Source organism: Taudactylus pleione, unplaced genomic scaffold (assembly GCF_031769625.1).
Source record: "Taudactylus pleione unplaced genomic scaffold, aTauple2 ptg001547l, whole genome shotgun sequence".
Classification (NCBI taxonomy): domain Eukaryota; kingdom Metazoa; phylum Chordata; class Amphibia; order Anura; family Myobatrachidae; genus Taudactylus; species Taudactylus pleione.
In genome coordinates, this window is record NW_028285944.1 from 90,575 (window position 1) to 162,663 (window position 72,089).

Genomic DNA, 72,089 nt, shown 5'->3' on the forward strand with positions numbered 1-72,089 from the left:
GCTCCAGTGAGAGGGGGAGCAGGTCATGTTGGTAGATTCAGCGGAAGATGCGCCAGTGAGAGGTGGAGCAGGTCATGTTGGTAGATTCAGCGGAAGATGCGCCAGTGAGAGGGGGAGCAGGTCATGTTGGTAGATTCAGCGGAAGATGCGCCAGTGAGAGGGGGAGCAGGTCATGTTGGTAGATTCAGCGGAAGATGCGCCAGTGAGAGGGGGAGCAGGTCACGTTGGTAGATTCAGCGGAAGATGCGCCAGTGAGAGGGGGAGCAGGTCACGTTGGTAGATTCAGCGGAAGATGCGCCAGTGAGAGGGGGAGCAGGTCATGTTGGTAGATTCAGCGGAAGATGGGCCAGTGAGAGGGGGAGCAGGTCATGTTGGTAGATTCAGTGGAAGATGCTCCAGTGAGAGGGGGAGCAGGTCATGTTGGTAGATTCAGCGGAAGATGGGCCAGTGAGAGGGGGAGCAGGTCATGTTGGTAGATTCAGCGGAAGATGCGCCAGTGAGAGGGGGAGCAGGTCATGTTGGTAGATTCAGCGGAAGATGCACCAGTGAGAGGGGGAGCAGGTCATGTTGGTAGATTCAGCGGAAGATGCGCCAGTGCAAGAGGGGGAGCAGGTCATGTTGGTAGATTCAGCGGAAGATGCGCCAGTGCGAGAGGGGGAGCAGGTCATGTTGGTAGATTCAGCGGAAGATGCGCCAGTGAGAGGGGGAGCAGGTCATGTTGGTAGATTCTCGGGCAGAGTTCTGTGCAGTTTGATAACATGTCATTATGGTCAGGTCATGTTGGGGGCTGTACTGTACTATGCAGGGCCAGTTCCTGGGGTCAGAGCAACCTGTGCCGGCTCGCTCTAGTGCGCACCTACATCGCGCAACAGAGCCGCGCGAGATCAAAATGGGGGCGTGCCCTAATTAACATAGGCCACGCCTATATAACGTTATTTGGAGGCGTGCCCGCATGGCACGCCCCTAAACAACGTTGGGCTGGGGGGCAGCCTCACAACCTGGGCTCCCCCCAGCCCTCTCCCGTCACTGAATGGATGCCATGCACATGCGCGCAGTATCCATTCAGACTCCGGGGTCCGGTACCACCGTACAGCTGCGACGTTGGGGGTCCCCAACCTCCTTATTTGACCACCCACAAGCCACTTCGGCCCACAGGTGGAACAGCGGCACAGTACTGTCCCGATGCAATCGGGATGTTGGGGAGGGGTGCGCCCTCTATGGGTGGAACCCTGTTCCACCACACTGGTCAAACACCCCTAGAGCTGGCCCTGGTACTATGGGCAAGCGCATTTGCAAATTTTGCCGCTTAGCAATTGCTAAACTATGCTAATACATCAACCGGCAGCCCTCGCAGCTGTCCACGACGACGTACACAAACGCAGCCCTCGCAGCTGCCCACAACGGCATACACAAACGCAGCTGCCCACAAAGGCGTACACAAACGCAGCTGCCCACAACGGCATACACAAACACAGCTGCCCACAACTGCGAACACAAACGCAGCCCTCGCAGCTGCCCACAACGGCATACACAAACGCAGCTGCCCACAACGGCGTACACAAACACAGCTGCCCACAACTGCGAACACAAACACAGCCCTCGCAGCTGCCCACAACTGTGTACACAAACGCAGCCCTCGCAGCTGCCCACAACGGCGTACACAAATGCAGTACTCCCAGCTGCCCACAACAGTGTACACAAACGCAGCTGCTCACAATGGCGTACACAATCGCAGCCCTCGTAGCTGCCCACAACGGCGTACACAAACGCAGCATTCGACAGAGATCCTCAAAACATCAACTCTTCGAGCGAGTCTATGGTCACTTAGAATGGACGTGATAATTGAGACGCTAGAGCTATGTAATCTGCATGCGCGATCGCAGACGCTGGCTAGTACACGTCCAGAAAACGTCCCGACACGCCAGGGTTTTGGCCAGAATTCTAAGTCTGTATAGAGCTTAATAGAACTGTATAATGATGTCCAGTGGTCAGGTCATGATGGGGGTGTAGTGTACTATGGGGTCTATGTACTAAGCCTTGGCGAGAGATCAAGTTTATGGATATAAAGTATCAACCAATCAGCTCCTGTCATTTTACAGGCTGTGTTTGAAAAAGCTTTAGGCATCCCTGGGGGGACTTACGGTAAGGTTTAGGATTAGGCACCCCCAGGGGGGGATTTAGGGATTAGCACCACCTCGGGACATTTAGGATTAGGCAACCCCAAGGGTGGGTTAGTGGGGGGGGAAGGGGAAAGTGGAGGGGGACAGTGGAGGGTAATAGTACTTACCTGCCCCAGTCAGGATCTTCATCCTGTCGGGCATCCGCAGCCAGTATTATAGCCGCAGGCATTTCAATACCATTCCCTGTATAGAGTGTAATAGATGTGTATTATGGTCATGTCCAGTGGTCAGGTCATGTCGGGGGTGTAGTGTCTTTTTAGGGTGTCATAGAATTGTTTTATGTATTGTGCTGTAAAACCACCGCCAAGCCCATCCAAGCAATAGACCTGCCAATGTCAGGTGCATTTGGGAGAAGCGCTACACATCACTATGATCTGTGCAGGTTTCGGTTTAAAAGTGTAGAAATAGTTACATTTAAAAATAAAACAAAAACTGTGTGGGGGCCCAGTCCAGCACCAGCCTGGGGGGATAACGCTATAGCAGCAACACATCGTCCTGCCATAATGGTAACCAGCCCCAAACTGATCAGCCCAGGGCTGGAATCCTGCAAAGGTAAAACACTGTCCTATTGCTAAAAAAAAAAGCAATATATAAAATTATTATTATACTAGCTATTGCCCCGGCTTCTCCCACAATGAAATCACTTCTGCCAACATTTATTTATTTGAGGCGTCCTAGTTGTATTGCTTTGCATAGGGGCCCTGTTGCGGGAATGGCCCACGTGACCAGCAGCGCTATACAGACTGGTGGCAGCGACACCCTCACCTACCACTCACACCAATGTCACTGTGTGCCCTGTGCCCAGACTGCTACATGGCCCATCCTATTCCATCACTGTGCACCCATCCTATTCTGTCATTGTGCGCCCAGACTGCTACGTGGCCCATCCTATTCTGTCACTGTGCCACCAAATTGCTACATGGCCCATCCTATTCTGTCACTGTGTGCCCTGTGCACAGACTGCTACGTGGCCCATCCTATTCTGTCACTGTGTGACCTGTGCACAGACTGCTACGTGGCCCATCCTATTCTGTCACTGTGTGACCTGTGCACAGAATGCTACGTGGCCCATCCTATTCTGTCACTGTGTGACCTGTGCACAGACCGCTACGTGGCCCATCCTATTCTGTCACTGTGTGACCTGTGCACAGACTGCTACGTGGCCCATCCTATTCTGTCACTGTGTGACCTGTGCACAGACTGCTAGGTGGCCCATCCTATTCTGTCACTGTTACCTGTGCACAGACTGCTACGTGGCCCGTCCTATTCTGTCACTGTGTTACCTGTGCACAGACTGCTACGTGGCCCGTCCTATTCTGTCACTGTGTGATCTGTGCACAGACTGCTAGGTGGCCCGTCCTATTCGGCCAGTGTGACCTGTGCACAGACAGCTAAGTGGCCCATCCTCTTGTCACTGTGTGACCTGTGCAGACTGCTAGGTGGCCTGTCCTATTCGGTCACTGTGTGACCTGTGCAGACTGCTAGGTGGCCTGTCCTATTCAGTCACTGTGTGACCTGTGCAGACTGCTAGGTGGCCCGTCCTATTCGGTCACTGTGTGACCTGTGCACAGACTGCTAGGTGGCCCATCCTATTCGGTCACTGTGTGACCTGTGCAGAATGCTAGGTGGCCCATCCTATTCGGTCACTGTGTGACCTGTGCACAGACTGCTAAGTGGCCCATCCTCTTCTGTCACTGTGTGACCTGTGCACAGACTGCTACGTGGCCCATCCTATTCTGTCACTGTGTGACCTGTGCACAGACTGCTACATGGCCCATCCTATTCTGTCACTGTGTGACCTGTGCACAGACTGCTAGGTGGCCCATCCTATTCTGTCACTGTGTGACCTGTGCACAGACTGCTAGGTGGCCCATCCTATTCGGTCACTGTGTGACCTGTGCACAGACTGCTAGGTGGCCCATCCTATTCTGTCACTGTGTGACCTGTGCAGACTGCTACGTGGCCCATCCTGTCCAATTGAACTCTGGTCCAAAGCACCTCTCCCCCTACCCCTCACCAGCCACGTGCATGATGCTGCACCTACAGTGGGGCAGATGAATTAAGCGCGCGTTGGTACCACTTCTCTCCCATGTATGATTGGGGGGTTGGGCGGTAAATGACAGGGGCGCTATGATACCAACAGCTGCAGCCTGGCGATGCCCTATCCCCACAGCAGGGATTTATCCTATACAGAGACATTTACAGAAATTCAAGAGCTCATGAACTCAATACAGCTCTGCAAAATAATCTCATTGTAAACAGATGGCAAAATTGTTAAGGATTTTTTTTAAGCGTACTCAAAATATTTAATATACAGTATATTACACTTCACATACTCCTAATTCCTAAATGGCACAGTAAATATAAGGAAACATTTTCAATCAATATTTTAGACAGTAAGGCCTATTTACTAACAGTGCGGTTAGCGACCACCTCTGCACTAGCCCCACAGCAGCCAATCAGCCATCTGAAACGGTCCCTGATGTGGTTGTTCTTTGGACAGTCACCATTAAAATACAGAATACAGTTATCATGAAGAAAAAGTACTTTAAAAAAATATATACAGTCAAAAATTTTGTTTTGCAATATTGTGCTAGAAACTGAATGATAACTTATTGCGGATAGGTATGATTACACTTAAAAATTTAATTTTTTAAATGAAATTAGACATTAATAAATTAACAAAACCTCACCCGATTCTCTTGTCCAATAGGAATAGGGGCTTGCCTCAAGCTGCTGTGGCCTCGTCATGGTCCATGGCCAAAAAAAATCCTATTACTGCACGGATAGCATACACACACTGATATTTTATTATTTTCATTATGATAAGGCTCCTCAACACATTTAGTATTCCCCATATGCGAAGAATTCATCCTATGGAAGCCCTGTCATTGGGAGGTAAGGGGTCCGTGGTGATACCTCCCAAACTATGGCTGCTCCTGGAATGTGGTCTCTGCGGCACTATTTTGGCATGTAGTTCCAGGGTGGCAAAGGGAACAGGAAGAGACACCTTCTTACAGAACTAAGATATAAGCCCCTCTGAGTATTCGCACATTTGTTATATATATTATTCGGATTTTTGTTTCTTTGAAATACGATGTTTGCGTGCATATCGGCTTCACATGAGAATCTCATTAATGAGATAGCCTAACATTCCGCCAGGAATGAATAACTAATGTAATCTAAGCATGTAGTTGATTAGAATTTAAATAAAATGCCCAAGCTAATCAACTTAAATATGAAAGCAGTTTAATTAATCTCTTCACACAGAATTCTAAGAACGGTTTATCTTGATTTACGTAAAGTGCATTTACTTCAGTCACATAACGATGTTCTGGTCTTAAGATTGCAGAGATGTGTCCTCCTCATACACCAAGCCTCAGTACGCCATACAGTGAGACGCCCGGCGTGCATGAGCTGCACCTAGCAGTGTGTGGCGTAGCGACTTCTTCCTTTACATTTTGCGTCTTATTCCCAGACACAGCAAAACACCACTCACAGTGTACTACAGACGCGGAGATGCCAATTCCACCACACAGGAATTAGTTTGAAACACGTACAAAGTTGCAGATAAAGCACAACGGAACTTGGCGTGAGAAAAAGCCGCGGTCGCTGCAACTTAGCACTTTATATACAGATTCAGACACAGTCACACACAGATGTACAAATGTTGCACAACAAATCGATCTGTGCAGTTTAGCCAAGTAGTTATGATGCTACGAATTGTTTTATTTGTGCGAATAAGACGAACATTTTAAGAGAATGAGAAGTCTGGCGCGGCCGAGTTACATGCCGAGAGAGGCTGTTTGCAACAACTGCGGCCACGGTGTTGGGGCCCTCGTGGTGAAGGCTGAGCTGCAAGGAGGTACTAACGCATTTCACCACACACCTTTATAACTAGGTTTCAGCAGACCCATTATTTCAAGACCCACCACCTCCTAAATGAATGCTTAGAAGCTCTCAACAATATTGTAACCTGTAGGCCAGGATTAGACAAACTGTGTCTATCAGCTGGCAGGGCATGCTGGGGATTGTTGTTCCAAGGCATTTATCTACACACTTTGCACACATCTTCATCCATTTAGATTGCAATAAAGACAACAGCATATGATATAAAATTAAACAGTGTCAATCTGGATCTCAAGAGCAGCTGTGGGACCACATTTACCAGCATGATGCAGGCTGTTAGCATATGCATTGGATGAAGTGTAGTGCAACACGGTACAGCTGTCCCATTCTCAACAGCACCTGACTGTCCTTATAAGTTGCCCAGCAAGAACCTGAAATACAGTAGTAGCCACACTTATCCCAATGTGATAAGTGATGCCTATCCAGATCTTACTGCAGGACTATGGGCCTGAATTAGCTGTGAGCTGCCGTACAACCGCATATTATGGTATCCCTGAGAAACCGCCAGAGCGGCTTCGCAGGATGTCTCTCAGACCTATCATAATTAGTGGTCATACGGCAGATGGTGAATAATTAGCCCTATGTTCATTTAGAGTAAATGGTTCTAGATTCCTTGTAGGGTAACTAACACAGCTCTGTATAATGAGAACAGCAAATCTAGTATTAATGACAGATTACAATACAGCACAAAGGACAAATTCATAGCTTGATCTTCTGATATAGGGATATTCCAGCACACCAAATTTAGGAAGGTTTCACAAATGATGGTCTCCATCAATGGCGCAATCGGCAATATTACATCGATGGCAGGAAACGATGAACAAAAAACCATTGATGGTTTTATCCATCAATGGGCTTTGGGTCACATGAAGGAGGCAAGCCAATTAGGAAGAGGGGGTGGGGCAATGCAGTGTGACGTTGAGGATAAAAAAAAAAAAACACAAACATCGCTGCATCTCTGCCACTGATGGAGGAGAGACATCGGGCCTCCGCCATCAATAGAAAACCATTGATGGTTGCTAACCATCGATGGCCATCCCTACTTTGATTATAGAGTGACCAGGAGGTAGAATGCATTTCAGCCTATAAGGTGAATTTAAAGATGTGCTATTGAAACTCTAAGAAAAAAAACCTTTATTAAACTAAATAAAATGAGCTACATTGTACTAGTAAGTTTAATTTAATTAGAAAAAAATAATAATGATAATGTCTTAAGTTATTTTATTTCCTTGTAATCATACATATGGAAAAAGTAGAACATATTGTACATACAGGACATAGGAAAGTGGTCACAATAACAGATTCCACAAGAGGCACAAGCATACCAGTCATTGAAGTGTTCTCTACGTTATTGCTGGGCAGCAGTGAGTCTATCTCTTGCACCATTCCCTTTACTAGCCATCTATGACACAGCTGAATAGAGAATGGTATTATATTGCACCATCGCGAACGTCACACAAGATGAATAAGCAGCAATAGCATAAAATGTGCTGGTCGGTCACTACAGCCGTTTGACACTCTAAAAAGCAAATGGCAACCAAAGTGGTGCCTTCACTGATATGGTTGCGGCCATTTTGTTCACAGAACCAAGCATGCACTCACCGGGAGCTAGTGGCACCACTGAGGCATGAAATAGACAGTTTCTTATTTCTCAGTGAGGTCACCAGGTCTTGCTGAATGCGTTGGCTAAATAATGGTTTAGCCCACAAAATGGCTGCCACCATTAGATGTAGGTAGGGTACACAAAATGGCTGCCACCATTAGATGTAGGTAGGGTACACAAAATGGCTGCCACCATTAGATGTAGGTAGGGTACACAAAATGGCTGCCACCATTAGATGGAGGTAGGGTACACTTTAAGAAAAATAAAAAAAAAAAAACACCACAAAATTAAAAAAAATTACACATGGATCTTGAAATGGCAGAATATGGAGAGATTTAGAAGTTATATACAGCCATAATACAACATATGTCTAGGTGATTATGTTTCTGGGCGGCACTTGCTGCATTTAAATTAAAGAGAGACTTGAGTGCAGAACAGAAAGGACTTTACATTGATGAAACAGGCAGGCAATGGTTAGCGTCTGGTCAGGTTCAATCACCAGAGCACTTACTCAGTCCAGCTTTACAAAGCAGCACACAGACAAAGCAATTCTATTTTTATTACAATTCTGCCCGTCACTAATATTTCTTGAAAAATAGACATCACCTGGAGATTTGTGTGAGCATAAAATATCCTGTTTACAAATAAAAAAAAAAATTCAATTTATTCAATAAATAAAAGACAAGGAAAAAAATATTAAAGAGAATTAAACAGGCTCACAGACTTTAATTAGACATATTGATTAGCAAACAAAATTTCATAAGCGTATACATGAAAACAGAAGCTAAAAACCTGCAGCTCATTTCCCCCTGTAAACGTTATCCCCCATATAATACACAAGTAATGCCAAAGTGTGTATAAACTCCTGTACATTATAACAGCGGGTTCTCAGGTCAATACGAAGAAACACATTGTAACGAATAACGCAATCCCAACTGTGGACATGACGGAATTTTAAAGAAATATCTTATACATGGAGTTCTAAAGTCATTGCTTACAATTCTGATGCCATCTGTTCAGTTCTCATAAGGGGAATATATTATACAGAATAAAGCACCCCCTTCTGCAATAGTATAGATATTGCAAGTCACCTTGTATTTACGGTGACTTTAAAGTAGTCTTATATTTACAGTAGGGAAATATCCCATATGTACTGTAGATGATAAACCTAAGTGATTTATAATATTTGCAGCCAATCCTATGCTGCACTACTATGTATTCTAGATCACACCGATGATTCACTTCGACGATATTATTTGGCAGCAGATATTTCTATAAAACTAAAAATTAAAATTCTCATTGCTGCGCTACATATCGGAACTAAATTCAGTGACTACAGAGGCCGCGCATAAACAGCACACAATGAGGATATAATGTGCAGGCCAGCAAAGTTCTCTTAGATCCACCCTAGTGAATGCTCTGTGAAACTTTATGATGAAGAACTTCAGTGTAAAAAAAAAAAAAAAAAAAAAAAGCACGCCTAGAACTACCTAAACTCACTAAACTGCGTTTATATACACATCAAAGGACACTTAACTTAATTCAATATGAGCAGGGGACATCTGTAACCTGGACTTCCCTACACAGTTCCCTATGTACAACACCCTTTGTTCCAATGTAACACAATTATCAAACTTGAACCATAACTATGGTAACAGATATTTAAATACAGGTCAAAATGTAATGTCATTATATACAGGCTTTTTGATCATTACTAAAAAGGTCCCGCCTTAACGTTGCTCTACTATCCTCAAAAACATTTTCAGTACCGTTCCTGCTCTCTAGTCATAGAAAAATGTCAGCATGGCGCAGAGGCGGGATAATTGGGAACCAGCAATTTATTTGGTCCACCAACAATAAATTGCCGTAAAGGTGGTGCGTAAGCGGGAGGACCAATCAGGAGCCAATATGACTTGGTTGCGGCTTGTGATTGCTCACACTGCTCAGGGAAAAATATTTTTCTAGGTGGCAATACAGCTTTAAAAAGAGAATTGGAAGTTAAAATGACGCCCCACTAAAAAGTATGCTGTAGCTAGAGAATGAAGTTAATGTAGGCTTGCAGGAGCATCACATCTGAGGTTTTGAAATTGTTTTTTTTTTTTTCAAAATGACTTTTGAAGGTGTTATGTGATAAATGGTGTGAAAAAAAATATGTGCCCTCCCCCCAACTATCATTTATTCATAATTTTCCAGCTTTACATAATCAAAAAGCAATTCATTGAAGCAGTATTATTTTCTTGGTGAAGCGATTAAGAGTGTCTTCACTCTTTAAATGGAAGCAGCCATTTTGTCGACTGCACCAATATGTGCCAGTATGCCTTCTTCAAAATCATCAAATGCCACTGGGAACTCGTGACATCACCGATGCATAACGTTCAGCCCAAAAAAACAGTCTGCATTTACTTCATGCACCATTGATGCCGCTAGTTCCTACTGCGCTGAATAACCACATACATGTGAACGCAGCTTAACAAAATGGCTACCTGCACTTTGAGGTATAATATTCCTTTACTGGGTGCAAGAGGTCAGTTATCAGAATAAAGCCTATTTTTTTTCCATTTTAAATTCAGTAGCGAGGACTTGTAAGCTGTACAGTGACATTGCGACAAATATTTCTGATATTAACACCAGATATCATCCTAATAGAAGAATGGGTTTGTTACCTGGACACAGAACTACAAAACGGACAGTGACTTATTGCACAGTGACAGACTACTATATGATAAGTAGAGAACGCTACACAAGCTTTCCTGTGGAATTCACCCAAATTGTATAAATAAATATAAACATACATTTTAATTAGCTTGCTTTATTAATATAAGTGTGTACACCCCTCCCTTCTCTGCGAAAAATTATCACTACTGTTACAGGTCCAAGTGCAGCATATGATTGTGTAAGCTGCTCTTAGAAAACAGGCATAGGGGTATATTTACTGACAACTGTAAAATTAAAAAAAAAAAAAGTGTCCATGGCAACTAATTAGATTGCAGGTATTATTTAGTGCACTCTGGAAACTGTCAGCTAACAAATGATTGGATGTTGTGTGCAACACCTCAATTTCTCTTTTTTTACATGTTTTAGCAAATCCAGCCCATACACTTTAACAGGGACATAGGGTGTGCGAGTTCTTATAAGGAAGCAAATGGACTTCTGAACCAAAAAATGCTGATAATATAAAGTACGGTGACCTTTAAATCTTGACAATTGTCGATTTATAAGTAAAATTTCAAATGTTTTTGTGATCTTTCTTTCAAGTCAGCAGAGAAAATTGCAGGTGGACATCACTTGGGCCTATATATATATATATATTAAAAAAAAAAATTATATATATATATATATATATATATATATATATAATTTTTTTTTAATCAGTGCAAATAGAACCAAGTTAGAATAATAATAATAATACTAAAAAAAAAACAAAAAAAAAACGCCACAAAAGTTTGCAGCAGGTGACCAATAAAACAATGGGATTTGGGGAAACAAAGCAGCTAGGAATGTGGAGATCCTGTAAATTGAGCAGGAGTTTCTTTACAAAATGCTTGCAACGTGTATACAGGTATTAAGTCTAAAATTTAGGAGAATGCTGACTGCATCTTGATATAAATTACACCTATACTACAAAGACGGTGTCCATTAACAAAACCGCAAAATGTAGATGTTCCTCGGTTTTCACAAAAACAATATTGTAAATATAAAGTTGATTTTGAATATAAATTGCTTGCAAAGTCATAACAAGACGCACTGGCCAAAAGAAATGTTGCTTTATCTTGACCTGATATAATGTTTAGTTTAAAAAGAAAAAAAAAAAAAATGTAGAAAAAAAAATAAAATGCTCTACGTAACACTCGTAATAGATACAACATGGGCCAACAATGTGTAATTTTCAATACCAAATTATTTTAATTAGTCTTTTAAAGTGGACCTGATGCAGTTACTGTGAATGTAGTGTATTTATTTTCTTTATACAGCAAATTTACAAATGTGATTTGCAGTGAATAGGATTTAACCTGGTTATAATTTTGAAAAAACAAACAAAAAAAATTCCACACATTTCTGACACTTTAGTGCCATGTTTGTGTATAAGTTGAGCAATAGTGTATGTTATTTCCTGTTACCCGGTCATTTGTGAAATCAAAGACTATTCCAGTTATTTATAAAGCAGATTTTACACTCAAAGGGCTGGCAACGCAAAGCAATATCTACAGAAGGTGAGAAACGCGTGAAGAAAAACATTTCTTTAAAGGCTGAAGCAATATTCAGTGCAGCTTCAGCTAGCAACATCACTTAGGCCCGAGGCACAAAGAGCCTTATACCTCCGTGACTTCACCAATTCCTACTGAATGAAAAGCCTGCATGGGGATGAATTATTGTAATTAATGACACGGCTGCCTTCACTGAGAGTAAGTGACGGGTACACTCTAAGGGTGTATGTAACCTTGTCATTCAGAGCAGATGTTCAGATGAGACTTAAATAAAAAAAAAAATAAAAATAAAAAAAAAAAAAATTCCCTCGACTAGGAGTTAAATAAGTTATTTGCTTAGTTCATCCAAGTTTAAAAAAATGCAAGGGTATATTTTATGTGCCGCAAGTCACATTAAATCTGAGGACCTCAAAAACTACCACAGTTATTCTACAGACAACTGGAATTTAAAGATTCCCTCCATTTTTCCCCACAACCTACAATTTAGATTAATAGTGTATTTCAAACTGACCTCTGACAAGCCAAATCTTAGAGCCACTGTTTACGTGCAATCATGGATGCAGTCAGCCACACCGGCTGAGATCGATTACACCAGTAAGAGTGAACTGAAGCCGACAAAAATGAGGCTGAAAGCCAGCTAGTCATTCCTATCTAAATGTACTCAAAAGCCAGCATTGGTCTGGCATCTAAACAAGTCTAATTCCTGTGGACTTTCAAAAAACACTGATAAACAGGATTAAAATAAATGGAAATTTGGTATAAATCCCACAGGAATTACAAAACGCCTTGCTGTAAAGTGCGAACTTGTGTCTACCAATCATCATTGCGGTTTACTTTTCCAACTTAATACTGCCGGTCAGTTTTCATAACTTTCCGACTGTCCAAGGAACCTTTGGAAAACACTACTCCCTGCAAAAGAGGCCACTGAAAATGATCCACCGAATGCACCAAACACAGCCTGTAACCCCAGTGCAAAGATGCCCCAGATACCACCTAGTATGTCAATACCAACATCTGGTATGGCGCAAACTGTATAATAAGGGAAACTGGCCATGTCACACAGAAACCTAGTTGGTAGCCTGAGTACGAGACAGACAACCGAAAACACATTCTCAATGACTCTCACAAAGCCACAGAGAATATTTGCCAGAACACAGAGGACGTCGCAAGGAATGTTCAGCAGAACTTTGCTCAGGGCGAAGATGTAGGTGGTGGCCGCGGTCCAGATCCAGTACAGTCTCCCGAAGATTAAATTACAGATTTGTTTCACTAAGTACCACAGTAGGCACAAGATGCTCTTCACAATTTCATAGGTGATACAGAAAAGGAACTGGAAAAATCTAACAAACGCTCCTGGTGTTTTGACTGGAGCCTCGTCCTCGGTTTGGGTTGAGGATTCGGATACAGTTGCCAGATTTGGGGGTAAGGCTCCTCCCCCGCACTGGTTGGAGAATAACTTTACACCACCAGATAACCGGCTTTCAAGTTCCTCCACATTAACCTCTTCTAGACCATCTACATTGTCAGTTCTCTTAATGATTCCTATGGACCAGGCATCGGGGATGTTACAGCAAGCTGCCAACCAGACGTACTCTGGAACGCTCACTTTGTCTTTTATTTTATTATTCGATGGAACTGCGCCAGCTAGGAGGTGAAGGTCATTTCCATTCCCACAATGAGGTAGTAACTTCTCAATGAGATGATCTACATCCTCGGCCCATCTCTCCTTGACGTTCTCAGTCAGCGGCACTGCATTGGTGAGAACTGCTGGAACTCTATGGAAGAGTGAAACTGGCTGGTAATCTGATGAAGCATAGTCTTCCTCTAAGGCCTGCTTAGTGCCTAGACCTTCAATCTGCTCGGACACATCAGAACCTTTCGTTGCTTCATCCAAACTGCTTTTGGGGTCATCCAGCTGAAAAAGATGAGAGAACAGAAGCTATAAAGCACATGGTTATGAAAAACATTGTATAATAAATGCTTCAGCAACAGTGGAAACTTGAAATTGAGCTTTACAGTTTTCAGAAGCAGATTTGACCTACAAGAACGTGCCACCAAAATACGACCGAGACACACGCTCTCAGAAAGATCTTGAACAAGTGATGGGCACTTACAGGGAGGTAGGTTAGCGAACGAACACAGATGGCCCATGTTGTGGGCGTGTAGGTGATATGGTGGTATAAACAGACACTCAACCGCTGATATAGGTGGCCACATTTGGATGGAGAAACTGCGCTTGGCATAGGGCTGCTGCACGTTTCAATGGTGCAACTAAACATGCACCAACCCGTATTTTAACATCTACCGACACTGGGGGGTCTCAGTCTTTGCGCATTCAGACGCACGGATATACATAAGGGAAGGACTTTGTAGCAGCATTAGCATAAAGTCACAGACGGGCTGGCGACCGCCATTAGACAGAGCCGCGGCTACTTCTTACTTCAGAAGAGAAAACATCTTGCAATTAGCAGCATCAATTGGTCAAAAGATTCCAATGTTATTCTAATCTACAGCTGTATTAACATTTCACAATATACAAGTTGAATCATTTAAAATATGATCATTTAAATGTACTGGTAGGGACAGAGAAGGAGCATTAGGGAGTAGCCCGTCATCCCATGACTTCATACAGGTCCAGAAATCCAGCCTTGGACCCTAACTTCAATCCTATCGCCCGCGGGGGTTACCTCAGGCAATAACATAAAATAACCTTCTGTTGCCGTAAACATCTTTATCTAGAAATAGCTAGCACAAATGTATACTATTTTTAGGATAAAATAAAAAAATAAATCACAATGCCATACCAAATTATGTACATATAAAACATGCTTTTCCCAACAAATATTTACATTCATTTTTCTATTAACCCCCTACAAAGAGCATCAGTCACCAACATAAATGGGTCTTTGTTTGTAGGCAGCCATTTCGTGCTAAACTAATACTCCGGAAAATGCAACCTAACAATTCCAAGGACCCAGCGCCTCAGTTATAGCATCGAAAGCACGCAAACATGATGCCTCAGTGATGTTAGTGTACAGCATGCTGCATATTCCAATCAACACAAAATGGCTGCCTCCAATGGTGCTTATTATACCGCCATGTATATCCCAGCATAGTTACCACTACATGTCTACGTCTGCTGAAAACGCCAATGCTTTAGAACAGAAGGATAATAAAAAAAAAGGCAAGTAGATTGCACATGTTCCTTGGCAGAAGCCATGAAATTAAAGCTCATTAAAAATTCCCCTCACCAGATTTCTGCTCTCGCCCCCTTCGCTACTGACCTTGAAATAAGACAGACACTCAAATGCTCTCCTGAGTGACAGTATGGTCAATATCACCCTTTAGCAAAAAATGGCTAATGCTTCACTATGAGCAATGACATAAGCGTGTACCATCTAGCAGGATCAGCAAGCACATTAGCAGGATAGGATGACCGATGTCCATTTAGCACAATTAGCGGATGCTCTGAAATGCAAGCTTTCAAAGTCTCCTATTTTATCAGGGACATCTCAGCAGCTGGCGGTGAGCAGAGGTATTGATCCGGGAATATAATGAACGTCTGCATTTTAGACACCAGACAGGAGGACTCATATAATATTAGAAAGCTAAAACACTGCTGCTGTGGCTGTGAAGGGCTTCTGTTTCTGCCTGATAACATTTTTGGTTTGGGTTCTGGGAAATCGGTTGAGTTGAAAGTTAAGGAAATTCCCAGAAGTGCAGAAATGGTGGAAGTGTCTAACAGGCCTATTTATTATAGGGAAAAGCCCATTTCTCTGGCAAAAATGATGTTTTTCACTGGAGATTGGGCTTGTATCTAGCTAATAAAATCCCTGGGTGAGATATATACATACTAAAAGGGAAAATGCTGGCAAACCCCCCCCCAAAAAAAATTAAGTTTTCAGAGTTTTGGCTGCATTTTCCCAAATGTGCTAAGCTCCAGAATGCGTTATTGTCCGGAGCTTGGATCCGGTCAGCAACGCCATCTACAGATGGCGGTCCAATAGGAGACTATGGGCTTTTCTTGGCATAACTCCCGGCGCATGCACACAAGGACACCCGAGGGACTTCTGGGCCATAAACCCGGAAGCCACCTCTTCGCAAAGGACAGCTCCTTTCGGGAGAGCTTCCTTTGCGACTTTAATTGCAAATCTTGGTAGATACCGGCGTTATTAACGTCGGTATGCATCCGATAAGCAGGAAGCTGTGTCGCATCCAGGATGCAATGCTTAGTACATCCCACCCCCTGGCCGCGGTTAGCCATCACCGTCCGACTAGGGAAGCCTATTTCACAGGGTAGTGGCAGTACTTGCACTACCGCTATCATTCTATCAAAATCTCAAAATGGTGAAAGAAGAGGACACTTACAGTAAAAAAAATACTTTATTATTTAAATAATCCTCCCCCGCCACCCCCAAATATATACATACTGGTAAAGGAACCTGGCATATGCCGTGTCACCTCAGTTTGCCCTCCGCTCCTTCCCGCTCACTGCTGTCTGGCCACGCCCCCTCTATGCGCTGTTGCTCTCTCCCACCCGGCCCCCTCTCTGCTGCTCCATCCTCCTCCATCCCACACCATCTCATACCCTCACTCAGCTCTGTGCCCTCTCTCCCATACTTACCCCGTTGCCGGTGTCCTGGCTGGTCCTCCTTTTCTCCCACTAGGGGACCGTATTCAATTTGAGGCAAAAAGCCATTTCCTCGTTTTTTTGACGAAAACTTTTCACCGATTACGTCATTTTCGTATTCAATTTGAAAGACTTTCCGCCTAGGCGGAAAGTCAATGCAATGTAGTAGGCGGAAAAGTTTCGCCTATGAATAAGAGGCTGAAAAAAGTGCAGAATTGGGGTTTTGGGGTGCAACGTTGCGGGAACCCCCATGCAGCCTTCAGACAGTCCCCTAAAGGTAAACGGTGTCAAAAAAAATTTAAAAAAACACTTAAACCAAAACAATTACTGAATTTTGGGGCGAAAAAAAAAATATGTTGGGGTACAAAGTTAAAAACTAGCGAACTTAACTCTGGGGGGCGATTTTTTTCAACTTTACTTTAGCAACTTTAAAATATGCTGCCCCCCATTTTCAAGTACCCCAGATTTGCTGGTATAAGTTATTTTCTGCAAAAAAAAAATCCTAAATACTATTCTGCACCACATATAGAAAAACACTATTTAGCAGCTATTGAGATGATTTAAAAACACCAAATACCTTCAGCAAGCCAAATCGGGGGTTACCATAGTGAACCCCCATGTCAGAGCATCATTTGGGGGGTGTCAGGCTGATTTCCCCAAATCTGACAGTACTTTAAGCCTGTTCAAGTTTTGCCGGGTCCCGTTTTCGCCTACTTTCAAATTGAATAGCGCGATACTTTTCTGTCTGCAAAACAGGCAAAGTAGGTGAAAGTCCGGGGAGGCGAAAAAGTATCGCGGGTCCGCTCTAATTGAATACGGCTCTAGGTTTGCTCCATCTTCCTAGCAGTGGGAGTCGGTGAAGAGGACAGGGGCGGTATGAGTGCATGCTGGAGGCGCTTTTTTTTTTCCTACTTTTTTTGTGGGCAGAAAGTAGAACTGGAACCCCAAGTCCAGACTTCCAGCCCACTGGGCACGTGTAACACAGTTCGCACATTCACAAAGTTCTGCAGCAGTGGCTGGGAAAGCGCTAAGAGTGCTGCTTGCCAATATCACTCAGCCGCCCCGGCAATATTTTCTAAGATTCGCCAAAGAAAGCAGGCGAGAAAAAATGCAGAATTGGGGTTTTGGGGTGTTTAAAAAAAAAAAACACTTGAGATCACCCCAAAATAGTAATTTCGTTTTGGGGGCGCAAAAAAAAAAAAACAAAGTTGGGGGACAAACTTAAAAACTAGCGAAATAGACTCCAAGCAGTTTTTTGGATTGCAGGTGCTTGCTGTAGATGCGTTTTTTAAAAATGCACTTTTGCAAATTCCAACCATGCATTTCCCCATTTTCATGTACTACTTATTTAAAAGAAAAAATAAAAAAACAGACGCTAAATAGCACCAACTGAGAGCATTCAAGTACCCCAAAAACTTTTAGCAGGGCTATTCGGGGGTATCCATAGTGATCCCCCATCTCAGTGCATCTTTTGGGGGGTGTCAAGCTCATTTCCCCGTTTTTTCCAGGACTTTCCGCTTCTCCAAGTTCCGCTAAGACACCTTTTCACGCCCTTTGCAATTGAATAGGGCGAATAGCGGGGACGCTCACGATACTTTTCCACCACACAAACAAGCAATGTAGACGGGACGTAAACCAGGTGAAAAGTCCGGGAATTTTCGCCGGCAATTGAATACAGGCCTTAGTTTGAAAATAGGGATTATGGTTCTTTTATGTATAAATTCATGGTATAACACATTAATATACAGTATGTCACTGTGTAAACAGAAGCTTTTTCTTCTCTGCATATTCTCATTTCATCTTACGCACAGTGGAAGCAGCCATTTTGTAGGCTTAGCATGCAGCACATTAAATCGTTAGGGGTCAGTGACATCACTGAGGCACTTATTAAAGCAGCCATATTATGGGTGAGCAAATATTTATGGGGATGCAGCCTATCACTTAATTAGGATCCTTCTCTATTCTAACCCATGTTCATAAAAGGGATAAGTTCAGTATCCCGGTACATGGGATACCGGCGCTTAAAATACTGGCGGCGAAATCCTGACACCTGTCAGAATCCTGGCGCCGGTATCCGAAGGTAAGTAGCGGGGCCAGGGTTAGTCACTAGAGGAAGGGTTAGGCACTAAGTGGGGAGGATGAGGTTTAGGGTGCGGGGTGGGTGAGGTTAGGTTCAGGCACCGGGGAGGCAGGGTTAGGGTAGGGACAGGTTTAGGCACTAGGTGGGTGAGGGGGGGGGGGGGATTAGGTTCAGGCACCGGGGAGGGAGGGTTAGGGTAGGGACAGGTTTAGGCACATGCACAGGGGATGGAGGGTTTGGATACCTACCGACAGGTGTCTGTGTCCAAACCCTGTCGGGATGCCGGCGTCGGGATATTGACTGCCGGCATCCCGTACCCATACCTCATAAAACAAAGCTTACTAGTGAACCGACAGATTGGACATTCACGGACATTGGTCCAGACCACAAAATGGCTGCCTCAACTTCAAGGTTCAAATTTACTGATAGCAAAAAGTCAAGTAACGGGGAGATGTATCAAGACTTTGAGAGTGCAGAAGTGGTCAAGTGGAGAAGTTGCCCACAGCCATCAATCATCTTCCACTTATTTTATATACTGTACCTGATAAATGGTAGCTAGATGCTGATTGGCTGCTATTTGGAAAGTTTAACACATCTCTGTAAGCCCCTTTATTTTACAATCCTCTAACTCCATTTTGTTGCAGACGAACCTTTTCACCTTTCAACTCCAATTCTGATACATCATGAAAATGCATTTTACTATCACATTATTAAGGGTTGGAAACCCTTATGCTCTTGCAATGTAAGATTTTGGCCACTGGACAAGTTACACATCATCTGTAAAAGGTTTAGTATACTGGCTTGGCTTTAATTTATTACAGAAAAAAGGTGAAATTTGCAGACTACTTTTTTGACAGAAAATGGGCTCAATTTAATGTGAACTGAATAGCACTGAGAAGGAGCTCCCGGAGCTATTCAATTCAGCGCACGGTTAAGCCCGACTGTAGGATTTCTTCTTGCGAGCAGAAATCCGACAAAACTTCTGGGGCAATGCTATTTTCTGCCCTTAGTGCGGAGGAAACAGCACTGTGGCAGGCACTTAAGTTGTAGAATGCCGGTTCTCGCGAATAAACACCATGTTTAAAGGCACAAGAACGGGCCTTTTCCAACATAACAGCGCGCTGAATTGAAAGGCTCCGGCAGCTCCTTTTCGGCGCTATTCAATTTGCGTTGAATTGAGCCCAACGTCTGTGAATAAACTGACTATGTATCATTTAAATGTCACACAATGGAATGCAACTGCATATCTCTCCAGCTGCAATTAGATTTTAAATTACAACCTAATTATGTATATAAATGTCTTAACTGTACAAATGCTGGGAGGCAACTCTCCCGATTTAAGTGGCACTATCCCGATAGTCGGCGCTTTTATCTTTGTTGGACGTTGGGAGGTATGTCCAGGAATTAATCTCGTAAGAGAAATCATTTGTTTTGTAACATCATTTCTTATGTCATCCTCTGATACTCGTGCAGTTTGTAGCGCAATTATGTCCTCCAAACAAGCAACTCCACAATTTAATAATGGCGCATAAACTTCAGGAGATTAATAAACAAAATTGTGTTTAATGGGAAGAGCAATTAATTGCTCATCAAGATCTTTGGTAAATCTGGGCCAAAAAAAAAATTATATATATATAAAACTTTTTTTTTAATAAAAGGCCACAAGATGTTTTTTTGTTTTTGCAACTTTCTGAAATTAATTGAATCAAATTCCATAAAGTCGCATTTTATTTCTTTAATAAATTAATCTCATGGGATTTAATCACAGAGACCGAAAAATGGCCCACTAGGCTTATTGATTAAAGAGATTGCCTTTACATGACTGTGGGATTTACTACACAAAAGGTTGCTCCACATAGTCGTAATTAAAGTAGTTTGTATCATGGAGTAACTAACAGACTTACACCTCTTTTCAACCAAAAACCCAGGTCCGACCTGGGTTTTCAGACATGGTTCCAACCCAGGTCAAACACCGTTTACACAGCACCATCGATCTGGGTTATTCTCAGGTACGCCACATTCAAACTGAATCTGGGTCTGCCCTGCTAAACTTGTGAGGTCACAAAAAGTGGGAGGTGACCGCTCCACAACCACCAATCAGCTCATTTTAAGCTTGACCCAGGTCGCATAACCCGGGTTGCGCCGTTTACACTGCACCATTACCCAGGTCCATCCCGGGTCCAACCCTGGTAGCTACCTGGGTTGGATTGCTGGGTCACTAGACCTGGGTTGTATTTCAGGGACCCTTTTACACTGAGCTGTGACCCGGGTAGACCCAGCAAAAAACAGGTTTTTGCTCTGGTGTAAAAGGGGTATTATTTACAGGTGTTCCAATATATTAAATTGAACTAAGTCACAATTTTCAAGCGAGTTAAACCCCAAGCCGGGTAGGGTGTACAGAAAACATCACAAGTAGCCCTGATCAGTGGTACTCAAGTACCCTTAACAGGTCATGTTTTCTGGATTCTTTAATCATTCACTTGTGGATTGATCCTACTTATTTCCAGATAGAAATCCTGAAAACACGACATGTTGGGGGAATTTAAGGACTGAAGTTGGGACCCATTTATAGTGCTAATGCAATTACAGTGCTATTGGTGAAAATTTTAATGATGTAATGTCGCGATACCGGACCTATATTTTCATTGCCAATGTGGGGAAAAAAAAATGTTCAAGAGACACTTTGCTCTGTTTTTTTGTGTGTTTAGTCCTATTTTTCGATGTTATAAATGGGATTTTGGTACCTACCGGTAAATCCTTTTCTCTGATTCCACAGGGGACACTGGAGGTGCTTACGCTGGGGGGTATAGAGACGTGGATAGCTGGAGCTGGCACTTTAAAATTAGAAGTGTGAAGCTCCTCCCCCTCTATGCCTCACCAGCCCTCAGTTTAGAAAATGAAGACCGAGAGGAGGTGGAGAACAAGCGGAGTGAAAGGAGAGAAGAACACACAATAAGTAAATCATACAACATACAGAACAAAACCGAACAGGCAGGCATAGAGCGCAGAGGTGGGCGTCCAGTGTCCCCTGTGGAATCAGAGAAAAGGGTTTACCGGTAGGTACCAAAATCCCATTTTCTCTTTCATCCACTAGGGGACACTGGGGGTGCTTACGCTGGGGACGTCCCAAAGTTTTCCCCACGGGCGGGAGCGCTCTGCGGCGCCTGCAGAACAAGGCGGCCAAAACGGGATGCCGAAATAGCAAACGTATCAAATTTGTAAAACCTGACAAACGTGGGAACTGAAGATCAAGTAGCCACACGGCACAATTGTGACGTGGAGGCTCCTCCACCGGCCGCCCATGACGCCGCCACAGAACGTGTGGAATGAGCCAAAATGGACGAAGGAGGCCGACGGTCAGCACTATCATAAGCCTGATGATTAGTCAACCGGATCCAACGTGCCAAAGTCTGCTTAGACGCCGGCCAACCACTCCGAACAGCATCATAGAGGACAAAGAGCGACTCAGACTTACGGAGGGACGCTGTCCTGGCAACATAGATGCGGAGAGCCCTAACCACATCCAAGGTAGAAGGTCCTCCAGCAACAACGGTACCACAATAGGCTGATTGATATGGAAAGCCGACACAACCTTGGGAAGGAAGGTGGCTACTGTCCAGAGTTCCGCCCTATCAGCATGAAACACAAGGTAAGGTGGCTTACAGGACAGAGCACCCAATTCCGAAACTCTACGAGCCGAAGCGAGAGCCAGGAGGAGGACAGTCTTCCAAGACAAGTACTTAAGATCGACCTCCTCCAAAAAGGTTCAAACATGAGCGACTGAAGAAACAGAAGCACTAAGTTTAGGTCCCAGGGAGCTATCGGAGGTACAAAAGGAGGCTGCACACGCAAGACCCCTTGAAGAAACGTCTGCACCTCAGGAATGAGGGCCAATTTTCTTTGAAAGAAAATGGAGAGGGCAGAAACCTGCACCTTTAGAGTTCCCAGCCAAAGGCCAGAATCCAGACCCGTCTGAAGGAAAAGCAGAAACCGGCACAACCGAAAAATTCTAGACAGAAGCCCCCGACTGGAACACCGTGAGATATAAGCACGCCAGATGCGATAATGCGCAGCCGAAACTGGCTTCCTGGCGCGTAGCATGGTGGAAATAACCGCGTCTGGGATGCCCCTGCGTCTTAGGATATCGGTTTCAAGAGCCACCCCGTTAAACGCAGTTGCGCTACGTTGGGGTGTACGAATGGACCCTGCTGTAGAAGATCCGGGCGTAGAGGAAGGGGCCACGGATCGTCTGACAATAGGGACCGAAGGTCCGAGAACCAACTTCTCCGAGGCCAGTTCGGAGCTACGAGAATTACAGAGACTGATTCTTGTTTTATCCTTTTTAGAAGACGAGGAAGAAGCCGAATCGGAGGAAAAAGGTAAACGAAGTCGTAGATCCACTGACTTGTCAGGGCGTCTACAGCTTCCGCCTGCGGATCCAGAGTTCTTGAGACGTATACTGGGAGCTGACGATTCAATCGCGACGCCATGAGGTCCACCTGAGGACATCCCCATCGACGTATCAGCGCGTTGAACACCTCTGGATGAAGCTTCCATTCCCCGGGATGCATATCCTGTCGACTCAGGTAATCTGCTTCCCAGTTGTCCACACCCGGGATGAATACCGCCGACAGGATTACTGACTGTTTTTCGGCCCACCGAAGGATCTGAGTTACTTCCCGCATAGCCATGCGATTCCGAGTCCCTCCTTGGCGGTTGATGTAAGCAACGGCCGTCGCGTTGTCGGACTGAATTCTTACCGGACGAGCCTTTAGAAAGCATGTTGCCTCTATCAGAGCATTGTAAATCGCTCTGAGTTCCAACACATTTATGGGCCACTTCTGTTCTAGAGGGGATCATCGACCCTGAAAGTGATAATCAAGGACTACTGCTCCCCATCCTCGAAGGCTGGCATTCGTTGTTACGATGATCAAGTCCCACACTCCGAATCTTCTGCCCGCTAACAGATTGTTGGATTGTGTCCACCAAAGAAGGGCCACTCTGGTAACCGGGCTCAGACGGATCTGTCGAAGAAGCAGATGAGACCCTGACCCCTGTGCTAGCAGGTCCAGCTGAAACACCCTGGAGTGGAACCGGCCGAACTGTAGTGCCTCGAAAGCTGCTACCATCTTCCCCAAGAGACACAGACAAAGAAGCAGGGACACCTTCCTTGTTCTGAGGACCAGCTGAACTAACAACCGGATATCCCGGGCCTTGTCTATTGGAAGAAAAACCCGTTGTGAGGCCGTATCCAAGATCATACCCAGAAACAGAAGTTTCTGGGATGGATTAAGATTTGATTTCTTGAAGTTGATTATCCAACCGTGTTGGATTAGGGTCTGATATGTCAGTAAGGCCTGATTTGATAGAAGAGATACCGATGGAGCCTTGAGTAACAGGTCGTCCAAATAAAGGATTATGGGCCTGATTCAGAGCCGAACACTCTGACCAGAGCGCTCGCTCTGAATCAGGGCCCTCCTCCATGAAAATGGAGCGTTCTCCTGGACGCTTGCATCTCTATCAGAGCCAAAATCACTCCCACTGACATCACTAGTGATGTCAGTGGGGCCGGCTTCAGAAGGTAGGCGTTCCCATGGGAATGCCTCCGTCTGGCAGCCACGCCCCCGGCACGCCCACCAAGGGGGCGTGCTGTCAATCAACATCGACAGCATGCCCCCTTTGGTGTGAGACCCGGAGCGACGGAGAGCCCGTCGCTATCCGGGTCTCACGCATACGCACGACGGAGCTCCCTCCGTCGTGCGCATGCGCAGTGGGGCAACATCGACCCGCTTGCGAGCGTCCTGCGCTCGCGAGCGGGTCTGAATGACCCCCTATGTTCACTCCTGATGACCGAAGGAGAGCGATCATGACTGACATGAGTTTGGTGAAGACGCGGGGAGCAGAGGATAACCCGAACGGCAATGCCCGAAACTGATAATGATCCTTCAATATGGCGAAACGCAGAAAAGCCTGGTGAGGTTCCCAAATGGGGACATGGAGATAGGCATCCTTGATATCCAGGGATAATAGGAACTCCCCTGGTTCCAAGCTCGCTATGACTGACTGCAGACACTCCATTTTGAAGCGATAAATCTTCAGATACAGGTTCAAGGACTTGAAGTTTAAGATGGGCCTGACCGAGCCATCTGGTTTTTGTACTACAAACAGGTTTGAGTAAAACCCCAAACCACTCTGATGCTCCGGAACCGGAACTAGTATAGATGATACTACTAGAGACTGGATAGCCTCCTGTAAAACCTTGGCCTTGCTTGCAGGCATTGGCAGACTTGTGGTGAGGAACCGAGGTGGAGGGGGGGACTTCGAAGTCTATTCGGTATCCCAGGGAAATTAGTCTGCGGATCCACGGTTCTGTAGAGGTCTGGTTCCAAACCTGTTGAAAGTTTTGCAGGCGGGCTCCCACTGCAGGAGGTCCCAGGTGGGACGGAAGACCGTCATGCCACCTGCTTTTCCGCTGGTTTAGGCTCTGGTCTACGTGCAACAGGGTGTGGACGACCTCTACCTCTGCCACCTCTATGTTGCGTGGGAGCACCTCTGGCTCTACCACGAAAGGAATGTGGCGCACAAAAGGAATGAAACGAAGGTCCATTGTAAGATCTTCTGGGAGCTGGAGCAACCGACGGGAGGAAGGAAGACTTACCCCCCGTGGCCTGGGATATCCATTTGTCCAGTTCCGGGCCAAACAGCATATCGCCAGTGAAAGGTAAACCCTCCACCGCACGCTTGGATTCTGCGTCCGCTTGCCAAGCGCGCAACCAGAGGGCTCTGCGGCCCGAAATAGCAGAAGCAGATATGCGAGCACTAATCTGACTGATATCTTTCGAAGCTTCTCCCAGGTAAGCTGCAGACTCACGGATGTGTTCTGCTAGTAGACGTAACTCTGCTCTGGAGGTACCAGAGTCCAAACCGGTAATCAACTGGTTTGGACTCTGGTCGACCACTGCCTTGTTAACCCAAGCGGTAACAAGGGTGGGTCTAAGTTGAGCACCCGCTGCAGTATAAATTGATTTTAGCGTTGTCTCCAACTTACGATCCGAAGGATCTTTTAGTACTGTAGCTCCCGGTACTGGGAGTGCTGTTTTCTTAGAGAGACGGGAGACTGACGCATCTACTGGAGGGGGTGTTTCCCACTTTTCCATCATGGATGATGGAAAAGGATAGCTAGACGGAAACCGGCGCAGAGAGCTGCTGTTGAAGTTGCTGTGAGAACGGAAAAACCGCAGAGCTCTTTGGTTGTTCATGAAATAATTCACACTCCTGGGATGCAGGTATTACATCCTCAGGTAGATTCAGAACTTTTCTGACCGCCAAAATTAGAGATTCCACCCCGGAAGAAGTGTACTCTAATTCTTGAGGGGAAGCGTCCTGTAACGCTTCCTCCAATTCCCCTTCTTCTGTTTCCTCCGTAGCGAGGAATTCTTCATCAGACTCTTCTGATTGGAGAACAGTCGCCAGAGTACGCTTTTGTGTCGGTGTTTGGTAGGAGGTGGAGGGTGCAGGCACCACTGTACCCATAACCTGTACTAGGGTGTCTAGAGACTTGGTTAGCCCCGCCACCCAGGGAGGTTGAGACTTACGTGTCTCAGCTAACTCAGACGTTAAATCCGTCATTACTCCTACCATGTCAGTGGCCCATGTAGGTGCAGGGGAGGCAGTAATAGCCATAGGTGGATCTATTGCTATACAAGCATCACATAAGGTGGACCCAGCAGCATGCGGCTTGGATAGTTTGTTGTTACACATAGAACAGACAAATATCTTTTGAGCCGCTTTTGTTCTGTTTGACATGGATACACACTTTCACCCAGACACAGAGGGACAGCTGTGAAATTAGAAATAAAACAGAAGGCTGGTTTGGGACACAGAGGAAGAGGCACTCCCCACTCTTTCCCACAGATTAGATTCCCTGCCAAACACCCCAGTGTTACTCACAACCTCTTGCCAGGGATGTAGTCGAGAGAATCAGCCTTCTGTATATACTGCATACACCTGTAGTAGAGAGATGCAGTCTTTAAAACAGGTTAAACACGGCAGCCACGCTGTGCACACAGCCGCTGCCGCGTTATCTAGACAGGGAGCCCACGCTATTAGGCTCCGCCCCCTTTCTTTATGCCCTAAGGGCCGGAAAATGGCTGCCCCCGCCTGCAGGATCATCTCCCCCCTGTGCAAGCCCCGCTGAGTAGGAACCGCTAGCCGCGCTCATCAGCGGGGAGAGGGGAGAAGTGTAATCAATGAGCAGCGCTATTGCGCTCTCTGAAGCCAGCGCTGGCCGTGGGACAGGAGACGGGGGATGTGCATGTGATTCATACTCACTGCGCTCCCTCTCTGGACGGCTCCTCTGAACAGCACTCACATGAAGGCAGCTGTGGTGTGTGTGCTGTGTGCGGCATTAAGGAGCTGTCAGATGCTATTGTTTAAGCACTGCACTCCTTCCTGTAACCCAGGAGGTTAACAGGGTGCCAGTAACCCGGACCCCACCTTTAGAGAGGTGGCGAAGGGTACTTAAGAAAAAATATGTAAAAGATGTCTTAAAATAAGAAAGAAAAAAGAAAAAATAAAATATATATGAAATAAAAGAAATAAATTATGTGGCTTGCTGGAGCATAGCAGGTTGTGACCAGCTCCAAGGGCACATTTTCTTAACTGAGGGCTGGTGGGGCATAGAGGGGGAGGAGCTTCACACTTCTAAATTTTAAAGTGCCAGCTCCATCTATCCACGCCTCTATACCCCCCAGCGTAAGCACCTCCAGTGTCCTCTAGTGCATGAAAGAGAAATTAGGTTTATTACAATATTTTAACATTGGTCTGTTGCATAAAAGAAAAAACCTTGATCACACTAATCATGTAAGCAGTGGCGGGCTGGGGACGGGGGGCAGGTTGCCATGTGCCCCCCGGGCCGCGGGCCGCCTGTCTCTGTAACACAGCTGCACCGCGCGTGTAGCGCTGACCGACTGAGGGCCTAATTCAGACCCGCTCGCGAGCGCTCGCAAGTGGGTTGATGTTGGCCAAGTGCACATGCGCACGAGGGAGCCGGCTCTGTCGTGCACATGCGCGAGACCCGGATAGTGACGGCCAAGCCGTCGCTATGGGTCTCGCACCAAAGGGGGTGTGCTGTCGATGGTGAGTGACAGCACGCCCCCTTTGGTGGGCATGCCGGGGGCGTGGCTGCCCAGAAGGAGGCGTTCCCATGGGAACGCCTACCGTCTGAGGCCGGCCCCACTGACATCACAAGTGATATGCCGAAAGCACTCCAGGGCTTGCGGCAGACCAGACCCTACCACAAGGGTCTCGTCGCAAGCCCGATGGTTGCGATGGTCTTGACCATCGCGACCATCTTTTTGGTCGCTCGCTATAGCTGTGGGTTGTCACCCAAAGTTATGCGAGCGGCCAGGAGGCCGCTCTAAAATTCAGAGGGACGGCCCTGATTCAGAGCGAGCGCTCTGTCAGAGCGTCCGGCTCTGAATCAGGCCCTGAGTTCGGTCAGCACTACACAGTGACTGGCAAACACACAGCTGCCAGCGCCGGCAGCCATGTGTTTGTTTTGAGTGTCAGCCAATGAGAGTATGTCAGACCCTCACTGACTGCTGCTGCACCCACTGCAGGAGCCGCTCCATCTTCCGGCTCCTGCAGTGGGTAATGGGAGAGACGTAATGGGGGGGGGGGGAGCACTACAAGAGGGAGAGCACTACTGGGCCCTACAAGGAGGAGACCACTACTGGGGGCACTACAAGGGGGAGAGCACTACAAGTTGGGGGGGGGGGGGACACTACTACTGGGGGCACTATATAAGGGGGCTTACTATTAGGGGGGGTGCACTACTGGGGGCACTGTATAAGGGGCACTACATAGGGGGATCACTACTGGGGGCACTACTGGAGGCCTGCATAAGGGGGTCCTCTCCTGGGGCACTGCATATTGGCACCACTACAGGGGGCTGCCCCTAATCTTTATTTTACTTTACATTAAAATTCCATATGAACCCGCCTCCTCCCTGGAACACATGAGGGAAGGGGGGGCGCAGTAGCACGCACATCCTCCGGGCACCCTGGCTACACGCTACTCCTCTGCCAGGGCCACCTGCATGCAATTGCCCCCCAGGCTAAAAGTTGCCAGCCAGCCCCTGCATGTAAGTGGGTTTCAAGTCATAGAAATGAATGGACTAGATCAGAGGTGGGGAACCTTTTTTCTGCCAAGGGCCATTTTGATATATATAACCTTATTCGCGGGCCTGGTGCAGACCACACACCCTCCTTGTGACGTCACATTGAGCGGGGCCACAATCGCCGGTTATCACAGCAATGTCCGGAGCATCCTGAGGATGCTTCGGGGAGCTGTAAGGGCAGCAGTGTGAGCGTCTGAAGCGTCCTAAGGATGCTCTAGGCGGCACTGCTGTATAGATTCTGGCTGCAGGGTGCTATTCTAGGCCAGATGAGGCTAGCAGAAAAAGCTCAGAGGGCCAGACCAAATGATTCTGCTGGCCTTATATGGCCCCCAGGCCTGAGGTTCCCCATCCCTGGGCTAGATGAAGGGGATCTTATTTAATTAATTAGAACCCCTGCTAAATGTGTATTCAAGGAGAAAAAGTTAACCAAAACAAGCAAGTGATATATAAGTTAATTGTGGATTGGTTGCTGTTAGTACGGACTGAGCAATACTGGGTACCATCTAGCATACAAGTTAAATGGGAAGTAAACTGGTCATTTATTTAAAAATAGACTGTCCCAGTTATTTGAATGCATTACAGAAGAGATTCTCTATAAGCTATACCATCGTTGATACACAGTGAATTCACCATCAAGGAGGGTTTTCAGGGAGGATGATCTGGGCAGACGATAAAGCTGGCTACATACCTAACCGATGTGCAGACCCAGCGACGCGGCAACATAATGATATAATTGCATCGCCGTACACACCGCACGATCTGCCGGAAGACGGGATATATGGTTACATGCTTAATGTAACATCACTGTGTCATCCGTGGCCTCCTCCCATCTAATGTACAGCCCATCAGAAGGGAAGATGCAACCACCCAGTTCATCAATGAATTGGGAGTTTACATTATACGATGGACGTTGCGATACGTGATGGATCGCAAGATCGGCCAATATATCATATAGTGTGTACCCAGCTTAAGAAAGAATAGGAATACCGATCCATTGGAGGAGCAGACTGTACCCGATATTGGAAAAACAAAGGCGGGCCAAGTGTGGGAGAGCAGTGTCGTATCTATAATGGGTGCCGTGTGTGTATTGCACACTGGGGGCCCAAACCGCACCCTTTGTTCAATACTTACCTCTCCAGAGTCCCGAAATATGCAGATGCGCAGTAGAAAAATCCCAACATTAACTTATAAACTTATATTTATTGAATAGGAAGCTTCCTGCCATACATAAGTATTACATCCACCTCAAGCGTGAGCCACACAAATTCATTTGGCAATATCCCAAAGGCGTAATGTATTGCGGTGTACCAGTTATATACTGCATAGTACACTATGGGCTCGATTCAATTGAACGCGAATTAAATAGCGCCGGAAGGGAGCTCCTGGGAGGTATTCAATTCAGCGCACTGTTAAGGATTTCTTCTCGTTCCCCTCCAGGGGAATCCGACAAAAGTACAGGCGAGATGCTGTTTTTTGCACTTAGCGCCACGGAAACAGCATTGCGCTGGGCAGTTTAGTCAGAGAATGCCCGTTCTCACGACTAAACACCCTGTTTAAGAGGCAAGGGGTGGGAGAACGGGCATTCTCCGGCCGAACAGCGCGCCGAATTGAACAGCTCCAGGAGCTCCCTCCCGGCGCTATTTAATTCGTATTCAGTTGAATAGACCCAACAGGTTTGGTAAGCCCAGTAGAGCTAAAAAATATTTTAAATAAATAAATAGTTAAAAACACTTTTTCCCCGGCTATTGGTAAGCGAGGGAGCAGAGAACTCACGTTTGACCAAAAAAAAAAAAGACAAATCCAGTCCCTCAGCACCTACACGGGGCCTGGCCATCCATATGGGTGCATGACATGTAAGCCGGCATGGGCAATTTATTATAAAAAAGATCAAATAAAAAAAAGAAGAAAAAAAAAAAAAAAGAACTGCTATGTATGTAACACTGAAATAATATGACTGGTCTGCGTATTCTGCAGAATAAAGTTACTTTTCCAGTAATGAGAGACTTGTACATCCCTGAGGGTGAGGTGTGCTCCTGCTCCCCAACCGTCCGGGTGGAGTCAAGCCGTGAAACAGAAAGAATGCAGGAAAGCAGGACTGGGAGAGGACTGAAGCAAGGCTCCAACATTCAGTACACAAACCGCATTGTGTGGCCTATTAATCAGGAGAATGTCAGTGTGTACAGTGAGAGAGAGGAGGGTGCAAGTAATGCTGCTTACATAACACCACTGCTGAATATCAGGACATGTAATCAGGTCAGCAGATATTTCTATTGCTGCTTGAGGTGTCCAGTCCAATATACTCAGCAGTATAGAGAAACATCCGGCCATAGCGCCAGTAACCGCCCATGCAGCCTATACATAAATGCTGACATACAATGGGGGGCACATTGCTGATTTGTGTGAAGCTAAAAAGATCACTACTTTAGAATACTAGTAATGCTAGACCAGCAATACACCACACTGATGGGTGGGGAAATGATAATTACTGCAGTTCGTTATCTGGATCCACCTTGGTAGGTCCTAAAAATAAATAAATAAAAAAAAAACAGAAGGGACCAACAAAACACAAAGTCATGAGTAAAGAGGTAACTTTTTCATTCCCAGAAAATTATTTTCAACTCCCTCATGAGCAATAGGTCAGATTGTGTATTTTATTCTAATGTTTTATTGCTATGATTACTCATTGGGATAGCCATGATATTACGGACACTCAAGTTATTCAGTCGCTGGTCTAGAGTTAATATGTTGCCAACACATGGTCATGAGTAGATGAGATACAATACACATGGGCACTCAGCTTTTCGGAGGAGGTCTCTATTAGCTAATGTGCCAGCTTTCCCAATGGAAAAGGCCCAGCCCGAGTGTAATGTCCTGATCCCTCTGGAATAGACTGAACGCCTCCTGCCCTCCCTATCGCACCTAAATTCGTACTATGCATGACTACGCAATGTGACGGCTAGAGATTCTTGCCCCGGAGTAGCGTCTCTTTTGGAGGCGATAAGAGATGTCATTTATTGGGGCAAACTGGTGGAATCAAAAAAAATGATGCCTCTATACTAACAAAAAAAAAAAAAAAAAAAAAAACACAATACAAATAAAAACCCCATCAGGTTTGTAAACACCATGAACAAACAAGTATCACATGGGGTGCAGCAAGACGCATGACAGCCAATGAAATATCTGGCATTTCCAATGAGCGTGTGGGCTTGTTTACATCTTTCGGCGACATCTGATCTGCGGGCAGACAAAATATGGCCCAGAGAACAGGCCCCTGGTGCGTTCACACAGAGGAATGATAATGGGGCGTGCATTTGGAATTGCAAACCCGCATTTGTGCTGCATTCATTCGCCATCAGAATAACATTTATATATAAAGTAGTTGTTGTTTCCTTATGATCAACCGGACTCCGATACATTTATATGAATGCAGTCAAAATAACCACATCATGCCATATTCCAATGCACAGCAATATAAAAGGCGAACGCAGCGCTATAAGAAAGCCAGCGCTTTACGTGTATCTGACAGAGCATGGCCGTCTAAGCGTGGAATCTCTCTAGTAAATAAGCCGAATAGCCAGCCGCCATGGCCTTTGTCTGTTGTTTAGTCCTAGGTGGTGACTTCATCTGATGATCACACTAATGGCAATGGTAAAAGCATATTTGTGGGATGATACAGACTAGCGTCAGGACAGTTTAATTGCAAACCATCCATTGGCCCGTTCCTAATGATCTGTGTGTACCTATTCTCGGAAATATCTGTACAGTCATCTGTCATTTCCTTGGGCTTTCATAGAGTTAAAATGACAAAGGCATGTGGGATTGTTTTGTACAGACAAAGCAATGCTGCTCACGGCCATTAAAAAAACAAAACATTGCATCTGTTGCTGTGCTGCGTAAACCAATGTATCACCACCGACACAATGGGAGAACGTGATCTGTAGGATACTCCAGTCGCACAGCCAGCAGGAGGTAAGGTTTTGGTGACAGTATCCCTCTTGTTGGCATCCTGACGTCAGGCAGATCTGAGACAGTAGACACAGGCACTTCATTCTTTTCAGCTGATGCATCAGGATTTTATTCATGGTTGTCACAACATTCTGCAGAGCATCAAAGCCAATCAGCAGAACAGTCAAGCTGGATTTCCATAAATAGAGGAAAGGCATGCAAGAGAAAAACCCCATGCCATTTATTACACATTACTCCGCAGTCCTTGGCAGTGGTCTCAGCCCCAGATGTGTAATGATGATCTGTGCATGCCTTGTATCAGGGATGCAGGAGCCTCGCTAACGATGCCCATCAGTAATCCAGCGCTACAACGTAGAACCCAAACGCATTCAAGTGGATGGAGCCACCCCAACAGCATGGGGCACGCACGTAAATCGCAGGTTAATTACTGATAAAGGGAAGAATGCTCTGTACATTGTTGCCAGACCTTGGACAATGATCTCACCGAAAAAAATATAAACAAATATCTGTTATATGGAAATGTATCAAAAATACAATTGATCTTAGGGCAAGGGGTATAAGCCACTGGAAATAAGGGATTCACATCCCACGTCATTACTGGGGCCCAAATCCCTGTGGTAGTGTATGCAATGTGCAGGTTATTAGTGCCAGAAGATGGCCTTTTATTATAATTAATAATAAAAAATTATAGATTTGCACACAATGTGTGTATGGTCTGTAGATCTACTGATGTGTATTGTGCATGCTGCATTTACACAGTACCAGCTGACAATATATTAACAAAATTAATAAAAAATATGAATATAACTCTTCTCTGCCATAGGACTCAAGGTGCAGCTGTAATATACATATACAAAATGATGGGGGCATTGTATGGATCTATTAATAATCAGATACCGATTTACTACTATGAGAAATTGAATATTAAATCATAGCACCACTTTATTTTATCAGTTATATACATTTAATTTAAAATGTATATAACTGATACAATAAAGCACAATCCTTTGTTGGATAAGAATGCAGCACCGACACCATATCACTGCACCTGTCCAGGCTACATATTATCCATGACGGAGTAATGTAGATACATGGACAGAAATGTATATATTACACACATATACACACACACACACTTGCAGCCATCTGCTGAATGTAATGATTATTATAGGAGAGTACATCATCAGCTGGGTCTCCTGTTCCCATTGTCTCCCTCTATCAGTAAGGATGAGTCACGTACCTGGGGCTCCAGCAGCCAGTCTCCCTCTCCCCCGGTTGCCCCTTCCCGGTATCTGAATGCTGAGTACACCGGAATCCGGTGCTCGGTGCTGTACAGTGTGGCGAAGCTGGCCTCCCCCTGGTGTCTCTGGCAGAGCCTGGCATGGGTCGGGTGGCTGAAGCCCTCGGGCGGGCTGCCCTGGTAGAAGAAGTCATTGCACTCTGCAAAGCCAACCTCAGCCTCCTGCACCAGCCGGGCGTCCAGCAGAGCGGGCAGCGCCGCCAGGCACAGGAGCACCGCCGCCGTCATCTCTTCCCCGGTTCCCTGCGCTACTGCTGCACACACTGCACCTGGCCGGGGATGATGCGGCTGCTGCTGGGCGAGGAGCAGGCAGGAATGTGGGAGGGTGTGAGGGAGGAATGTGATCCAGCTGCTGCTCCCTCCCAGACTCACAATCAGCCCGGACTCCGGTGCTGCAGTGTCAGGCGGACTGCAGGGGGCGGGGAGATCCTTCTCTACTCAGTCACTACTACCCAAATTATATGTGCCAGGGGCCTGCATACACTACACTACCAAGATCATATGCAGCCTCTGCCAGGGGCCTGCATACACTACACTACCAAGATCATATGCAGCCTGTGCCAGGGGCCTTCATACACCACACTACCAATATCATATGCAGCCTGTGCCAGGGGCCTGCACACACCACACTACCAATATCATATGCAGCCTGTGCCAGGCCAGTATGCACCACACTACCAATATCATATTCAGCCTGTGCCAGGCCTGTATGCACCACACTACCAATATCATATGCATCCTGTGCCAGGCCTGTATGCACCACACTACCAATACCATATGCAGCCTGTGCCAGGGGTCTGTATGCACCACACTACCAATATAATATGCAGCCTGTGCCAGGGGCCTGCATACACCACACTACAAATATCATATGCAACCTGTGCCAGGGGCCTGCATACACCACACTACAAATATCATATGCAGCCTGTGCCAGGGGCCTGCACACACCACACTACCAATATCATATGCAGCCTGTGCCAGGGGCCTGTATGTACCACACTACCAATATAATATGCAGCCTGTGCAAGGGGTCTGTATACACCACACTACCAATATCATATGCAGCCTGTGCCAGGGGCCTGTATGTACCACACTACCAATATAATATGCAGCCTGTGCCAGGGGTCTGTATACACCACACTACCAATATAATATGCAGCCTGTGCCAGGGGCCTGCATACACCACACTACAAATATCATATGCAGCCTGTGCCAGGGGTCTGTATGTACCACACTACCGATATCATATGCAGCCTCTGCCAGGGACCTGTATGTACCACACTACCAATATCATATGCAGCCTGAGCCAGGGGTCTGTTTCTAACACATTGTCCATTTTGGCTTCATGCTACTAAACATCCTGTTTGTATGCTATTGCCTCTTTCCATTGCTTCACATATATCTACTTTAACATTCTTTATTTTAGTAACTTATTCCTGCTCCCACTACTCAATTACTTCTATTTATATTTCACCTTTGGAGCTGCACTTATACATTAGCAGCACTGTTCTTTTACCTGTATTTTGAACATCTAACCACTTTTATCGGCAACGGTATAATTTACCGCCAGACGCAATCCCGACGGGGGAAGCCCAACAAAGGACTTAAAATAGGCGTCAAAATACAGACGCCTATCTTAATGTCGCCGTAATCCAGAAGGACGCCAGCCCGAACAAGATAAGTCTGAGGAACCCTTAGCCATGCGGGTAGGGGGGGGGGGGTTGTAGCATAGCGGGGTTAGTATTAGGTTTTAGGGGGGGGGTTAGGGTTAGGCACTAAGGGCTGAGACTTAGGTTTAGGCACTAACTGGGAGGGTTAGGTTAGAAGAAGGGAGGGTTAGAGGGAGAAGGGGGAGGGATACCAACCATCGGGATGCCGCTGTCTGTATTTTGACAGGAAGCATCCTGACAGTTGGCATTACATACCCATTCCGTGCCAGGGGCCTGTATACACCACACTACCAATATCATCATATCCAGCAGCCTGTGCCAAGGGCCCATATGCTTCACACTATCCCTTTATGCAGCCTGTGCCAGGGGCCTGTATGCATCACACTACCCCTTTATGCAGCCTGTGCGAGGGGCCTGTATGCATCACACTACCCCTATACGCAGCCTGTGCCAGGGGACTGTATGTATCACACTACCCCTATACGCAGTCTGTGCCAGGGGCCTGTATACATCACACTACCCATGTGTGCAGCCTTTTGCCAGGGGTCTGTATGCATCACACTACCCCTATACGCAGTCTGTGCCAGGGGCCTGTATACATTACACTACTCCTATACGCAGCCTGTGCCAGGGGCCTGTATGCATCACACTACCCCTATACGCAGCCTGTGTCAGAGGCCTGTATGCATCACACTACCCCTATATGTAGCCTGTGACAGGGGCCTGTATGCATCACACTACCCCTATACGCAGCCTGTGCCAGGGGCCTGTATGCTTCACACTACTCCTATAAGCATCCTGTGCCAGGGGCCTGTATGCATCACACTACCCCTATATGTGGCCTGTGCCAGGGGCCTGTATGCATCACACTACTCCTTTATGCAGCCTGTGCCAGGGGCCTGTATGCATCACACTACCCCTATACGCAGCATGTGCCAGGGGCCTGTATGCATCACACTACTCATATGCATCCTGTGCCAGGGGCCTGTATGCATCACACTACCCCTATACGCAGCCTGTGCCTGGGGCCTGTATGCATCACACTACTCCTATATGCATCCTGTGCCAGAGGCCTGTATGCATCACACTACCCATGTGTGCAGCCTATGCCAGGGGCCTGTATGCACCATACTGCCCCTATATGCAGCCTGTGCCAGGGGCCTGTATGCATCACACTACCCATGTGTGCAGCCTGTGCCAGGGGCCTGTATGCACCATACTGCACATATAGAGGCAGCCTATGCCAGGGGGCCTGTATGCACCATACTGCACATATAGAGGCAGCCTGTGCCAGGGGCCTGTATGCACCATACTGCACATATAGAGGCAGCCTATGCCAGGGCCCTGTATGCACCATACTGCACATATAGAGGCAGCCTATGCCAGGGGGCCTGTATGCACCATACTGCCCATATAAAGGCAGCCTGTGCCTTCACTTCAGGCCACCTCCCAGTCACTACCCAAGAACGCCCATCACTTTGCCTCCCCATGTCTGATCCCATCTCTCGTAAACGTGACAGCACATTTGTGCGTACTCTGTGTAACGCATGCGCAGTAGTTTTTTTTATAACTTTGTGTGCATATGCAGTTGCAAATAATCCCTCAAACAAGTGAACATCAGCATTACGTTGGAATTACGTGCACCTCTGAATGAGGCCCTTTATGTTCTATCGCCTTTATGTTATTCCTCTCTCTTCCCCCCTTACCTTCTTCCTCGTCTTCTGAATATAATGGAGTCCTTGTGACAAGTAGCGTTGTGGACAAACAGAGGCCCAACTGTATCCAGCTCCACATAAGTGAACCTGAATATTGCATGTAGCTACGGTACAAGCTTTTTAAGAATTGTTGCTGAGGTACAGAATAGGAACATTAGGAGACATTGTGGGTCCTATTTATCAAGCTCAAAGACCCAATAGCAAATGTGCTAATGGGGTTTTGGGACACTGACGTTCAGGGATTTCTCATTGAAGAGGCATGCACTGAGGATGATTTATCACAGAACAGTAAGCTCTTTTACCAACAAAAATGTATCAGGACGGGTCGCCCCTTAACCAGTATCTTGGCTAGGGCACAGTGAGGTCTTAGGGCCTGATTCAGAGCCGCTCTTAAGCGGCCGCTCGTTCGCACTGAGCGATGTTCGCACAACTGCGCATGCGTGCGGATTGTAATACGCATGCGCGAACCAGTCAGTGCGGCCAAAAATCGTTTGTTCGCAAAATAGCGAATGTCTGCTATTTTGAGTGACAGGAGGAGGCGTATGTGGGTGGTAACAGGGGAAGGTGCTTGAAAACGGGGAGTGGAATTCAGAACGCAGGCGTGCTTAAAGGTCAAAACGGGCGTTTTATGGGTGTGCATAATTAATACAGCAGCGTCAGCGACCACGTCACTTGGGGTTTTTTTAGTCAGAACTACTCGCAAAATAGCAGTTGAAAAAACCAACCACAAGAATAGCGAGCAGTTCATACGCTGTACGATGTACTCGATTAATCTAATAAATAGCGGACATGACGTATGATGCGAGCGGCCAGGGGGCGTATTTTTCAAAATTTCGACCGCAAGTTTTGCTCGCTCGTTCAGACCTAGAGGCGTGAACAGACCGCAAAGTGCGAACGGTTCATTTGAATAGCCATCCCTTTTTTTTAAACGAACGACCGCAAATAGCGAGCGGCTCTGAATGAGATCCTTAATCCGGCTCTGCACTGTCCTATTCTGCAGAGGCCCAAATGAAGACCAGTATATAATGCAAAGCTCTCTTTGGTGACTAATATGTAATCCCAGGGTGTGGCATGTTTGGTCGCCAGTGACCACGTCCACTTTCATTATGTCTGCATGGATGACGTTGACATGATATAATGTCGACCTAAAGTCCCTGGTGGCCGAGCTGTCACTTACCTAGTCTCAAAGGCTGCAGCGGCTTCCTGCAGTTATGTGACTCACAGGTGAGTATTTTATCCCTATTCCTAATCCCTAAGCCCTTGCATAGAAGTCTGGTCTTCATTGCGATGGAACGCAGGTCACGAAACCCCCTGCCCAAGTTCCTAGTGGGATAGGCTAGTCTCATGGGAGTAGAAGACTAATCGGCTAGCCGGGATCTGGTACACAGAACAGGTAAGAAGCCACAAGGATTGTGCCATAGAGTAGTCAAATATGGAGACAGCAAATAACTGGAATGTAATGAGCAAAAGCACCAAATAAGAGCATAATAAATATACAAAACCGGTTCACAGGTTACAGTAAACAGGAGCACGAAAGACTAATCCTGTCATCTTCCTATGCTCAGAGACCAGTTTAAATTTGGCACTTGTGCCTGCGTTTGACACCCCCACCCCCCCCATTGCCGACCACATACAGTCCCTGTCTGTCAATCACTTTGCAAAAAATACTCTGCGTAAACATAGGCATAGGTCCATCTCTGAATCAGGCCCTCGTTTAGATTTCATTCGCACATGCGCATTATGCTGAAATCCGCGAGATCCGTCCACTTTCCCACTTCTGGCCGATTTAGAATCAGGCCCAATAACAGTAGAGAAGAATGGAACAGGTTCCATATACTTGTTTAAAATGGAATAACCTCAAGTATATACCAAATACTGAGAGCTCCTGATGTAGATTACAAAAGCAAAATATATATATATATATTTTTTTGTTTTTGTTTTTTGTTTTTTAAATAAACCTGATTCTTCTAATTGTCTACTTGTTTGATGACGCTGCCTTTGAACAGAGACACGGGGCCTGATTCAGAGGCGCTCGCTATTTGAGAGCACTCCCCTGAATCAAGGCATATTTTTTTAAAACAGAAATCCGCCTCCAGGCCGCTCGCATAGCTGTGGGTGACCACCTACAGCTTTTGCGAGCGGCCTGACGATGGTCGCGATTATCGCAACCATCGGGCTTGCGACGAGACCCTTGTGGTAGGATCTCGTTGCCCGAGTGAACTTCCTGCTCTAATAGAGCAGGAAGTTCACTACTGACATCACGAATGATGTCAGTAGGGCCGCCCACAAATGGCAGGCGTTCCTTCGGGAACGCCTCCATTTGTCCAGCCACCCCTCCTCCCCGCCTACAAAACGGGGCCAGCTGTTGATCAACATCGACAGCCACCCCGTTTTGTAGCGAGCCCCGGAGCGAGCAGTTCTCACTCGCTCCGGGGCTCGCGCGCGCGCATTGCGTACGCTGCACGTGCGCACTGGCCGACCATCGACCCGCTTGCGAGCGCTGTCCGCTCGCGAGTGGGTCTGAATCAGGCCCACTATTTGATGCCTCATAGTGCCCTCTAGTCCTCTCTGCTTCTCTATGATGCTACAATTACACGTTATTAGAGGTCAGATTGTGCTGAAGTGCTGATCAGAGCATTGACTCTTATTATTCATAAGATGAGCAATAATTGTTATTGTCACTAAGTGGAGAATGGCTTCGTCTTACCGGAACCGGCTGCATCACATTCTGACCTCCTCTGTGTCCTGACCATGATCTTAGGACTTGATTCAGACCCGGTCGCTAGTTGCGGCCGCTCGCTCCTTTCATATGCAAATTTGGGTTAGTGACGGCATGGCAAGCGATCGCACGCCAAGGCATAAGCACGCCCACTATGTCTTGGCAAGTGATCACTTTGTCTATGTAGACGCCCATTAGCGTGTCTTTACACGCCCAGTAGCGCACGTCATCTCCAGGAAGTGTGTTAAAACATTGGTACATCGAGTACCATCGGAAGTGATCGCAGCGCTTGTGGTTGACTCTACCCTCCCGCAAGCACTGCGAGCTCTTCAGTGTAAAAAACAACCAAGTGATGTGTAGTAGGACACATCTTAGCTAATTATGCACGCCCACAAAACTCAGTTTGGACACTCAGACACTCCTCCATTCGCACATCCACTTCCCCGTTCACAAGCACCTTCCCCTGTTAGCACCCTCAAACGGCACATGTTGTCACTCAAAGTAGCGGGCAGCCTGTGTACTACGAGTGCACGATTCCCCATCGCTGAGACTGGCTTGTGCACGCGCACTGCAAATTATACGCATGCGCAGACGGGCGACTATCAGTCAGTGTGAGCGACCGCAGCTTAGCGAGCAGATCTGAATCAGGTCCTTAGTGTCTACACCAAGCTTCACCTAGGGGGCAAGTTACATATAAAGGGCAAGTAACGTCTAGGGGGCACGTTACATAATATTAGAGATGAGCATTATGAATATCTGGTGCAATGCACCTGTATTATTCCAACGTTTCATGGACTAGATCTTCTATACAAGTGGTTTATTTGGACGGCATCTTAATTTTCAAGCCCAGGACTGGTTTCTTCCTAATTGTGGGGTACATTGCTTTTTTGAACCCCACTTCCATAGGGATTCCAGTCCTGTGCTGACCGACCTAGGGCTGGTAGGTACTGTAGCTGGGTGACCCCACGCCACGTGTCCTCCCTGATGTAGTGCCGCCAGCCCTAGCTGGTAATGCCTAGTGTTAGTAATGGAACAATTGGGAGATGCTCTTTGTCCTCTTAATTTGGCTTCCCAATTGGACACACATCCAGATGACAAGAGTCTGTGGTGTGTGTGTGATCCCCTGTACCCAGCAAGCATATGCACAGTGGGGGCAGAGGGCCTGATTCAGAGCCGGACGCTCTGACAGAGCGCTCGCCAAAGTCGGACTGGAGCATGAAGGGCCCACCAGGGAAATGTATTGGAAGGGGCCCATGGTTAAGGGGTGTGGGCAGCCACCACAAATGCTTGGTAAACCAATAAACAAATCTTGGTGTAGTATCTATAGAAAGGAATCAGTCACCCATGACCGGTGGTACAACTCCACCAGGTAACTGACCATCTAATAGAGTAACAATGTATGATTTGAGGTCTGGAACCTGTCACCTAGAGGAGTGGGTGGGCCCTCAGACAGTGAGGCCCCCACGTGCTGGCCGCTCGCATCAGCTATAGCGAGCGGCCATGATGATGGTCGCGATGGTCAAGACCATCGGGCTTGCGACGAGACCCTTGTGGTAGGGTCTCGTTGCCGAAAGCCCCAGAGAGCTTTCGGGTCTAACAGAGCCGAAAGCTCTCCCACTGACATCACTTGTGATGTCAGTGGGGCCGGCCCCAGATGGTAGGCGTTCCCATGGGAACGCCTCTGTCTGGGCAGCCACGCCCACGGCCCGCCCACCAAAGGGGGCGTGCTGTCACTCAACATCGACAGCACGCCCCCTTTGGTAGGAGACCCGGAGCGACGGAGTGCCTGTCGCTATCCGGGTCTCGCGCATGCGCACGACGGAGCTGGCTCCGTTGTGTGCATGCGCACTGGCCTACCATCAACCTGGTTGCGAGCGCACAGCGCTTCCGACCGGGTCTGAATCAGGTCCACAGTGCGGTAGGTGTGGTTAGTAGTGGGAGGGGAGCATGCCCTGTAGGCACATGCACAGTGTGGTGTATGCCTAGCTAGTTCAGATTTGAAGTGAACTAAGGCCTGATTCAGCAGGGATCGCACGGCTGCATTCGCACGTACCCGTTAGCTGCGAAAAAATATGCTAATGAATGCAATCGCCAATGGCAACCGCAGCACTATACCAAGACGCCCATCACTGTATAAAGTCTCCCACTTCCCATGATATGAATCCGCAAGTCAGCGAAAACATTGGTAACATCGAGTAACATAGGAACCATTCGCACATTTGTGGTTGACCTGACGGAATGGGATTGAAATACTGGCGGCTGTTCAGTATCCTAACCCTACCTCCCCCCCCCCCCCAACACTCCCTTGATGGTGCCTACCCCTAAAACTCCCGGAGTGGTGCCTAACCCTAAGTTCCCCCGGGAGTGCCTGAACATAACACTCCCCTCCCCCGAGGATAACTCCTAAAACGCCTCGGACTTACCTCTTTTGGGATGGCATCTGTCAGGATTCCGGCATCCGGATTAAGATAGGCATCGGTGTCGGGCTTGAACCATAAGGCATTTAGACCGGCGACATCTCGTCCAGCGGTCTAATAACTACAGCCCAACCTGATCCAACCTAACAAACTGCTAAACTTCTTATCGCCATCTAGACCTCTTTCAGCGTATACAGTCGCAGGGGCTTAATTATGCACGCCCCTATAACGGCGTTCAAACGCACAGGTACGCCTGCGTTCCACCAATCCCCCCTCTTCACTCCCAAATGGTCACTTCATGTCCATCACTATGGACTGTGGACCTCATTCAGAGGCGGTTGCTCGGGAGCGATCGGTCGCACCCAAAGTGACCGAGAATATGCAAAACGAGCGCTCAGTCACAAAGCACATCGTAAGCGCGGAAACACCCACAACAATGAAAGCACACCTCCTATCTCTACGGCCTAATTCAGAGTCGGTCGCAGGCGGCAACCTATGTCAGCACGATTAACACCTGTTACATTGTTAATTGTCTACAAACATCGGCTGAGGCAGTAACCATCGCCAGCACTCGCAATGCTTAAGGTAGACCCTGGGCTACCCTTAGCTCTGCGAGCAGTAGCGTCGTTATTGCAACGAGATGACGTGTGTGATGACTCGCTCAGTAATATATGCACGCCCTTAAAACGCCATTTTTAAGGTCAACCACGCCTGCATGCGCACCACCACACCCCTGTTCACAAGGACCTTTTCCTGTAACCACCCACAAACGGCACGAACTGTCAATCACAGCTACGACCTCGTAGTGACTAACGAGCAAGAGGATTGCGGTCGGGAAGACAGGCTTGCGCACGCGCACTGCCAGGTACATGCATGCGCAGTTGAAAAAAACATTGCTCGCTACGTCCAATCGGTCCATGCGACCGCCTCTGAATGAGGTCTTGTGTGCTTACTGCGATCACTTCCCGTTCACAGCGGCCAGTTCACGCACGTGCACTGCGATGCATGCGCAGAGCACAAACATCGACCGGCTGTATGCGAACCAACCTGATTGGCCCTAATTACCTGATTCAGACCCGGTCGCTAAGTTGTGCTCACTCACTCTGAGCGATTTTCGCCCATCTGCGCATGCGTATAATTCGCAGTGCGCGTGCACAAGCGATATGATTTTGGTTGTTCGTAAGCCACTATCGGGTCGCTGCTTGGAGTGACAGATAGCGCCGTTTGTGGGTGGTAACAGGGGAAGGTGCTTGTGAACGGGGGAATGGATGTGCGAACACAGGCGTGTCAGGCCACCAAAACGCTGTTTAAAGGGCGTGCATAATTAGCAAAATAGCATCATTGTAAACGTCACATGCATGTATTTCAACCCACACTGATTGCTGTGCTTGCGGCGGGTTAAGGCAACTCCAAGGGCTGCGAGCAGCTCCGATGGCTCACGATGGTAACGATTAATCCTTCATTTCCTGGAGATGACGTGTGTTGCGAGTGGCAACGGGGCGTCTTTGGACACTTGCGAACGCATTTTGCCGTAGCTCGCTAAAACATAGTGGGTGTCCTTACGTGACGCAGTGCGAGCACTTCATTTAAATATCTGGCCCTTTTTTGCCAGGGAGCGGCCGCAACTTGCGAGCGGGTCTGAATGAGCTCCAAAGTCCGCAAAAGTCAATTTTGAGAAAATTTATGTCAAAGTTGAAGAACAGTAACTAATTAATTTACTATTGACTTTTAAATGTTTTTAGAGCTTCAATGTAGTACCATGTAGATGTGTTGAGATTTGTAGTGCTAATTGTTACTGTTTTACCATGTACTGTCGTATTGTTTTGCCCTCTATACGGCGCTGTGGACCACGTGTGGTGCCATTTAAAGTTTATTAATAATAATAAGGGCTGCTGGGCTGCTCCCCCCAGTAAAATCTGCCACCCTCAGCGAGTGTTCCCTGGCACTGCCTTCTTATTAGAAGCGCTATCTGCTAATTACATCCTGACAGGCAGTTCCTGGGGAGGTAGGAGCCGTCTGTGGTAGGCAGGACTTATTGTTACAACTCCCGTCCTCTCAATAGAAACATCTAGATCTGCCGCTGATGCACCTCTCCCCTCTGGGATCTCCTGGAGGTGACCATTTAAAGGAGGTAAGTAGAGTGTGCTCATACCTATGATACCTAAACAGCACCGTGCAATGCTAGTTATGTGACATTGGCCCTTATTATGGTGGGATAGTCAAAGGAGGGTGTGGCTTTAGAAAAAGGGTGTGGTAGGGTGAAACTTGGTTGGCTGATTTGGTGGCATGGCTTGTGACGGATAGAAGAGGGCCACTGGGGCTGCAATGTTGTCACCCCCTTGGCCTTGGGCCATACTTGCCAACTCTCCCTGATTATCAGGGAGACTCCCTGAAATAGTAGCAATCTCCCTGACTCCCTGAAGAGTCTAGCAATCTCCCTAATTACACCTTACCCCCATTATGAAGTTGTTATATATAAAAAAAAAAAAGAGATCATTAGTATCATTTCCCTGCATTGGTTATAAGGCACAATGATCCCTATGGCTACATGCATTTTCTGTAATGTATCAGTGTGTTTTTGTATTACTAACTGCTTTTGGGGCTCATATACATTTAGAAGTAAATAAATTTTTTGACTCGCCTCTCAGATGTAGCTTTACCGCCGCGCTATAGGTGCTGCTTTCACAAGCTCCCTGAAATGCTTTTTCAAAAGTAGGCAAGTATGCTTGGGCCCTGTCACACATCCCTCCCTATGGTCCTGACAGTAGGGAACAATTTTTCCATGCACTACTTTACCTGAAGACCTTTCCGCAATATGCACAATATGCACAATGCCTCGCCGCTCTCTATAGTGCAGGGGTGGGGTTTTTTTCTGCCGAGGGCCATTTGGATATATATAACATTGTTCGCAGGCACGGTGCAGACCACACCCCCTACACATGACATCACATGGGGGTGGGTCCACAATCGCGGGTGATTACAGCATCCTGAGGGTGCTCCGGGGAGCTGTAAGGACAGGGGTGTGACTGTCTGAATCAGGCCCTAAGGACGCTCCAATCGGCATTGCTGCATAGATTATGGCTGTACTGTGCCATTCTAGGCACCCTGCTAGCCAGATGAGGCTAGCAGAAAAAACCTCAGAGGGCCAGACCAAATGATTCCGAGGGCCTTATAAGGCCTCCGGGCCTGCGGTTCCCCATCCCTGCTGCCTAAATTAGCCACTTTGCCTGTAACAAATGCTGGGAAACCTACCGTTGATGTAACAAGTCATCCAATAGGCATTATTTGGCTAATTTACATTTGTGATCCTTTTAATGCTTCTCAATATGAATTTATGTCGTATCAAAGCAAGACACATGTTAAATCACAGCATTCTGGACCAGGAAGTGGACCTGCCCCAGACACGGGAGAGGCAGCAATTTAGTGCCTTAATTATATGACTGGTTCTCAGTGAATTGCTAATCATTATACAGCTTCCTTCAGCTGTATGTAAACAATGTGTGCACTGTGAGTATATTGGGCTTGACCTATAAAGCAGCTTTGTTCCTGCCTGGTAAATTCTGTTTCATTAGTCACAAATAATATATCCTAGTATAGAGTATTTCTGTCATCTATAACAGCAACGTGACTTGTTCTTTGCTATGTTTGGACCTGACACCTCGTTGTCATAATTTTTGTTGCACCGAAAAATAATATTGACTCTGACAAAAACAATGGTGACATGACGAGTTTATCTGTTACGTGTTTATCTCACTTGTCTGTCATCACGTACCCAACAGAATAATAACACTGTACTGTACATTATCATCTTTTCTGGAGATGAAATGCAAACATGATTAGGTAGAGCTGGCCATCACGTAAGAGACATGCACACATCATGCTAATAGCTATCCAGACATCCTGCCATGTCGGGTCGGGACTAAGACAAATGTCGGTGGCTGGCAGTAAATTGGTCTGCAGATAAAGACATTAGACTGAGATGTTCAGGGGCTGAGGTATCCTCTTACCATAATAACCTGGGGTCACCATATTCACTATGAATAATTCATGTGACTGAAAGCTGATTTCCTTTGTATGGAAGAGAAGCCGGTTACATTCTGTCCATGCAAAATGTAATCTTTTATTTCAGTGATCATTTCATTTATACGGCTCAGAGTTACAATGCAGCTCTGATAGCTAGACATAGATAGACATACAGATAGATAGACAGACAGACAGATATGAGATACATAGATAGATAGATAGATAGATAGACAGACAGACAGACAGACAGACAGACAGATAGATAGATAGATAGATAGATAGATAGATAGATAGATAGATAGATATGAGATACATAGATAGATAGACAGATATGAGATACATAGACAAACAGATAGGTATGAGATACATAGATAGATAGACAGATAGCTAGATATGAGATAGATAGATAGATAGATAGATAGATAGATAGATAGATAGATAATGAGATACATAGATAGATAGATAGATAGATAGATAGATAGATAGATAGATAGATAGATAATGAGATACATAGATAGATAGATAGATAGATAGATAGATAGATAGATAGATAGATAGATAGATAGATACATAGATAGATAGATACATAGATACATAGATAGACAGACAGACAGATATGAGATACATAGATAGACAGATAGATATGAGATAGATAGATAGATAGATAGATATGAGATAGATAGATAGATAGATAGATAGATAGATAGATAGATACATAGATACATAGATAGACAGATAGATATGAGATAGATAGATAGATATGAGATACATAGATAGATAGATAGATAGATAGATAGATAGATAGATAGATATGAGATACATAGATAGATAGATAGATAGATAGATATGAGATAGATAGATATGAGATACTTAGATAGATGGATGGATAGATAGATATGAGATACGTAGATAGATAGATAGATAGATAGATAGATAGATATGAGATAGATAGATAGACATACAGATAGATAGACAGATAGATATGAGATACATAGATAGATAGATAGATAGATAATGAGATAGATAGATAGATAGATAGATATGAGATACATAGACAGACAGACAGATAGATATGAGATACATAGATAGACAGATAGATATGAGATACATAGATAGATAGATAGATAGATAGATAGATAGATAGATAGATAGATATGAGATACATAGATAGATAGATAGATAGATAGATAGATAGATATGAGATACATAGATAGACAGACAGACAGATATGAGATACATAGATAGACAGATAGATATGAGATAGATAGATAGATAGATAAATAGATAGATATGAGATACATAGATAGATAGATAGATAGATAGATAGATAGATATGAGATACATAGATAGACAGACAGACAGATAGATATGAGATACATAGATAGACAGATAGATATGAGATACACAGATAGATAGATAGATAGATAGATAGATATGAGATAGATAGATAGATAGATAGATAGATAGATAGATAGATAGATAGATATGAGATACATAGATAGATATGAGATAGATAGATATGAGATACATAGATAGATAGATGGATGGATAGATAGATATGAGATACATAGATAGATATGAGATAGATAGATATGAGATAGATATGAGATAGATAGATAGATAGATAGATAGATAGATAGATAGACATACAGATAAATAGACAGATAGATATGAGATACATAGATAGATAGATAGATAGATAGATATGAGATACATAGACAGATAGATATGAGATACATAGATAGATATATATAGATAGATAGATAGATAGATAGATATGAGATACATAGATAGACAGACAGACAGATATGAGATACATAGATAGACAGATAGATATGAGATACATAGATAGATATGAGATACATAGATAGATAGATAGATAGATAGATAGATAGATATGAGATACATAGATAGATAGATAGATAGATAGATAGATATGAGATATATAGTTATGAGATACATAGATAGATAGATAGATAGATAGATAGATAGATAGACATACAGATAGATAGACAGACAGATATGAGATACATAGATATATAGATAGATAGATAGATAGATAGACAGACAGACAGATATGAGATACATAGATAGATAGATAGATAGATAGATAGATAGATAGATATGAGATACATAGATAGATAGACAGATAGATATGAGATAATTATATAGATAGATAGATAGATAGATAATGAGATAGATAGATAGATAGATAGATAATGAGAGATAGATAGACAGATAGATATGAGATTCATAGATAGATAGATAGATAGATAGATAGATAGATAGATAGACAGATATGAGATAGATAGATAGATAATGAGATAGATAGATAGATAGATATGAGATAGATAGATAGATAGATAGATAGATAATCAGATACGTAGATAGATAGATAGATAATTAATTAGATAGATAGATAGATAGATAGATAGATATGAGATACATAGATAGACAGACAGACAGACAGACAGACAGACAGACAGATAGATATGAGATACATAGATAGATAGACAGATAGATATGAGATAGATAGATAGATAGATAGATAGATAGATAGATAGATAGACAGATAGATAGATACGAGATACATTGATAGATAGATAGATAGATAGATAGATAGATACATAGATAGATAGATAATGAGATATATAGATAGATAGATAGACAGATAGATATTAGATAGATAGATAGATAGATAGATAGATACATATGATATGGATAGATAGATAGATAGATAGATAGATATGAGATACATAGATAGATAGATAGATAGATATGAGATACATAGATAGATAGATATGAGATAGATAGATAGATAGACAGATAGATATGAGATACATAGATAGATAGATAGATATGAGATGATAGATAGATAGATAGATAGATAGATAGATAGATAGATAGATAGATATGAGACATATAGATAGACAGACAGACAGATAGATATGAGATACATAGATAGATAGACAGATAGATATGAGATACATACATAGATAGATATTTAGATAGATAGATATGAGATACATAGATAGATAGATAGATAGATAGATAGATAGATAGATAGATAGATATGAGATACATAGATAGATAGATAATAGATAGATAGATAGATAGATATGAGATACATAGATAGACAGACAGACAGACAGATAGATATGAGATAGATAGATAGATTTGAGATAGATAGATAGATAGATAGATAGATAGATAGATAGATAGATAGATAGATAGATATGAGATACATAGACAGACAGATAGATAGATATGAGATAGACAGATATGAGATATAGATAGATAGAGATAGATAATTGGAGAGGGAAATGGGCTGTGGCGCCATTTTAAAATGAACTAACAGCACCAGGACCAGTGTATATAAAAACAAGCTATTTAATAAACAGTCCTGTGCCCCAGTATAACAATGCATAGGTATATTACGTTTAAAAGTGTATAAAAAGTATTTTGCTGGAGAGCCCCTGCAGCCTTGGCGTCTGAAGTCTGGTGCTAAGCTGCAGGCAGAGTATGCAAAATGTGTATATTATTTACAGTGTGTTTAATGTATTTTACACATGTTATATTTAAAGTGCTGCGCGCAGTTGTAGAATTGCCATGTTTGGAAAACGCATGTTTAAATGTATGGACTCTGCACTTATTTATTTAGTATTTTATAAGGAATTGCAATTTTCTGTGACACAGGAAGTGATATGGTAATTAGCCTGGACCAAGCAAAGGGTGTATGTTCATTTAAAGCACTTTTTTTGAAATGCACACTTGGGATCTCCTGTGTATCAGCGTGTAAAATGTACAGTAGCTATTTGGGGCAAATGTGCTGTTTTTAAGAATTTCCTGTACATTTGCGGAAGTCATATGCTGAGCCTATCACTGTTTAAACGGGATCGGTATGACATATCGCAGGACGCCTGTCCGGCAGTTCAAATCCCAACGCCGGAAGACCGGCATCAGTGAAGATCCCGACAGCAGCTAAGGTAAGTACTAACTAACCTAACCCCACCCTAACCCTGACCCTCCCTTAGGGGTGCCTAACCCTAACCTCCCACCAAATGCCTAACCCTAACCCCCCTGTAAGTGCCTAAACCTAACCCCCCCTTCCCCGCAGCCTAAACCTGTCTCCCCGGGGTGCCTAACCCTAACCCCCGCTTCCCCTAGCCTAAACCTCCCGGGGGGGTGCCTAACCCTAACCTCTCCCCGGGGGTGCCTAACCCTAACCCCCGCTTCCCCTAGCGTAAACCTCCTGGGGGGGTGCCTAACCCTAAGTCCCCCGGGAGCCCCTAACCTAACCCTCCCCTCCCGCGGCTGTCCGTGCATGGTGCCCCGCTTACCTCTGATCGGGATGCCGGGCGTTGGCTCCCGGCATAGGTAAAATGACAGGCGTTGGGATTTCGATGCCTGTCATTAGACCCTTGCCGGGATTAGACCGTCGGGATGCCGACGGTCGGCATTTAGACCGCCGGCATCGCGACTGCATACCGTTTAAACCACAAACTTTGATTCTGTGTAGTACAGTAAATATATCAAAGAAGGGATGCAGTTGACCAGTTCCTGTGAAATGTGAGTTGTGTTTATATTATGAAAGACAGTTGTCTAACTTGTGCACTAGTCTTGAAGGTCAGGGTGCGCTTACCTCATTGTGTATTAGAACTGGATAAAAAGAAGGCCTGCGAGCCCTGAATATCTATATACTTTGATCATCTTGAGAGGTGTAAACATCTTGTATGCTGTGGGGTCCTTTGAGCAATATACATGTACTAGCTTTAAGACGCCTGCATCTGCTTGCATCCTGTGACCACCAGAATAGCACATCCTGTGAGCCCAGTGTCTCCAAGCTGAAACCCTCTGCCAGCTACTCATTGCAGACTGGTCCATAGTGAGGGACCACTGGAAATTAGCCAACACTACCAAGGACGTATTGCCAGAGTCATGTCCACTCATACCCAGAAGTAGGTGGTTCCAAGTGCTGTGGTAGGAGCCTGTGTGGAACAAGCTGTTCCAGGTGCTGGTGTTTGAGCCTGGTGGTGGCAGCATGTTGCTATTGAGAGGAGTCAGTAACAGGCGGTATCTGATGGTGAGAGAATATCCCTAGGAGTAGTGGAGTAAGCCCACTCGGATAACTCAGGGATGAGTAACCACCCACTATTATATCAGTGTCAAAAATCAGTGTTCACCTGGCGGAGCAAAGTCCTCCGGTCACAGATAGATAGATTTGAGATAGACAGATAGATATTAGACAGATACCTATAAGATAGACAGACATACAGATATAAGACAAACAGTAGATAGATATGAGATGATACATAAACAGATAGATATGAGACAGATAGATGAGACAGATAGATAGACAGACAGATAGATAGATAGACAGATATAAGCACATAGTAGATATATGAAATATAAATATGAAATAGACAGATATTAGATAGATGGTCAAAAGACACAGGGCCTGATTCAGACCCGGTCGCTAAGCTGCGCTCGCTCATTTCCAAAAGGGGCCGGCTATGCAAATCCCGCGCTCGCATTGTCTGGCTTAAGGACGCCCTCTATGTCTTAGAGAGCGACTACAGTGACCGTATGCTGATGTTTCAAGACGCCCACTTTTCATTCTTAACCCACGTCATCTCCAGGAAGTGTATGAATCATCGGTAACATCGAGAGCCATCGGAGCAGCTCGCAGCCCTTGAGGTAGACCACCGCAAGCACTGCGATCAGTTCAGAGTAAAAAACAACCAAGTGACGTGTACAATTACGCATGTTTGCTAATTATGCACACCCATTAAACTCCGTGTTGACGCCCAGACAAGCCTGCGTTCGCAGCACCACTCCCCCGTTCACAAGCACCTTCCCCTGTCGCCACCCACAAACAGCGCTATCTGTCACTCAAAGTAGCGCTCAGTCTGTGTGCAACGAGCGCCCGCTTCCCGATCGCAATGACTGGCTTCCGTACCCGCGCACTGCGAATCATACGCATGCGCAGGTGTGCGATTATCGTCCCTAGCGAGCGAGCGCAGCTTAGCGACCGTGTCTGAATCAGGCCCACAGTTCCATTGACACTGGTCGCCAAATTCCGTTGGACATTCTGAGCAATCACAGGGTCACTCAGAAGTCCGATGGTGCGGCCAATGTCCGATCGATATTGTGACTATTTGCACACCACGGCGTATTAGAGCCACAGCCGGTGGCCGTCTCAGTAGCCAGCTGCGACATTACTGCACATCCATCCACCCCTGAATTAGGCCTAAAATTCCTAATCAGAGGGGCACGCAGGTGGGGCACAGCGGCGTCTTTTACAGCAGCCCCATCTTTACGCTAATGCCGCGACCAATTCTGAGCAGACTGAGACGCTTACTCGCAGCAGCGCTAATCCGTCTGTAGATGCTCCATCGGTCGCACCATCGAAGCTTGCACCAGCTCTACGACATGTGCAATCTCTCCGTCTGCATATGGCGTCCTGTGCCAGCGCTACTGCGTCTTTAGACAGACACATTGTCTGTCGGTGTACGCCCAGCAATAAATAGGAGATTTTGTCACCTCTTGATAAATAATATATTGAAAGGGACATTTACAGAGTTGTTGTAAGAAAGTTCTTGTCAAGAAACTGTCCTCTATTGTCTTATAACAGATACAGGGACGTTTCTAGAGAGAAGGGGGCCCGTGTGCAGTCTCCGACATGGGCCCCCTCCTCTCCGCCCGGCGGCCGGCAGCTCAGTGAGCTGTGCGCAGCCAGCGCCGGAGTTATAGACTCTGGGCACTACAGTGTGCCCAGAGTCTATAGTGTATGCACAGATCACCGGGAAAATGGCTGTGGCGGCCATTTTCCCTGTACTGCGTATGTGCAAATGACGGGACCATTTTCCAGTCGTTTTACAGTGCCGGACCCCCGCGCCAACGTGGGACTCCGGAGAGGTAAGTAACATTATGGGTGCAGGGTGTGCGGTGCGTTGCGGGGCCCCACTGGACCCAGGGGCCCGTGTTCCCCGCACACCCTCCACCCATTATAGATACGCCCCTGAACAGATAGTATATGTCACATCACCTCGCATCGCACCGCAGTTGTTAATATTAGCAGTGAATTGCAAAGGTTTGCGATCGCAGCCTGACATAAGGACGCCCACTTCCCCTTACTCACATCCGTATACTTGGGCAATATAGAGAAACAATCGGTAACATTGGACCCATATGCACAGCTAAGGCAGGTCAGACCTCACTCAGAAATTACTAACTGCAGCGCACGTTATGAGCCCTCAGGCTGTGTATGGCATCGCACTGGATAATTTATGCACGCCCCAGCAACAGCGTTGCAACGGACCAGCACGCCTGCATTTGCCTGACCTCCCCCCCCCCCCCCCCGTGACCACCAACAAACGGCACTTCCTGTCAATCAATGTGCTCTGGGTCTGCGCATCCTCTGCAAATGCATTTCTCATCGCAATGGCTAGTTTGAACACTGCGATGCATACACAAGCGCAATGTGAATTGATCGACCGGTTGCGTGCGTTTTTGCTGAGTGATTATCGGTAAAATATGCATGCGTCTAAGTCACACTGCGCATGTGTCAAGGTAAATTACCATAGTGGTTTATAGCGACTTTTTGCTCGCAGTGTGATTGACTGTCAGTGAGAGTTTGGAAGAGGTAATGGGGAGTTCGTGCACAGAGCGCGGGTGTGTATGCAACAATAATGGCTGCAGCGTCTCAGTACACGTGGCCATTCTAAGTAACCGTAGATATACTCAGGATGGCGATTATCGGTGGATCAGCACCCGATGCTGCGTCTTTGTTACGCAGTTGTTTGGATTGCCACCTGTGGGCGTCTCAATACAAATACCAGCAGCAGCGGCATTTGCATGTTTCCGCACAGCAGCTGGGTACATAGCCACAGCTGCAGTGGCATTAATGTACATCTCTGAATCGGGACCTTGGCTTGTTACAGCTTTCCAGCGATCTATGACATTTTTATTCACAATTGTTGCTGATTTCTGACATGAATAATGACACATAAATTCTGTATTTTGGAGCCGTAGCTAATGGCAGCCATAGAGTACAGGATGGCGCAGAAGATCCGGCAGAATTGGACGATCCAGCAGAGGGACGGCATGACGATTGACGCGTCTTCATACACTGCACGATGTATGAAGGCAATCTTAATTTCAGAGCTTGGAATCGTCTGAACGACGGTCGGGCGGATCGGATAGGTCTGATATTCAAATCAAACGATTCGGATCATTTTTCAGTTGTTTTCATGCTGTACGCGATTATCGTTGATATCCATTCACTGAATTCAGAACAGTCCTTTCATCGGCTATCATTCAGTGTATGACCAGCTTAAGGTTCAACTGTTTTGGAGACAATCCCAACCACCGTGAGAACATTTTGCTAAATCTGTAGCAAACCCTTCAGACACTAAGGGCCTGATTCAGAGCCGGTCGCTATTTGCGGTCGTTTGTTCAAAAAAAGGGGTGCCTATTCAAATGAACTGTTCGCTCTTTGCGGTCTGTTCATGCCTCTAGGTCTGAACGAGCGAACAAAACTTGCGGTCGTTTTTTGGGAAACTACGCCCCCTGGCCGCTCGCATCCTACGTCATGTCCGCTATTTATTAGATTAATCGAGTACATCGACCAGCGTATGAACTGCTCGCTATTCTTGTGGTTGGTGTTTGCTACCACAATTTTGCGAGCAGTTCTGGCTATAAAATAACCCAGTGACGTGGTCAATGACGCTGATGTTTTAATTATGCACACCCATAAAACGCCCGTTTTGACCTTTAAGCACGCCTGCAATCAGATCTCCACTCCCCGTTTTCAAGCACCTTCCCCTGTTACCACCCACATACGCCTCTTTCTGTCACTCAAATTATCAGGCATTCGCTATTTTGCGAGCACATGAATTTCAACCGCACTGCCTGTTTCGCGCATGCGTATAACGATCCGTGCGCATGCGCAGTTGGGCAAACATCGCTCGGAACAAACGAGCGTCCGCTTACGAGCGGCTCTGAATCAGGCCCTAAGTACATTGCTGTGTTAGAAAAAAATGGTTTGCTACTTTGGCATGTTATGCAGAAATCCCATGAAAAAATGTTATGTGTATGCTGTAAGATAAATTACGGTGGCAGTGTATAAGGAGAATTTTTCCTTTATAAGGATTTATAATTTTGGACTACCATGGCAACCACAGTCACATGGCACATGATTTAGTGAGCAGAGAGGCTTTGGTACACCCAGAAGCGTCACTTACCTCTGTGACACCCGCTGCGGCAGGACTTAATTGCTGTGCGCGGCCTAGGTGCGCTCGCTCTTGAAAGGGGGCATGGCTTCACGGGAAGGGGAGTGGCCACAACCCGCGAAGCCACGCCCCCATATGTGTGCCAATATTGGGGGCGTTACCGCCTCCCGTTCTCTGCACACAGTGGGCTTCCCCAGCGCTCCTGCAGCTGCTGGGGAAGCCCACAATCCCTCCCTGCCTGTCTCCATGTCACGGTGACACCATCCGACAGGGTGACACCAAAATAGCAGAGCAGCTCTGCTATTTTGGTGTCACCCCCTCGGATGGTGTCACCCAGTGCGGCCCGCACCCCCTAGTGACGCCAGTGGGTACGCCCTTGTCAGCTCTGTCTGCACTATGTGGGACAGTTTCTTTAATTTATATGTTGAAGATGGTTTGCGGAGGGTTGGGTATGAGCTCCCGGCGGTCAGGATCCCGCTGGTCAGAATACCGGCATCGGCATCCCGACAGCGAAAATCCCAATAGCGGTAAATATACTACCACTTACCCTGACCCCTACCCTAACCCTCCCTCCCCGGTGCCTAAACCTAACCTCCCCCCTCGTGCCTAAACCTAACCCTCCCCCTAGTGCCTAACCCTCCCCTAACCCCAGATACTTACCTTTGGGATGCCAGCGGTCGGGATACTAGAGCCGGTATTTAGACCGTCGGCATCCCGCATTCAGGGATGCTGACTACATCCCCTTTGCGGATATGTCACCAAGGCCCTGATTCAGAGGTGTATGCTAACTGCACGCAATGCCAATATATGCTAGTCCGATTGCATGGATGCCAAATAACTTGTAGAACGGTATAATAAGGTGGTTGGTCAAAAATAATAGCGTTACAATCGGGACAATTAGTTTAGAAGGCCTGTGCCCACATAGACACAGTAACAATTGTGGTCACCCACCATCATTATATTTCAGTGTTCCCATTCAGCGCTGCACGCAATACCGATATTCACGTATTTGCAACTGCGCATGTATGATAAATTCTAAAATCTCCTACGGCGCAAGCATTACACAGAGGGCCTGATTCAGACCCTGTCGCAAGCGCTGTGCGCTCGAAACCGGGTTGATGGTGGGCCAGTGCGCACGATGGAGCCGGCTCCGTCGTGCGCATGCGTGAGACACGGATAGCGACGGCCACTCTGTCGCTCCGGGTCTCGCAACAAAGGGGGCGAGCTGTCGATGGTGAGTGACAGCTCGTCCCCTTTGGTAGGCGGGCCGGGGGCGTGGCCGGCCAAACGGAGGCGTTCCCATGTGAACACCTACCGTTTGGGGGCGAGTGATGTCAGTGGAGAGATTTCGGCTCTGTTAGAGCCGAAATCTCTCTAGGGCTTGCGGCCATGAGACCCTACCACAAGGGTCTCTTCGCAAGCCCGATGGTCGCGATGGTTTTGACTCTGAATCAGGGCGTGAATCAGGGCGCCCGCTCTGAATCAGGGCGTGTTTTTTTTTTTTGCGAACCGGCCTTTTGGATGCTCGCATAGCTGTGGGTTACCACCCACAGCTTATGCGAGCGTCCATGATGATGGTCGCGATGATCAAGACCATCGCGACCATCTGGCTTGCGATGAGACCCTTGTGGTAGGGTCTCGGTGACCGCAAGCCCTGGAGTGATTTTGGCTCTATCAGAGCCAAAATCACTCCCACTGACATCACTAGTGATGTCAGTGGGGCCGGACCCAGACGGTAGGCATTCCCATGGGAACGCCTCCATCTGGGCAGCCACGCCCCCGGCACGCCCACCAAAGGGGGCGTGCTGTCACTCACCATCGACAGCATGCCCCCTTTGGTGCGAGACCCATAACGACGGCTACCCCATTGTTATTCGGGTCTTGCGCATGCGCACGTCGGAGGCGCCTCCGTCGTGCGCATGCGCATTTGGGCAACATCGACCCACTTGCGAGCGTACAGTGCTCACGAGCGGGTCTGAATGAGACCCTGAGTCTGTAGGCCTGACGGGCAGACGCTGCTGCTGAATGTGCTTTTTGCGCGTGACTCAGAATCAGGCCTGCGGAGCGATCACATTGGGTGGCAGTAGCATGCTATGCTGCATGTGCAATCATCAGTTTATCAAACCACCAAATATTCTACTTTCTTCTTCAGGGTCCATAGGGATCCACAGGGATACCATGGGGTGTGTGTGGTTGGAGTGATCCGGGCACCGAACAGTCAAAGCTTTAGCTCCCAGGATGCACCAGTCCTCCTCCATATATATCCCGCCCCCAGCCACAGGCAGACAGTTTTACATTTGGTGCCAGCAGGACTGGTCGCACCCTTTTGACGAGTGGACTGCTCCAGCAGCCCCAAGCTTTTATTTTTATGAGTTCTTTTATTTCTTTTTTTTTTACATCAGTGCTAGGCGTCCTAATGGGAACCTGTGCTGCTGCTCCAACTACCTGTGCCGGCGCCGCAACACCGGAGTGTGGTCCGGTGATTACGGCGAGCACCAGCGGGGCTTTGATAACTGCTCCACTGGGGACCCAGGGCTGCAGCCGGACAAATGGAGAGGACAGCTGAGGAGATTCCCCGCTTGCCGGGAATCACGTATTGTGCAGTCCTTACCTCCGGCGCTGGAGACCTGCTGGAGGGCGCTGCAGTGGGGTGACTGGTTAGTCCGCTCCCCCACTAGACCACCGGGGCAGTTTAAGTCTGCATACCACCATGAGGTCCCCCACATACATCCCTCTTGGATGGATGGTTATGTTCAGAATATGCAAACGTCTGCCGCCTTTCAGCAAATGTTACAGGCAAACAGACAGTTAGCCACCAAAGCACATAGGGGTCTATTTACTAAGTAGTGTTAGGGGACAGAGTGAAAAATGATAAGGTGCCAGCCAATCAGCTCCCAACTGTCATTTTTCAAGCACAGCCTGTGAGATGACAGTTAGGAGCTGATTGGCTGGCACCTTATCATTTTTCACTCTGTCTCCTAACACTGCTTAGTAAATAGACCCCATAGACTGTATCACCCTCCCAGTCCACCCTGCTTTTGGATTCTGAGGCATCATCTGAGGAGGCAGATGATGCACACGTTTCTCCCCTCGTGTGAGAAGGACCGTCATTCGACAGTGGATGTGAGGGCAGTTAAATCGATCCTGAACATAGAGGATGAGGAACCGGCCCCTAAGCCTGTTTAATTGCCAAAAGGTAGTTAAGGCTGAATTCTCTCAATCAGAACAGCTCACTGAGCTCATGGGGGAAGCATGGGGTACTCCTGGCAAATGGTTCCAGATTCCAAAAAGACTAATGTCTTTTTTACCCTCTCCCACCTGGCGAGTGTACTTAGGGCCTGATTCAGAGCCGGACGCTATTTGCGCTCGCTCGTCCAGAAAATAGGGGTGGCTATTCAAATGAACCGTTCGCTGTTTGCGGTCTGTTCACGCCTTTAGGTCTGAACAAGCGAACAAAACTTGCGGTAATTTTTTGGGAAACTACGCCCCCTGGCCGCTCGCATCCTACGTCATGTCCGCTATTTATTAGATTAATCGAGTACATCGACCAGGGTATGAACTGCTCGCTATTCTTGTGGTTGGTTTTTGCTACCACAATTTTGCGAGCAGTTCTGACTATAAAATAACCCAGTGACGTGGTCAATGACGCTGCTGTATTAATTATGCACACCCATAAAACGCCCGTTTTGACCTTTAAGCACGCCTGCGTTCTGATCTCCACTCCCCGTTTTCAAGCACCTTCCCCTGTTACCACCCACATACGCCTCCTCCTGTCACTCAAAATAGCAGGCATTCGCTATTTTGCGAGCACATGAATTTCGGCCGCACTGACTGGTTCGCGCATGCGTATAACGATCCGTACGCATGCGCAGTTGGGCAAACATCGCTCGGAGCGAACGAGCAGCCGCTTATGAGTGGCTCTGAATCAGGCCCTTAGTGGGAAGTCCCTCCTACTGTTGATTCTCACATGGCACGCCTAGTCAGAAGCTCTACGCTGCCTTTACCATCCACATCCTCCCTTAAAGACGACACGGATAGGAAACTGGAAACTTGTCTCAAGTCTGTTTTCTCACTTTCTGGCGCTGTTACTCGACTGGCTATGGCTGCAGCCTGGGTGGCTAAGGCTTAGGCTTGGACTGCACACCCTAATTTTAACCGTAATAAGAGGTGCTGCCATGCCTTCGAAGGATGGACGGATGCACTTGAATACAGCCTGCCATCAGATGCTACCAGAGAGCAACAGGCCTACATATCTCATATCTGGGAAGCGGCCTCTTATTTGAGAGAAGCTGCATTGGATACTGGACTCCTTGCCTCTAAGGCATCTATGACCTTAGTAGTCGCACGCTGGGTCTTTTGGCTACGATCCTGGAAAGCGGACACAGAATCCAAGAAGGCCTTCGAATCATTACCCTTCTCTCAAGACTTGATGTTCGGCTCAGATTTGGACAAAATCAGGACTACCGTGGCAGCCTCTATATCTGCTTTTTTACCATCAGCAGCTTCCCCTAGGCCTAAAATGTCCTCCTTTAGATCTCACAAGACTGCCAAGCTGCGATCCAAGCAGCCTTGGGCGGCCAGACGTCCAGCTTCCAAGCCTGATGACAAACCCTCTGCCTGATGGGACGAGCCTCCTCCTGGAGGAACCCAGGGTGGGAGGCCGACTTCTGCGGTTCACCAACTCATGGTGTCAAACAACCAAGGACGCCTGGGTCCGGGAAGAGGTCTCTTACGGGTACGCCCTCACCATTTTGAGGCGTCCTCCCAAACAATTTGTTTGTACAAGTCCTCCATCAGACCCCATCAGGGCCCATGCCCTCCAAGAAGCCATTCACATCCTGCTATGTTCAGGTGTGATAATATTGGCTCCTTCGGATCATCAGGGAACTGGTTTTTATTCCACTCTCTTTTTGGTTCAGAAACCAAACGGGTCTCATCGGCCTATTCTGAGTCTCAAAGCTCTCAACAGGTTTATCTGAGTGTCCAAGTTCCACATGGAAACTCTACGGTCAATTGTCCTGGCAATGGAACCTAGGGATTTTATGGCTTCTCTGGACATTTAGGATGCATACCTCCCCCTATGCATACCTGCATATGCCTGTTTCTCCAACCCACCTACGGTTTGCTGTCCTGCAGCAACATTAACAGTTTCAGGCGCTGCCCTTTGGTCCCTTGGGTCTTTACCAAAATTATGGCAGTTATGGTGGCTCACCTCAGGCGCCAGGGAGTCAGAATCCTGCCATACTTAGACGACCTCCTAATCTTGGCAGATTCACCAGCTGTTTTACAACGTTATCTCCAGCTGACGATCGCCTGCCTGCAAGCACACGGCTGGCTCGTCAATTGGAAAAAGTCCTTCCTCTCTCCGACACAACAGATGGCACAGCTGGGTGCACTCCTGGACTCTCAAGGACAAAGGATCTTTCTGCCAGCAGACAAGGTTTCGGCACTACATTGCATGTGCGCAAATTGCTCCACAATCAAAGAGTATCCCAGGCCCTAAGTCCATGGTATCCACCTTCGATATGGTGCAATACACCCAGTTCCACTCCAGGCCCCTTCAACAACTGATTCTCTCCCGGTGGAATGGACAGTATCATCTGATCCGGTCTCAGGCTATCCTCCTTCCTCCGGAGGTCCAGTTTTCCCTCTCATGGTGGCTGCAAATGTCTCACCTGGACAAGGGTCGCCTCTTCTGGATCCCAAATTGGAGGCTCTTCACTATGGGTGCCAGTCTTCTCGGATGGGGCGCAGTAACCGATCATAACTCAGGAAAGTCGCTTGCCCATAAACGTCCTGGAGCTTCGAGTAGTGTACAGAGCACTCACTCTGGCGCAAGACCTCCTCCAGGGCAGGCAGATCCAAATCCAGTCCGACAACGCGACCATGGTAGCCTACCTCAACCATCAGGGAGACACGCGAAGTCAGGAATCCATGCGGGAAGTACTACACATCCTAATCTGGGGCTATCATCATCTCCCGGCAATCTCGGCAGTGTTCATCTCCGTAGTCTTCAACTGGGAAGCAGACATCCTAAGCCATCAGGATGTACATGCCAGAAAGTGGGCTCTCCACCCAGACGTCTTTCAACTCCTGGTGGATAAATGGGGTTTTCCAGGCATAAACCTCATGGCCTCATATTACAACCACAAGGTTCCCATGTACGGGTCCAGAACCAGAAACCCCTCCACACCTTTGTGTACGCCCTGGCATTGAGGTGTAACTTCAAGCTCGCATACCTCTTTCCTCTGATTTCCCTCCTCTCAATGCTTCTCCGAAAATTCAAGCAAGAAGGTGGCACAGTGATACTGATAGCTCCAGCCTGGCCCAGGCTCCATTGGTTCACCGATCTACGGAGTCTCTCCATAGACACTCCTTTTCCACTGTCTCTATGGTCAGATCTGTTAGCGCAAGGCCCTTGTCTGCACCAGGACCTACCTCATCTGTCTTTGACAGCGTGGCTCTTGAGTCATCCCTCTTAAGAGCCAAAGGTTTTTCTAGTTCTGTGGTACAGACAATGCTCAGGGCGTGTAAGCCTTCCTCAGCCCGCATATAGTGCAGAGTTTGGCACTCTTACTTTCAGTGGTGCTCACCTAGAGGCTATGACTTTTAGGGTTTCCTGGGTGTTTGCTTTCTTCAGGCTGGGTTAGGCCTCGGTCTCCGCCTGGCCTCCCTTAAAGTTCAGGTATTTGCAGGATCGCTCCCCTGACTGATGTTAGAACGTTCTTTCAGGATGTTCTCCACCTTCAACCTTCTTTTGTCCCTCATGTGGCCCCGTGGGATTTGTCCTTTGTTCTCCGGGCTTTACAGGCTCCTCCGTTTGAATGTATGGACTCCGGAGATCTTAAATGGCTGACAGCAAAGACACTCTTTCTTCTTGCTATCTCCCCGGCCCGCAGGGTATCTGACTTGGCAGCGCTCTCCTGTCGCTCCCCCTTTTTGATCTTTCATCCGGATAGAGCTGTCCTCCGTACTCGGGCTGGTTACCTTCCTAAGGTGGTATCCCGATTCCATTTGAATGAAGAGATTTTGGTTCTGGCCTTCCAGTCCTCGGACCTCTCTGCAGGTGAAGCCTCCCTGGATGTGATTCGTGCTCTTCGGATCTACGTGGATCGTACCAAATCCTTTAGGAAATCGGATTCTCTCTTTGTGTTGTTTGCTTCTCAGGATGCTTCCTTTGGGCACTGGTTTGTCCTTTCTGCTCAGGAGCATCCCCACCTTTAGAGGAAACTGCTTTAAGATATCTCCATGGTATCCCTATGGACCATGAAGAAGAATTAAGAGTTATGATAGACTTACCTTTGTTAGGACATCCCCGTGGTATCCCTGTGGACCCTCTGGACTTTCGAAGAAATAGAGTTAACAAAGGTAAGTCTACCATAACTCTTAATTTTCGTCGCTTGTCTGACAAAATAACAGCATCTCTATGGCATTATGTAGTGTTACCTGCTGCCGGAGAGAATCATAGCCGGACCCCTTCTTTCTCCTCCCTCCTCGGTAGCCTGCTGGTCTCCCCTCTCCCCTCAGTCTTACCCACTTATGTATGCGCAATATGGTCACAGAAACGGAAGTGGAAAACGCATCAGCATTAGGCTTATGCAGAAAATGAAAAGACACATTACCGGTATGGTGAGTTAGGACAAAGACCTCTCTCGGTTGGAATATTGATAAATCTTGCTGTAACAATGCTGCAAAAAGCGGCGATATTACCTGCCACTTAATGCAGTAAAGCAGAGGATAATGATAGATATAACCCATTGGGCTCTATTTATTAACATTATTTTTACTAAAATAAAGTGAAAAAGGGTGTTTTCGCACACTTTCCACATTATTTTAGTTTCACCTAAATTTACTAATGGGCAATTGGAGTAGAATTTCGTAAAATTCTACTCCAACCCCTAATCATCACTTATTTTGGCATCATCCAGGGTCTCACCCAGTTCCCTGACTCCTGCTCTGCTCTAACGTCAGAGCCGGGAGCCAGGCCCCAGTGATCAGCTATGTGGTCACTCTAAACAGACCACAAGCTGATCACTGCTAAAAGTAAAAAAAAATAATAAAAAAATAAAAACAACTTACCTGAGCCAAGGGCAGGTGCTCCGGTGATTTCCTTCGGGGCCCCCGTCAGCTGGTCACCCGGCTCCTGCACTGTGACCCAGTCAGCTGCTGCATAGAACAGCTGACCGGGTGACAGTGCAGGATGGGAGACCACCTGACCTGAGCCCGCCCCGGAGGGAGGACATCACCGCAGCAGCGATGACCGGCGGTAAGTGAAATTAAAGGAGGGGGTCGCAGGGACTGGTGGCGGAGGGGGGCTGTCGCAGGGGGACGCGATCGCGGAGGATGTAGCGGCGGCCGGTCGGCACTTGCGCGGCCCCTTGTCACTGTATTTTATTTTTATTTAAATACAGTGGTAAGGCTGCGGAACTCCCTCTAGGGCCTAATGCCCTAGAGGGAGTTCCGCAGCCTTTATCGCAAGCTCTGTCCCTGCATGGGATTTTTAGTAAATCCCCGTGATATTGCCTGAATTTGTAATGCAAATTCAGTAGTTGATACAGAGCCGGCCCTAGGCATAGGCATAATAAGCAAATGCTAGGGGCATTCCAGGGCTCTGCCGCAGTTCCCACCCCCCCCCACTGGCGCTGCATGCCCCTCCACCCTGCCCTGCTGCCGCCGTGTGGAAAGTCGTGCTGGGATCAAGTGGCTGATCCCAGCATCGGCACAGCAGGAAGAGATGTGTCCACTGCGGGACACATCAGTGTCCGGCACTGGGACGCTATTTATGCTCCCAGTGCCGGGGAAGCATAGGCGGCGGGTAGCCGGTGCTGGGACGGAGTATGTGTTCCCAGCGCCGGTCAATCATCGGGCGCTGACGGGCAGGACTTGGCTCCGGGTGTGGGGTTGCTGTAACCCGTCACCCGGTAGCCTTGGTACAGCGTTGGCCGCAGCGGATGCTTGGCTCTGGTCGTGAGCCAAACCGGGCTCGCAGGCCAGCAGCCAATAGAAGGCAGACGTGACAAGCCAATCGCGACTCGCCACGTCATAGCTCCGCCCACTCGCTGCGTCTTGTATCAGATGCCGCTGAGCAGGAAAAGGCAGTACGGTGGCGGAGAGGGAGGAGTGAAGACCTCCCAAAGAGAGCATTGTGGCAAGAGTTCCGGCGGCCGCGGAAGAGGCCAGAAAACGCCGTTAACAAGAACGAAAACAGGTGGCTCCGGCTGGAATAAGCAAAGAAGAGGTGGTGCCGCTGGCCAAGGCGGGCCAGCGGCCGAAGAATGCAGCTCTTCCAACGGAGCAGGTAGGCCCTCCATGAGGCCTACCATATACCCCCTCCCTAGACCACCAGGGTTATCAGGCACTAGGCCCGTGGGGGCACTGTCGGGCAATAGGCCCGTGGGCATATAGTCGGGCGCAAGGCCCGGGCTACATAGGGGGCATTAGGCCCTAGAGGGAGTTATTGCCCTATTAGGTGTAAGTGACCTGGGTACTAGGCCCAGATCACTATTGAATAAAGTAGGCGGGCACTAGGCCCGTGGCCAAAAGGGATGCCACCTGTTTTTAGGGGGCACCAGTCAAAATTTTGCCTAGGGCACCAAATGGGCTAGGGCCGGCTCTGCGGAGATATCACACTACAATCTGCATTCTAAATGCGGATTGTAGTAAATAGGTCCCATTGTGCTTTTTAAACTTCTGGCAGTGTCCTCAGAGGATGCCCAGGTTGGTGCGGAGGATTTCTGTCGCCTACATCTGTAGTACAGGAGCACAGCAGCTTTCTATTGTCTGTATTCATGTCAAACTACAATCACACAATAGTAAGCAGAAAGTCATCTATACTTCTGTCTGGTTACATGAGGCCACATTTGATAATATTGTGTATAATATTAGGATTATTAGCCTGTGTGTCTGTGCACTGATCATTTAATCTTTTAAATTATATCTATTTATCTATTATATTATAAATCCGGCAGTAATGTTTTCTTTTGTCTGCAACCAGCCATCCTGACCAGGGGAACTCATCCCACTAGGCTTATCTAATAACAGGGCTCATTGACCGCGAGGCCTATCATGTAAGTTACCTCATATAAAATGAATATTAGGTTGAGGCCTGTGGATTTCTGCTATAATTGAAGTAATAGAAGAGTGATGACTCTTTGGAAAAGGCTTAATTGTTGCAGGCGACTCCCAATAGAATAGATTAGATTCTTGCTGTATATTTTGTTAGAGCCCAAAGGAGGAAGACTTACCAATGTGGGTGCGACTGAGCAGATTGGGATGTGGGCGCTTCTGTTTTTATTATTTTTTTTGTCCTGGAAGCTGGGAATGTATGGGCGGTGCTGTCCTTAAAGCAGCAGAGTTTCCAGTGGGCATGCTGGTACCTGTGGTAGTACTGCAAGGTCCAAAATGCACAAACACTTAAATGTGCCTTTGGCATGCTGGAATGTGTACAGTAATGCACTATGGCATAAAATTGTATTTGTGATTTTTTTTTTATTTGTAGATATTTAACCCACACTCACTGCCCATACTTGCCTACCTTTCAATTCTCCCCTCTGGAAGACACCCAGGGGTATTATTTACTAAAGTGCGGGTTTATAGAAGTGGGGATGTTGCCTATAGCAGCCAGTCAGATTCTAACTATTATCTTCTAGAAGGTGCTAGGTAAATGAGAAGTAGAATCTGATTGGTTGCTATGGGCAACACCTTGGTTTCTATGGGCAACACCTCCACTTCTATAAGCCCGCAGTTTAGTAAATAATATATACCCCCAGAGAGGAGATGCAGATGGCCACTTTGGAGCCGGGGTCAGGCTCTTTACGTCATTAGGCCCCGCAGTGTTGCAGTAAAATGCCGCAAATGACAGGTCCTTGCGGGAGCTGCTAAAACGACACAATACACGTTATTTTAGCTTTGCCCCCCTACATATGGATCCACGATTCCCTGTATTATATTCCCATCCTGCTCACTTCACTAGGATCTGGGCGGGATGCGGGAGATCAACCCACTTTTACGGGAGGTCTCCAGCACCTCCTGGGAGAGTAGGTAAGTATGTGGAAAGATAATCTTTAGGGTGTGTGGCCAGCTTAAGGGGAATTTGAGGACCATCTTTCGGAAACTCTGGCCTAATGTTATCAGTACAAGACTGGCTTATCCTGGAGGGTGGGTACTGGCTTATCCTGGAGGGTGGGGACTGGCTTATCCTGGAGGGTGGGGACTGGCTTATCCTGGAGGGTGGGGACTGGCTTATCCTGGAGGGTAGGGACTGTCTTATCCTGGAGGGTGGGGACTGGCTTATCCTGGAGGGTAGGGACTGTCTTATCCTGGAGGGTGGGGACTGGCTTACCCTGGAGGGTGGGGACTGGCTTATCCTGGAGGGTGGGGCCCACAGTTTTTGCTGGCTAATTCCCCCAGGGAATACAGGGCCTGCTTCACTACGGATCGCTATTCTGCTTATACGCACGCAGCACAGTTGCTAATATCAGCGGTGATATGTAAATGTTTGCATTCGCATTGCGATCACAGCCTGACATAAGGACGCCCACTTCCCCTTACTCACATCCGTATACTTGGCCAACATAGAGAAACAATCGGTAACATCGAGTAACATCGGACAGTTAATGAAGCCCAGACCTCACTCAGGAATTGCTTACTGCAGCGCACGCTATGAAACCTCAGGCGGCCTCTGGTATCGCAGTGACTAAGTTATGCATGCCCCTGCAACGCCATCGAAATGCACTGGCACCCCTGCGTTCGCCCGAACACTCCCCCGTTACCACCCACAGACGGTACCTCCTGTAAATCACTATGCCATGGGTCTGCGCATCCTCTGCGATCACTGTCCCAACTGCAATGGCTAGTTTCCGCATGCGCAGTACGCAACAATCGACCGATTGCATGCATATAAGCAACTGCGTTCCTTGTTGAATCAGGCCCACAGGCCCCATGCTGTCTAGGTCTGGTTGGTACTATAGCAGCAGGACCGCACGCTGACCGTTTCCCTGTATAGTGCCACCAGGCTTACACAACCTAGGGCTGGGTTGGTTTTACACACATCTACAGTTCCGAAAGTGCATTTTGCGCTTCCCTACATCCAGCACTAAATGAGCCCCCTGTGTGTGCATTACGGAGTTTATCACAAGCCGCATTTTTTATGCGGATGTGATAAATATGTTTTGTGGATTTTCTCACTGTGAAAATAAATATTTTCTCGCAAATTTACCATTCTGCTCTTTCCTGGTGAAGAACTGGAAGCGTGTGATATCATGGTTAGAATCCTCGGCGCACACTGTGCATGCACGCCAGCAAGACTTGCAATATAGCAGCTGTAGGCTACTATAGGCTACTACCATATGCATGTAGTGTTATGCCGGGTACACCCTAGACGATATGTCCTCCGATCCGCCCAAAAGCAGCATGTCCCTTCGATGCCGGCATCGGCAAGTGTGTATGACATAGTCTAGTGTGTACCGGCATTTAGCTATTGGGGCCAGCATCGCCCATCTGAGTAAGCCTAATGGGGGTATACACTTAGCGATATACAAACGAGAGCACGATTGCGACATTGCAATCGTGCTGAAGATTGTATAGCAAGTGATGTGCTTAGACTGAACGTTCACTCGTTCAGTCCCGGCACATCCCTCATCCCCGCACATGCAGAACCTGACGAGATCGTCAGGTTGACCTGCATGTACGGCCGATGTCGGAAGCGACCCGCGGGCACGCGCATCGCGGGTCGCTTCCGTCCAAAACATGCACGATACATGCGCGATTTGCAAGCGATTGTTATCGTGCAATCGCTTATTTAAATTGCTAAGTGGATACCCCCCATAAGGCTGGGTACTCACGTAAAGATTTTCTGTCCAACCAGCCAACTAGTTGATTGGTTGGAATGAAAATCTGGTAAGGGATGAAAGCAAATGACAATCAGCAATTTGCTCCCAAATGCCGGAAAATTAACAAAAACTATTATTTGAACTAGGGGTGTGCACCGGCCACTTTTCGTGTTTTGTGTTTTGGTTTTGGATCTGGATCTTTCTTTGTGTTTTGGCTCTGGATTGGTTTTGCCAAAACCACACTTCCGTGTTTTGGGTTCTGGGTTTTGGATCTGTATTTTTTTGAAAAAAGCATAAAAACAGCTAAAATCACAGAATGTGTGGGTTTTTCTGCTCCTATGCTATTACTAACCTCAATAACCTTAATTTCCACTCATTTCCAGTCTATTCTGAACACCTCACACCTCACAATAGTGTTTTTATGTCCGAAAGGTTGCACCGCGCTAGCTGGATGACTATGCTAAGAGATACGAGTGGGCGGCACAAACACGTGGCCCATCTAGGAGTGACACTGCAGTGTCAGACAGGATGGCAGTTTGAAAAACTAGGCCCCAAACAGTACATAATGCAAAGAAAAAAAAGAGGTGCAAGATGGAATTGTCCTTGGGCCCTCCCATCCACCCTTATGTTGTATAAACAGGACATGCACTCTTTAACAAACCAATCATTTTAGCGCCAGGGTCTGCCACACGACTGTGGCTGAAATGATTGGTTCGTTTGGGCCCCCACAAAACAAGCTGGCAATTAATCTGTCCCTGCACAAACTGGCTCTACGGAGGCAAGATGTCGTCCTCATCCTCCTCATTCACCGATTCCTCACCCACTTCAGTGTTGTGTACATCCTCATCCTCACAGAGTATTAATTCGTCCCAGCTGGAATCCACCACCACAGGTCCCTCTGTACGTTCTGGAGGCTGGTCTCCCTGGAAGAGTTGCTAATTAATTTTTATGAACATCATCTTCTCCACATTTTGTGGAAGCAACCTCCTACGCCTTTCGCTGACAAGGTTCCCGCTGCACTAAACACTCTTTCGGAGTACACACTGGAGGGGGGGCAACTCAGGTAAAATAGAGCCAGTTTGTACAGGGGCCTCCAAATTGCCTCTTTTTCCTGCCAGTCAGGTACGGACTGTCTGACATGCCTACTTGGATGCTGTCACCGATGTAATCCTTTAACAGACGCACGCTTGTCGCTGCTGCTTTAAGGATGCAGGTGCGGCTACAGCCCACACAATTCACAAAGACAGAAAAAAAAGAATTTTTTATTTTGTTTAGAGTGCACTTTGGGGGTTACAGCACCCTTTAACGGACAAGCCAGCCGGCCCTTTACTTATGACACAGGCGCACGCAGTCGCTGAATGGCAAAAGTGGCCAGAAATTTTTCGGGCCACCCAAAGCGACTCCTGCACGCCCCTGTCGCTTTTCAGAAAATTCTGCACCACCAAGTTTATTGCGTGAGCAAAACATGGGACGTGCTGGAATTTGCCCAGATGTAATGCCCGCACAATATTGGTGGCGTTGTCAGATATCACAAATCCCCAGGAGAGTCTAAGTGGGGTAAGCCACTGGGCGATGATTTCCCTCAGTTTCTCTAAGAGGTTGTCGGCGGTGTGCCTCTTACTGAAACCGGTGATATACAGCGTAGCCTGCCTTGGAACGAGCTGGCGTTTCTGAGATGCTGCTACTGGTGACGCTGCTGTTGTTGCTGCGTAAGGTGATACATTTACCCAGTTGGCTGTCACAGTCATATAGTCCTTAGTCTGCCCTGTTCCACTTGTCCACATGTCCGTGTTTAAGTGGACATTGGGTACAACCGCATTTTTCAGGACACTGAGGACACTTTTTCTGACATTTCTGTACAGTCTCGGTATCGCCTGCCTAGTGAAGTGGAATCTAGACGGGATTTGGAACCGGGGACACACTACCTCCATCAGTTGTCTAAATCCCACTGCACTAATGGCGGATACCGGACGCACGTCTAACACCAACATAGCAGTCAAGGCCTCAGTTATACGTATTGCTTCAGGATGACTGCTGTCGTACTTCATCCTCATCGCTAGGGACTGTTGGAGGGTCAATTGTTTAGTAAAAGTAGTGGTGTTCCTACTTCCTCTCTGGGATGATGAACAACTCCCAGCAGCAGCAACAGCACTAGGAGGAAGTGGTTCTTGATCTTTCCCTATTTTATTTTTATCGGAGAAAGTTTGGTCCTCCATTTATGTTATATTGATATATACGTGCGGCTAAGGCGCACACAAACACAGAAAATTATTTTTTATTTTTGTTGGAGACCAGTGCACTTTGTGGGTTACACCACCCTTTAAGAAATGAGCCAGCCAGCCCTTTACTTATGGGACACAGGCGCATGCTTGGCGCTGCTCCTTTGTTGAGAGAAACCGAAAGATTGCATAAGAAAAGAGGTGTTTTAAACCTCTAGGATGGGGGCAGGCATGTATGCAAATTACTTGTGGGAGTTAGCCTATGGCAAGCAGGGGCGGGTTTGTAACAGGAACATTATATAGTGGGATAAAAGTGTGGGCCAAAGCCTCTTTGTTCCAGATTCCTCCAGGACAGGGAAGTGCATTTTGTCAGTTGTCATTTTCCTTAATAAAACTCTCTTAGTGCTTCTCCTTCTTCTCTCCTCCTTTTCCTTATTGTATTTAGTCATTCTTTTCATTTACTTCATATCATTGCTTTTACTTTTCCTTTCTGTCCTCTTGTTCTGCTGGGGGTGGGTGTAGCTATGTCCTGCCTAGTAATGAGCCTCCCCAGACCCTGGTCCCTGGCTCCACAGTGCCCCCATGTTATTAGGGGCTGCAGGTGTGGTTCCCCTATTGATAGTTCTATCCCCCCTCAGGCTGCTGCAGCAGCTTTGTGGAAGGTGTGCCAGTGTGGGGGAGGGGTGCTTCCCTTCAGTCCTTAATGTCCCTGGTCAATATCATCTTTGTGGCTGCAGTGGCCAGCACCATAGGCAAATGCAGGAGGGGTTTATGAGTGCCTTGCCTGAACTCTCCCCCCCCCCCCCCATTAGCCCACACCATGATGAGTACAATAGAAATAGCATATAATACTAAAGTTGCATGTTTTTTAGGATCCCCTCAGTGTCACAAATGAAATAACTAGCACTACAGTCCCTGTTGATCTTTTAAATGTGTCAACCAGTAGAAAAAGTTAAAAAGCCAGTAATGAATATTGTTGTGCACCAACTAGATCTGGAAAACATGCACTGTACGGGGTGCACTGATATGGACCACCTATTGGATCAAATATTAATACTGGATAATACACCATCCAGTACATAAGGGGACCAATCTGTGCATCTATGTCCAGGACAGTGCACGGTTTTCTTTTTCTGCCCTCTCCCAGATTCCCCAACTTGCTCATATGATCTGTAAAGGAGCCTGCACATGAAATAAAAAGATTCAGCTC

At 46.8% G+C, this 72,089-nt stretch overlaps 1 protein-coding gene across 1 annotated transcript; it reads right to left on the minus strand.

Moving 5' to 3' along the window:
- Positions 1-7,293: 7,293 nt before the first annotated feature.
- On the minus strand, positions 7,294-34,350 carry ENDOD1 (endonuclease domain containing 1). Its single transcript, XM_088463991.1, has 2 exons — positions 33,994-34,350; positions 7,294-13,812 (listed from the first exon to the last, which is right to left on the minus strand). Exons 1-2 carry the CDS (start codon positions 34,279-34,281, stop codon positions 12,754-12,756), a joined length of 1,347 nt encoding a protein of 448 aa, XP_088320117.1. The 5' UTR covers positions 34,282-34,350; the 3' UTR covers positions 7,294-12,753.
- Positions 34,351-72,089: the final 37,739 nt, after the last annotated feature.

What these genes read in the sequence shown, in the direction of transcription:
- ENDOD1 (XM_088463991.1), bottom strand. Translation starts at nt 34,281, where the DNA reads ATGACGGCGGCGGTGCTCCTGTGCCTGGCGGCGCTGCCCGCTCTGCTG. An exon ending in ACTGGCTGCTGGAGCCCCAG is followed by an intron (nt 13,813 to 33,993) that starts GTACGTGACTCA and finishes CATCTTTTTCAG; the next exon opens with CTGGATGACCCCAAAAGCAG.